This window comes from Scyliorhinus canicula, chromosome 7, assembly GCF_902713615.1.
Source record: "Scyliorhinus canicula chromosome 7, sScyCan1.1, whole genome shotgun sequence".
Classification (NCBI taxonomy): Eukaryota; Metazoa; Chordata; class Chondrichthyes; order Carcharhiniformes; family Scyliorhinidae; genus Scyliorhinus; species Scyliorhinus canicula.
In genome coordinates this window covers 206165488-206235999 of record NC_052152.1, presented here as the reverse complement: position 1 = coordinate 206235999, position 70512 = coordinate 206165488, and the positions used below count along the sequence as shown (strand labels likewise).

Below are 70512 nucleotides of genomic sequence, written 5' to 3'. Positions count from 1 at the left end.
CATCTTTGGACTTGTGGGAGGAAACCGGAGCACCCGGAGGAAGCCCACGCAGACACGGGGAGAACGTGCAGACTCAGCACAGACAGTCACCCGAATCCGGAATTGAACACGGGTCCCTGGCACTGTGAGGCAGCAGTGCTAACCACTGTGCCACCGTGCCAGCCCATCCTGCCGCTGGAAACAGTTTCTCCTTATTCACTCAAAACCCTTTGTGAGTTTGAAAACCTGGATGAAATCTCCTCTTAATCTTCTCTACTCTATGGAGAACCAATCGCAGCTTCTCCAGCCTCTCCATATTAACTGAAGACCCTCATCCCTGGCAAAATTCTGAAAAATCTCCTCCACACCCTCCCTCGGACCCTGACATTCTTTCCGAAGCGTCGTGCCCAGAATTGGACACAACAGAACTGCTGACGGCGAACAAGTGATTGATGAAACTTGAGCACAACCTTTGCTCTCTTCTCCCTGCCTCTCTCAAACAGTGATTTGCGATCAAGGATGACTTGCTTCCACTCCTGTTCGCTGGGTTTTGAGATGGATGTCCAATGGCACGATCTGCAGACTCTGCCACATGTGGGGCAGGTGGTGCGTGAAGGGTCGGGGCAGATGAGCTGTTTTTTTAAAAGCCTTCGCAACTTGTCCTGTCATCTTCAAAGACTTGTATACGTTTGCTCCCTCCCCAGGTCTCTCTGATCCTGCAATAGTTTTAACATTGAAATTATGTCACTTGCATCCCCTCACCTCACTCTCACTACTAAAATGAGTCATCTTATACTTTTCTGTGTTAAATTTATTCTGCCACCTGTCTGCCTATTTCACCAGTATGAAATCTGCTACTGCCCTCACTCTTCACTACATTTGTGAGATGTGACGTCAGTAATCATTTTTTTTTTAAATAATTTTTATTCAAATTTTCACATTTTCACATAAAAGAAAACAGTAACAGAAAATTCAAAGAACAAAAAGAACAAACCCCCCCCCCCCCCCATATATACAAAAGAGAAACAATAAATAAACGCCCGTCATTAGCGAAGATTCAACCCAAAACAAAAACAAAAAGACCCCCTCCTCCCCCTCCCCCCCGGGTTGCTGCTGCTGACCTTTTGTTTTTACCGTTCTGCCAGGAGATCTAGGAATGGTTGCCATCTCCTGAAAAACCCCTGCACTGACCCCCTTGGGGAAAATTTTACCCTCTCCAATTTAATAAACCCCGCCATATCGTTGATCCAGGCCTCCACGCTTGGGGGCCTCGCATCCTTCCACTGAAGAAGAATCCTCCGCCGGGCTACTAGGGACGCAAAGGCCAGAACACCGGCCTCTTTCGCCTCCTGCATTCCCGGCTCCACTGCAACCCCAAATATTGCAAGTCCCCAACCTGGATTGACCCTGGATCCTACCACCCTCGATACCGTCCTTGCTACACCATTCCAAAACTCCTCCAGCGCTGGGCATGCCCAGAACATGTGGACATGGTTTGCTGGGCTCCCTGAGCACCTAATGCACCTGTCCTCAGTCCCAAAAAACCGGCTCATCCTTGTCCCGATCATATGAGCCCTATGCAGCACCTTAAACTGTATGAGGCTAAGCCTCGCACATGAAGAAGAGGAGTTCACCCTCCCCAGGGCATCCGCCCACGTCCCCTCCTCAATCTCCTCACCCAGCTCCTCCTCCCATTTACCTTTCAGCTCCTCCACCGAGGCCTCGTCTACCTCCTGCATCACCTGGTACGCTTCCGAGATCCTCCCCTCTCCAACGTCAGTAATCATTGAGTTAATGCTCTGTACACCCAAGTGCAGGCCATTAATATCCATCAAAAAACAGCAGTGGTCCTCACACTGACCCTTGTCAGGGCAATAGTTGTTTGGGTTTTGGAAATGCAATCTTGTACTACCTGACCAACAGGCTTGCCATAGTTTGTGACTCTGCCATGAGGCAAACACTGTGGGCTACCATTTCCAGCTATTTCAGGAAAGACACTCACTGAGGCAGACACTGACAAAGATTGCTGCCCTTACACATGGAACACTATTGATGAGGTTAAAGTCGTCAACTCCTCCTCATTTTGAATTAAGTGTCTTCAGATGAAAAAATAGCTCCAGATTGTCGATATTATCATTCATCTTTGGTGAAGATTATTATGAATCCAGATCAGACCACAACAATGGCTAGGATACTGGAACCCCAACATTTTAATTTATTGCGGAAAGAATGATTCGCTCCACGAGTGATTGCCTGAAAAAAAATTGAGCTTGGTTATTTTTAAAACAAAACTACAATATGGCCTTCAGGCATCAGAGATCACCGAGACGGCTTCCTCGAGGCTCTGGGGCAAATCAAGCCACGCGCTGTGTTAGACCATAAGACATAGGAGCAGAATTAGGCCATTCGGCCCATCGAGTCTGCTCCGCCCTTCAATCATGGCTGATATTTTTCTCATCCCCATTCTCCTCCGTTCTCCCCATAATCCCTGATCCCATAATTAATCAAGAACCTATCTATCACTGTCTTAAAGACACTCAACTGATTTGGCCTCCACAGCCTTCTGTGGCAAAGAGTTCCACAGATTCACCACATGAGATTGGAAGTGCATGGTAAAATAGGACTGAGTCAGCACGGCTTTGTCAAAGGGAGGTCGTGTCTGACAAATCTGTCAAGAGTTCTTTGAGGAGGTAACAAGGAAGTGAAAAAATGAAATGAAAATCGCTTATTGTCACGAGTAGGCTTCAATGAAGTTACTGTGAAAAGCCCCTAGTCGCCGCAGTCCGGCACCTGTTCGGGGAGGCTGGTACGGGAATTGAACCCGTGCCGCTGGCCTGCCTTGGTCTGCTTTAAAAGCCAGCGATTTAGCCCAGTGTGCTAAACCAGCCCCTAAAAAGAGCTGCGATGCATTGGCCGGGAATCGAACCCGGACCTCCCGCGTGGCAGGAGGGAATTCTACCACTGAACCACCAATACAATTATACAATTGCAATTATGCAATTAGTTATTCAGCAGGTGAGGATTACACGGGCACAAAGGGAGTGGGTGACCATCAGGAACAGAGAAAGATTCAGGAAGGCAGCGCAGGAGTCCCCTGTGGTCTTCCCCCTTCCAAACAGATATACCGCATTGGATACAGTTGGGGGGATGGCCTCTCAAGGGAAAGCAGCAGCAGCCAAGTTCATGGCACCGTGGGTGACTCTGTTGCTCAGACGGGTGGGAGAAAAACAAGTGGCAGGGCTATAGTGACGGGGAATTCAATAGTTAGGGGCACAGACAGATGCCTCAGTGGCTCCAAACGTGAATCGCGGATGGTATGTTGCCTTCCTGGTGCCAGGGCTTGGGATGTCACAGAGCAGCTGCAGGGCATTCTGGGGAGGGAAGGTGAAGAGCCAGTGGTCCTGGTTCACATTGGTACCAATGGCATAGTTAAACAAAGGGATGAGGACTTGCAAGCAGAATACATGAGGTTAAGAGATAAACTACAATGCAGGCCCTCAAATGTAGCAACCTCAGGATTACTCACAGTTCCACACGTTGGGGAGAGCAGGAATAAGGGGATAGATCTGATGAATGCGCGGCTGGAGAGATGTTGCAGCCAGGAGGGATTCAAATACTTTCATAGAATTTACAGTGCAGAAGGAGGCCATTTGGCCCATCAAGCCTGCTCCGGCCCTTGGAAAGAGCACCCTACTTAAGCCCACACCCTATCCCCGTAACCCAGTAACCCCACCCAACTCTTTTGACCACTAAGGGCAATTTATCATGGCCAATCCACCTAATCAGCACATCTTTGGACTGTGGGAGGAAACCGGAGCACCCGGAGGAAACCCACGCAGACACGGGGAGAACGTGCAGACTCTGCACAGACAGTGACCCAAGCCGGGAATCAAACCTGGGACCCTGGAGCTGTGAAGCAACAGTGTTAACCACTGTGATACCGTGCCACTCACTTGAGGTACTGGGACTGGTTCTGTGGAAGGTGGGACCGGTACAATCCGGATGGGTTGCAGACCTGGGACCAATGTCCTTGCGGGGGCTTTCACTAGTTCTGTTTGGGAGAATTTAAACTAGTGTGGCAGGAGAATGGGAGCCCAGGAGTCCGATCAGATGGCTCAAATTCAGATCAGGAAAATGGAGGTAGAACATTAGCTAGTGATGTGGAGGATGTACTGATAGACTTGGAATTACAGAAGAAGCAGAGTTTAAAATGTATCCAGCAAGGGAAAATGGTGGGGTTTATGCTTCAATGCAAAGAATATTACGAACCGTAGATGAATTAAAGGCACAGATAGACACGTGGCAACAGGATGTCTCTGCTATAACGGAAACCTGGCTAAGGAGGGGCAAAATTGGCAGCTCAATATCCATGATTATAGAGTCTTCAGACACGATAGAGTGGGAGATAAAAAAGGAGGGGGAGTAACACTAATGGTTAAAGAAACCGTTCCAGTTGTAAGAAGGGATGATACACTAAACGGGCCAATAAACAAGGCTTTATGGGTTGAGCTTAGAATTTAAAAAGGGGCAGTCATTCTGCTAGAAATATACTAAAGACCCCCAAATAGTGCCAGGGAGATAGAAGATCAAATATGCAGGCACATTTCGACCTGTAAGAACAAGAGGGCAATAATAGTCGGAGACTTTAACTATTCCAATATCAACGGGAAACAAACAATATAAGGGGAACTGAGGGAGAAAAAATCCATACAGTGTGTCCAGGAAAATCCTTTCAACCAATTAGTGACAAATCCAACAAGAGGATCAACCCAACCCAACCAGCCTGAGGATTCTGGGTAAACCATTTCGGACAGAGATGAGGAGACATTTCTTCACCCAAAGAGTGGTGAGCCTGTGGAATTCATTACCACAGGAAGTAGTTGATGCTAAAACATTGAATGTATTCAAGAGGCGGCTGGATCGAGCACTTGGGGTGAATGGGATCAAAGGCTGTCGGGAGAAAGCAGGATTAGGCTATTGAGTTGGATGATCAGCCATGATCGTGATGAATGGCGGAGCAGGCTCGAAGGGCCAAAAGGCCTCCTCCTGCTCCTATCTTCTATGTATTTAAGATGCAACTCTAGACCTAGTCTTGGGGAACGAAGAAGGGTGAATGGGTGAAGTGCTGGCTGCTGATGAACACACATTTGAACATCGGCAGGGTACCCACATTGCACCTGCCGATGGGCTGAGCCGTTTGCCCTTGCCGGCTGATGCTGCGCCACTCCCTAGTCGGACAAAGTGGTCGCCGCGTTGAGTTACGTGGACTCCTTGCCGGTCACCGCATCAGGTGTCTGTATTTGGATGCACACGGATCCCGTCCTGGTTAAGGTACAACATCTCGTGGTACATGGTGGCTAGCATGGACAGCTGCCGAATGAGTCACGGTTGCTCCTCGAGGGTATCTGAGCTGAGTGTGGAAGACGGTGTTCTCCTGTGAGGCAGTTATCCCAGCAAAGGGTCAGGAACACATCGTGAACGACCTTCACACGGGCATCTTGGGGTGTCCAAACTGAAGAGATTGACGCGGAGCTATGTCTGGTGGCCAGGCCTGGATACCGACATTGAGAAGGTGGCTCAGCCGTGTTCTGTTTGCCAGGAGCACCAAAAGCTCCCTCCATCTGCACCTCTTCACCCTTGGGAGTGGCCGGGTCGTCCTTGGGCTCGAGTGCACGCTGACTCTGCTGGTCTGTTCCTGGGCTCAGTGTCTCTTCTCTTTAATAGTCGCCCATTCCAAAGGGTTCGAATCCCGGCCCCGGGTCACTGTCCGTGTGGAGTTTGCACACTCTCCCCGTGTCTGCCTGGTCTCACCCCCAAAGATGTGCAGGCTAGGTGGATTGGCCACGCTAAATTGCCCCTTAATTGGAAAAAAAATGAATTGGATAAGTTTATTTTTGAAAACGTTCTTAATTACTTGCAATACCTGTATAGCAACCTTTTGTGATTCATGCACTAGGACGCCCAGATACCTTTGTACCACAGAGCTCTGCAATGTCTCTCCATTTAGATCTTTAAAGATTATTCTTCCTGCCAAAATGGACAGTTTCACATTTCCCACATTATACTCCCAATTTCCAGATATCTGCCCACTCACTTAACCTATCTGTGTCACTTTGTAGCCTCCTTCTGTCCTCTTCACAATTTACTTTCCTCCCTATTTTTGTGTCACCAGCATATTTCACAACCGTCCCTTCAGTCCCTTCATCCAAGTCGTTTCTATAAATTGTAATAAGTTGAAGCTGTAGCGCTGATCCCTGTGGCAGCATTGATCTAATCGTTACATCCCGCCAACAGGGAAAAACCCATTTATGCCTACTCTCTGGTTCCTGTTGCCCAGCCAGACTTCACCATGAGCTTTTATATTCTGCAATAACCTTTGATACAGCACCTTATCAAATCCCTGCTGGAAATCATAGTACAGTACATCCACCTGTTCCCCTTTATCCACAGCAGACGTAACCGTCGAACAACTCAAATAAATTGGAGTCATGGCATTGGGGAGTGAACATCTCTCAACTCTGCCAGGAGCAGCTGGATAGGGCAAGGGAGTTGCAAAGGTGCAGGCTTCCTGAGGAACAAGTTCCAGTCCAGATAACCAGGGAATTGGTACAGAAAGAATGTCTTAAGACTCCTGGAGTTAAGTGAACAGAGACCAATGCATTGTTCAGAAGAACTCAAGGAAGAGTAAACAAAGTGTTCTGAATTAAAAAGACAATATCAGTCGCCAGATTTAAAGTTGGACAGCAGACTTCAGAGGCACATCAAACCTTTGATGCTATTTTACCAGAGTCTGGGAATTAAGAGTTAAAGCAATTGCGAGCAGTTTGTACAGCAGTCAAGGCAAAGAAATCTTAGAATACTTACAGTGCAGAAGGAGACCATTTGGCCCATCGAGTCTGCCCCAAGTCTCCAAAAGAGCACCCTACCTAGACCCACTCCCCCACCATATTCCAATAACTCCTTAACCTAAGTTACATATCTTTGGACACTAAGGGGCAATTTAGCATGACCAATCCACCTATTCTGCACACCGTTGGGCTGTCGGACAAAACTGGAGCATCCGGAGGAAACCCATGCAGGCACGTCGAGAATGTGTAAATTCCGCACAGTCACCCAAGGTCGGAATTGAACCCGGGTCCCTGGTGCTGTGTGGAAGCAGTGCTAACCACTGTGCCAGAGTGCCATTGTGCCGCCACTAATCCTAAAGTGGTTGGGGTAAATCCTGAACCGGATTCGCAAAGCAAAAGTGCCATTTGGAAAACCTGGATTGGATTTCAGAATTCAAACCACTAATAGAAATCATTATTGCTCGTGGCACAGTGGGTAGCACGGCTGCCTCAGGGTGCCGAGGACCCGGGTTCGATCTTGGCCCCGCGTCACTGTCCATGTGGAGTTTGCTCATTCCGCTGTATCGGTAAGATGTGCAGGGTTGGCCACGCTTAATTGTCCCTCGATAATAACTTTTTTTTTATAAGTGAAAAAAAAGCATTATTGCAAACAAAGATTTTAAAGCATGTTGTTTTGGGGGTGGAGTTAGGAAACTATTTCATGACAATCATCAGAGGTGCTTCTGAGGAGAAATCCACAGACATTCTCTTGATGCTCAAAGTGGAGAGTGTATTTGACCACAGCCACCCTGTGTGTTTAAAGGGACATTGCGTTACTGAGACAGTTAGAACATAGAACATAGAACAGTACAGCACAGAACAGGCCCTTCGGCCCTCGATGTTGTGCCGAGCAATGATAACCCTACTTAAACCCACGTAACCCGTATACCCTTAACCCAACAATCCCCCCATTAACCTTACACTACGGGCAATTTAGCCTGGCCAATCCACCTAACCCGCACATCTTTGGACTGTGGGAGGAAACCGGAGCACCCGGAGGAAACCCACGCACACACGGGGAGGACGTGCAGACTCTACACAGACAGTGACCCAGCCGGGAACCGAACCTGGGACCCTGGAGCTGTGAAGCATTGATGCTAACCACCATGCTACCGTGAGGCCCCCATGCTACCGTGAGGCCCGCTTAAGATATGCTTTGTGTTAATCTTAAAACCTGTGTGTAATTTGTTAAGGAGTATTGTATCGTCATACAACTTTTCATATTAAATAAATGTTTTTTTTTCCTTGTTGTTAAAACTAATTAGTGTCCCGGTGGCTCTGCTCCTCCATGTTTTGTAAAAAGAAAAGTAAAAGTTAGGTGGTGGAATTCTCCGTTTCTGAGATGTTGACACCGGGGCAGGATTCTCCGAATTCTACGATAGCAAAACTGGTGCCACAACTGGACAGGTTCAGCGACCGTTAAGGGGTTAGCACGGTGCGACATGGAACACAATCGATTCCAACGAGAAACGGTGCGGGGTTCGTCAATTTCGGAATTGACACTCAGGAGGCTGACAAGCCGCATATACACACTGCACTCTCTCCACACACACACCATCCCAGCCACAAGGTGGCAGCACCCCGTTTTCCGGCTGCCGACCCTGAGACCCTGCTGAACGCCGTGGAGGAGGCAGGCGACCCTGTGCTCCGGCCCGGGAAGGAGGCTGTCAGCAGCCACTGTTTGCCGTGCCTGAGCACGGGTGGCAGAGGCCGTGAGCAGCATGAACAACACCGTCCAGACTGGCCAACTGCACCACCTCCTGGCTGTCTCACTCTGTGCCAGTGTCACTGTGTGGCACTGCGTGCGTGGCACTCTGTGAGTCTGTGCCACTGTCTTTGTGTCACTGTGTGCACCTGAATCTGAATCTGAATTGCCGTCTTCCCCTCCGCTGCCCCGCAAGGCGTGGCGGCTTGATCTTGCAGGGCGGCGGAGGGGAAAGAGTGCGTCCCTTAGAGACACGGCCCGACGATCGGTGGGCATCGATCGCGGGCCAATCCCCTCCCGAGCACGGTCGTGGTGCTCATTCCCCTCTCCGCCCCCCACAAGCCACAAACCAGGTATTGGCGCCATGTTCACGCCGGCAGCGACCAGGTGTGGTTGCCGCCAGCTAGAACCGGTCGGGAACGGCAGGCCGCTCGGCCCATCCGGGTCGGAGAATCGCAGGCCGCCGTGAAAAACAGCAGCCCGCGATTCTCCGAGCGCCGTATCGCAAAACGCGGCACGCCATTTTGGGGGGGTGGGAGAATCGCGGGGGGTGCCAGAGCGGCCCTTCCACGATTCTCCCACCCGGCGTGAGAGCGGAGAATCGCGCCTGTAGTTTCTCCTCAACTCTGTTTTAAATTTGGCACCTCTTATCCTGAGACTATGACCTCTTGTTCTAGAATGACCCAGAAGAGGAAGCATCTGCTCTATATCTAGAACAAATAACAAAGAAAAGCACAGCACAGGAACAGGCCATTTGGCCCTCCAATCCTGTGCCGACCATGCTGCCCGTCTAAACTAAAACCTTCTACACTTCCGGGGTCCGTATCCCTCTATTCCCATCCTATTCATGTATTTGTTAAGATGCCCCTTAAAAGTCACTATCATCCCTGCTTCCACCACCTCCTCCGGCAGCGAGTTCCAGGCACACACTACCCTCTGTTTAAAAAACGCCCCTCGTATATCTCCTCTAAACTTTTCCCCTCGCATCTTAAACCTATGCCCCCGAGTAATTGACTCTTACACCCTGGGTAAAGCTTCTGACTATCCACTCTGTCCATGCACCTCATAATCTTGTAGACCTCTACAGGTCGCCCCTTCCAGTGAGAACAAACCGAGTTTATCCAACCTCTCCTCATAGCTAATGCCCTACACACCAGACAACATCCTGGTAAATCTCTTCTGCACCCTCTCTAAAGCCTCCACATCCTTCTGGTAGTGTGGTGACCAGAATTGGACACTATACTCCAAGTGTGGCCTAACTAAGATTCCATACAGCTGCAGCATGACTTGCCAATTCTTATACTCAATACCACAGCTGATGAAGGCAAGCATGCCGTTTGCCTTCTTGACTACCTTCTCCACCTGCGTTGCCACCTAGTGGCCTGTAGACCTGTACACCAAGATTCCTCTGCCTGTCTATAGTCTTGAGGGTTCTGCAATTTACTGTATATTTCCCCCCTGTATTAGACCTTCCAAAATGCATTACCTCACATTTGTCCGGATTAAACTCCATCTGCCATCTCTCTGCTCAAGTCTCCAACTGATCTATATCCTGCTGTATCCTCGACAGTCTTCGTCGCTATCCGCAATTCCACCAACCTTTGTGTCGTCCGCAAACTTACTAATCAGACCAGTTACATTTTCCTCATTTATATATTACAAACAGCAAAGGTCCCTGCAGAACACCACTAGTCACAGCCCTCCAATCAGAAAAGCACCCTTCCATTGCTACTCTGTCTTCTATGACCTAGCCAGTTCTGTATCCAACTTGCCAGTTCACCTCTGATTGCGTGTGACTTCACCTTCTGTACCAATCTGTCATGAGGGACCTTGTCAAAGGCCTTACTGAAGTCCATGTAGACAACATCCACTACCCTACCTTCATCAATCATCTTCATCACTTCCTCGAAAAACTCGATCAGGTTAGTGAGACACGACCTCCCCTTCACAAAACCATGTTGCCTCTCGCTAATTTACTTCCAAATGGGAGTAAATCCTGTCTTGAATAATAATCCTGTCAAATAATTTCCCGACCACTGATGTAAGATTCACCAGTCTGTAATTTCCTGGATTATCCTTGCTACCCTTCTTAAACAAATGAACAACATTGGCTATTCTCCAATCCTCTGGGACCTCCCCTGTAGCCAGTGAGGATGTAAATATTTCTCTCAAGGCCCCAGCAATTTCTTCCCTTGCCTCTCTCAGTATTCTGGGGTCCATCCCATCAGGCCCTGGGGACTTGTCTATCTTACTATTTTTCAGGACCCCCAATACCTCCTCCTTTTTGATCTCAATGTGACCCAGGCTATCCACACACCCTTCCCCAGACTCATCATCCACCAAGTCTTTCTCTTTGGTGAATACTGATGCAAAGTACTCATTTAGTACCTCACCCATTTCCTCTGGCTCCACGCATAGATTCCCTCCCCTGTCCTTGAATTGGCCAACCCCCTCCCTGGCTATCCTCTTGCTTTTTATCTACATATAAAAAGCCCAGGGAGTTTCCTTAATCCTGTTTGCCAATGACTCTTTGTGACCCCTTTAAGCCCTCCTAACTCTTTGCTTAAGTTCCTTCCTACTTTCTTTATATTGTTCAAGGACTTCATCTGTCCTCAGCCTTTTAGACCTTACGAATGCTTCCTTTATCTGTTGGTCTACTTTATCCGTCCCTTTTATTGTCTTGTATACCTCAATTTCATCTCCTCTTATTCTTCTAAACTCTAGACAGTATCGGCCTAAACAGCTCAATCTCTCTTCATACCGCAAACCCCCTTGGGTGGGATTCTCCGTCTTGCCGCACTCGTTTTCCAGGGCGGCCCCCACCCAGCGGGATACTCCATCCCTCCAGCCGGCCAATGGGGTTTCCCACTGTGGGCACCCCCTCGCCATCGGAAATCCACGGGCCTGAGTGCGCTGCCGGTGAAACGGATGATCCCGCCCCTCATCTCTGGAATCAACTGAGTGAACCTCCTCTGAACTGCCTCCAAAGCCACTACATCCCTCCTCAAATAAAGGGGCCAAAACTGTGCAGAATACTCCAGGTACTCTCACCAATGCCGGATACAGTTACAACAACAGTTCCTTTCTCTGACTCATGAACGAGGACCCCCCCAGATCCCCCTGCAACAGATCACCCTGAAGTCTCGCCCCATTTAGATAATAAGTTGCCTTCCCATTTTTCTGGCCAAGATGCATGACCTCACTTTTATCCACCTTAAACTCCATCTGCCACATTCTGGCCCACTCTACTATTCTATCTACATCCATTTGTAAGAATCTTATTCCCTCATTGCAACTTACTGTCCCACTTATTTTTACGTTGTCTGCAAATTTGGCGACACCACCTTCTATCCCGGTATCCAAGTCATTTATACAGATTGTAAATAGCCGGGGCCCAAGGACCGAACCCTGTGACACCTCACTGGTTACATCTTTGCCATCCAGAGAAAGACCCATTTATCCCGACTCTCTGCCTTCTATCTGTCAGCCAGTCTTGTATCCAAACTAATAAATTACCCCTAACCCCATGTGATCTCACCTTGTGTATTAACCCTCTGTGCGGTGTTAACATTTCTCCAATCCACTGGAACCTTTCCGTGTCCAGGGAATTTTGGAATATTATAACTAAGTGTATCACTCTATGTGTCTGTGTCACTGTGTGTGTGTGTGTGTGTGTCATCCTGTGTGTGCCACCCTGGGTATCTGTGTTTGTGTCACTCTGTGTGTGTCTGAGTCACTGCGTGTGTCACCTTGTGTGTGTGTCACTCGATGTGTGACTGTGTGTGTCACTACGCATGTGTGTGTCACTGTGTGTGTGCGTGTGGCACTGCGTGTGTGTGTGTGTCACTCTATGTGTGTCATTCTGCGTGTGTATGTCACTCTGTGTGTGTGCGTGTCACTGCATGTGTGTGTCCCTCTGTGTGTGTGTGTCTATGTCTGTGTGTGTCCCTGTGTCGTGTGTCCCTCTGTATTGTGTGTCCCTCTGTGCGTGTGTGGCTCTGTTTGTCTGTGTGTCTCTCTGTGCGTGGGTGTCACTGTGTGCGTGTCACCGTGTTTGTGTCACTGTGTGTGTGTGAGTGTGAGTCACTGTGTTTGTGTCACTGTGTGTGTGTGTGAGTGTGAGTCACTGTGTCTGTGTCAGTGTGTGTGTGACTGTGACTTGGACAGGCAGGCTGAGTGGGCAAGTATATATGCAATACAATGTGGGTAAATGTGAGGTTATCCACTTGGTGGGAAAAACAGGAAGGCAGATTATTATCTGAATGGTGGCAGTTTAGGGAAAGCGGAAGTGCAATGAGACCTGGGTGTGATGGTGGAACAGTCGCTGAAGGTTGGCATAAGAACATAAGAACATAAGAACTAGGAGCAGGAGTAGGCCATCTGGCCCCTCGAGCCTGCTCCGCCATTCAATTAGATAATGTCTGATCTTTTGTGGACTCAGCTCCACTTTCCGGCCCGAACACCATAACCCTTAATCCCTTTATTCTTCAAAAAACTATCTATCTTTACCTTAAAAACATGTAATGAAGGAGCCTCAACTGCTTCACTGGGCAAGGAATTCCATAGATTCACAACCCTTTGGGTGAAGAAGTTCCTCCTAAACTCAGTCCTAAATCTACTTCCCCTTATTTTGAGGCTATGCCCCCTAGTTCTGCTGTCACCCGCCAGTGGAAACAACCTGCCCGCATCGCATCTATCCTATCTATTCCCTTCCTAATTTTAAATGTTTCTATAAGATCCCCCCTCATCCTTCTAAATTCCAATGAGTACAGTCCCAGTCTACTCAACCTCTCCTCATAATCCAACCCCTTCAGCTCTGGGATTAACCTAGTGAATCTCCTCTGCACACCCTCCAGCGCCAGTACGTCCTTTCTCAAGTAAGGAGACCAAAACTGAACACAATACTCCAGGTGTGGCCGCACTAACACCTTATACAATTGCAACATAACCTCCCTAGTCTTAAACTCCATCCCTCTAGCAATGAAGGACAAAATTCCATTTGCCTTCTTAATCACCTGTTGCACTTGTAAACCAACCTTCTGTGACTCATGGAGTAGCACACCCAGGTCTCTCTGAACAGCGGCATGCTTTAATATTTTATCGTTTAAATAATAATCCCGTTTGCTGTTATTCCTACCAAAATGGATAACCTCACATTTGTCAACATTGTATTCCATCTGCCAGACCCGAGCCCATTCACTTAACCTATCCAAATCCCTCTGAAGACTTCCAGTATCCTCTGCACTTTTCACTTTACCACTCATCTTAGTGTCATCTGCAAACTTGGACACATTGCCCTTGGTCCCCAACTCCAAATCATCTATGTAAATTGTGAACAATTGTGGGCCCAACACGGATCCCTGAGGGACACCACTAGCTACTGATTGCCAACCAGAGAAACACCCATTAATCCCAACTCTTTGCTTTCTATTAATTAACCAATCCTCTATCCATGCTACTACTTTACCCTTAATGCCATGCATCTTTATCTTATGCAGCAACCTTTTGTGTGGCACCTTGTCAAAGGCTTTCTGGAAATCCAGATATACCACATCCATCGGCTCCCCGTTATCTACTGCACTGGTAATGTCCTCAAAAAATTCCACTAAATTAGTTAGGCATGACCTGCCTTTAACGAACCCATGCTGCGTCTGCCCAATGGGACAATTTCTATCCAGATGCCTCGCAATTTCTTCCTTGATGATAGATTCCAGCATCTTCCCTATTACCGAAGTTAAACTCACTGGCCTATAATTTCCTGCTTTCTGCCTACCTCCTTTTTTAAACAGTGGCGTCACGTTTGCTAATTTCCAATCCACCGGGACCACCCCAGAGTCTAGTGAATTTCGGTAAATCATCACTAGTGCATCTGCAATTTCCCTAGCCATCTCTTTTAGCACTCTGGGATGCATTCCATCAGGGCCAGGAGACTTGTCTACCTTTAGCCTCATTAGCTTGCCCATCACTCCCTCCTTAGTGATAACAATCCTCTCAAGGTCCTCACCTGTCATAGCCTCATTTCTATCAGTCGCTGGCATGTTATTTGTGTCTTCCACTGTGAAGACCGACCCAAAAATCCTGTTCAGTTCCTCAGCCATTTCCTCATTTCCCATTATTAAAACTCCCTTCTCATCCTCTAAAGGACCAATATTTACCTTAGCCACTCTTTTTTGTCTTATATATTTGTAAAAACTTTTACTGTCTGTTTTTATATTCTGAGCAAGTTTACTCTCATACTCTATCTTACTCTTCTTTATAGCTTTTTTAGTAGCTTTCTGTTGCCCCCTAAAGATTTCCCAGTCCTCTAATCTCCCAGCAATCTTTGCCACTTTATATGCTTTTTCCTTCAATTTGATACTCTCCCTTATTTCCTTAGATATCCACGGTCGATTTTCCCTCTTTCTTCCGTCCTTCCTTTTTGTTGGTATAAACCTTTGCTGAGCACTGTGAAAAATCGCTTGGAAGGTTCTCCACTGTTCCTCAACTGTTCCACCATAAAGTCTTAGCTCCCAGTCTACCTTAGCTAGTTCTTCTCTCATCCCCTTGTAATCTCCTTTGTTTAAACACAAAACACTAGTATTTGATTTTACTTTCTCACCCTCCATCTGTATTTTAAATTCCACCATATTGTGATCGCTCCTTCCGAGAGGATCCCTAACTATGAGATCATGAATCAATCCTGTCTCATTACACAGGACAAGATCTAGGACCGCTTGTTCCCTCGTAGGTTCCATTACATACTGTTCTAGGAAACTATCGCGGATACATTCTATAAACTCCTCCTCACGGTTGCCTTGACCGACCTGGTTAAACCAATCGACATGTAGATTAAAATCCCCCATGATAACTGCTGTACCATTTCTACATGCATCAGTTATTTCTTTGTTTATTGCCTGCCCCACCATCTCGTTACTATTTGGTGGCCGATAGACTACTCCTATCAGTGACTTTTTTGCCTTACTATTCCTGATTTCCACCCAAATGGATTCAACCTTATCCTCCATAGCACCGATGTCATCCCTTACTATTGCCCGGATGTCATCCTTAAATAACAGAGCAACACCACCTCCCTTACCATCCACTCTGTCCTTCCGAATAGTTTGATACCCTTGGATATTTAACTCCCAGTCGTGACCATCCTTTAATCATGTTTCAGTAATGGCCACTAAATCATAGTCATTTACAATGATTTGTGCCACCAACTCATTTACTTTATTCCGAATACTACGAGCATTCAGGTAAAGTACACTTATGTTGGTTTTTTAACCTCTGTTTTGAATCTTAACATCTCCAGTTTTATTCCTTTTGTTATTACTGGGCCTATTCACTGTGCTCCCCTCAGTCACTGTACCTTGTACTGTCGCCCTTATGGATTTCTGACTATGTCTTCTCTGCCTTGCACTTTTCCCCTTACTTCCTTTTGTTTCTGTCCCTGCTTTACTACCTTCCAACTTCCAGCATTGGTTCCCATGCCCCTGCCACATTAGTTTAAACCCTCCCCAACAGCTCTAGAAAACACCCCCCCTAGGACATCGGTTCCAGTCCTGCCCAAGTGCAGACCGTCCGGTTTGTACTGGTCCCACCTCCCCCAGAACCGGTCCCAATGCCCCAGGAATTTGAATCCCTCCCTCTTGCACCATCTCTCGAGCCACACATTCATCCTATCTATCCTGACATTCCTACTCTGACTAGCTCGTGGCACTGGTAGCAATCCTGAGATTACTACCTTTGAGGGCCTACTTTTTAGTTTAACTCCTAACTCCCTGAATTACGCTTGTAGGACCTCATCCCGTTTTTTACCTATATCGTTGGTGCCTATGTGCACCACGACAGCTGGCTGTTCACCCTCCCCCCCCCCAGAATGTCCTGCAGCCGCTCCGAGACATCCTTGACCCTTGCACCAGGGAGGCAACATACCATCCTGGAGTCTCGATTGCGTCCACAGAACCGCCTGTCTATTCCCCTTACGATTGAGTCCCCTATCACTATAGCCCTGCCATTTTTCTTCCTGCCCTGCTGTGCAGCAGAGCCAGCCACGGTGCCATGAACCGGTGCATGCGGGTACAGCAGGCGGTGAGGGTTGGCATGTGGGTACAGCAGGCAGTGAGGGAAGCTAATGGCTTGTTGGCCTTCATACCGAGAGGGTTTGAGTACAGGAGCCGTGATGTCTTGCTGCAGTTATACACGGCCTTGGTGAGGCCACATCTTGAGTATTGGGTGCAGTTTTGGTCTCCTAGTTTGAGGAAGGGCATTCTTGCTATTGAGAGTGTCCAGCGAAGGTTCACCAGGTTAATTCCTGGGATGGCAGGACTGACAAATGAAGAAAGACTGGATCGACTGGGCTGGAGTTTAGAAGAATGAGAGGGGATCTCTTAGAAACATATAAAATCCTGATGGGACTGGACAGACTAGATGCGGAAAGAATGTTCCCGATGTTGGGGACGTCCAGAACTAGGAGTCGCAGCCTGAGAATAAGGGGTAAACCATTGAGGACTGAGAGAAGGAAGAACATCTTCTCTCAGAGAGTTGTGAACTTGTGGAATTCTCTACCACAGAAAGCTGTTGGGGCCAGTTCACTGGATATATTCAAGAGGGAGATGGACGTTTGGCTAAAGGGATCAAGGGGTAGGAGAGAAAGCGGGTGTTGGATACTGAATTTGCATGATCAGCCAGGATCATATTGAATGGTGGTGCAGGCTCGAAGGGCCGAATGGCCAAATGCTGCACCTATTTCCTATGTCACTATGCATGTGCCGCTCTGCGTGTGTGTGTCACTCTGCATGTGCGTGTGAGCATGCCACTGCGTGCACACATGTCACTCTGCGTGTGTGCATGTCATGCTGCGTGTGCGTGTGTCACGCTGCGTGTGTGTGTCACTCTGCGGGTGTCACTGTGTCTGTGTGTCACTGTCTGTGTGTCACTGAGTGTGTGGGTGTGTGTCACTGTGTGTGTGGGTGTGTGTCCCTGTGGGTGGCTCTGTGTGTGTGGGTGTGTGTCCCTGTGTGTGCGTGTGGGTGGATATCACTGTGGGTCCCTCTGTGTCACTGGGTGTGTGTCACAGTGAGTGTGTGGGTGGGTGACCCTGTGGGTGGCTGCGTGTGTGTGGATGCGTGTCCCTGTGGGTGTCACTCTGTGTGTGGGTGTGTCCCTGCGGATGGCTCTCTGTGTCACTGCGTGTGTGCCACTCTGTGTGTGTGAGTGTCTGTCATTGTGTGTGTGGGTGGGTGTCACTGTGAGTGTGGGTGGGTGTCACTGTGAGTGTGTGGGTGGGTGTCACTGTGAGTGTGTGGGTGGGTGTCACTGTGAGTGTGTGGGTGTCACTGTGTGTGTGAGTGAGTATGTGTCACTCTGAGTCACTGTGTGTCCCTGTGGGTGGCTCTCTGTGCCACTGTGTGTGTCACTGTGTTTGTGCGAGTGTGTGTCACTGTATGTGTGTGTCACTGTATGTGTGAGTGTGTGTAACTGTCTGTCCCTGTGGGTGGCTCTCTATGTCACTGTGTGTCCCTGTCGGTGGCTCTCTGGGTCACAGTGTGTGTCCCTGTGGGTGTGTCATTCTGTGTCCCTGTGGGTGGCTCTCTGTGTCACTGTGTGTCCCTGTGGGTGGCTCTGTGTGTCCCTGTGTGTGTGTCACTGTCTGTCCCTGTGTGTATGTCATTGTGTCCCTGTGGGTGGCTCTGTGTGTCCCTGTGTGTGTGTCACTGTCTGTCCCTGTGTGTATGTCACTGTGTCCCTGTGGGTGGCTCTCTGTGTCACCATGTGTCCCTGTGGGTGGCTCTGTGTGTGTGACACTGCATCTCTGTGTGTCACAGAGTCCCTGTGGGTAGCTCTGTTTGTCCCTGTGTGTGTGTGTCACTCTGTGTTCCTGTGGGTGGCACTGTGTGTCACTGTGTGTCCCTGTGGGCGTGTCACTGTGTGTCCCTGTGGGTGGCACTGTGTGTCACTGTGTGTCCCTGTGGGTGGCTCTCTGTGTCCCTGTGTGTGTCACTGTCTGTCCCTGTGTGTGTGTCACTGTCTGTCCCTGTGTGTGTGTCACTGTGGGTCGCTCTGTCTGTCCCTGAGTGTGTGTCACTGTCTGTCCCTGAGTGTGTGTCACTGTCTGTCCCTGAGTGTGTGTCACTGTCTGTCCCTCTGTGTGTGTCACTGTGGGTCGCTCTGTCTGTCCCTGAGTGTGTGTCACTGTCTGTCCCTGTGTGTGTGTCACTGTGGGTCGCTCTGTGTGTCACTGTGTGTGTGTCACTCTGTGTCACTGTTTGTGTGTCACTGTGTGACCCTGTGGGTGGCTCTCTGTGTCCCTGTGTGTGTGTTCCTATGGGTGTGTCTCTGTGTCCCTGTGGGTGGCTCTGTGTGTCACTGTGTGTCCCTGTAGGTGTATCTCTGTGTCCCTGTGGGTGGCACTGTGTGTCACTGTGTGTCCCTGTGGGTGGCTCTCTGTGTCCCTGTGTGTGTCACTGTCTGTCCCTCTGTGTGTGTCACTGTGGGTCGCTCTGTCTGTCCCTGAGTGTGTGTCACTGTCTGTCCCTGTGTGTGTGTCACTGTGGGTCGCTCTGTGTGTCACTGTGTGTGTGTTCCTATGGGTGTGTCTCTGTGTCCCTGTGGGTGGCTCTGTGTGTCACTGTGTGTCCCTGTATCTCTGTGTCACTGTGTGTGTGTCACTGTGTGTCCCTGTGTGTGTGCCTCTGTGTCCCTGTGTGTGTGTCTCTGTGTCCCTGTGCATGTGTGTGTCACTGTGTGTCCCCGTGTGTGTGTCACTGTGTATCCCTGTGTGTGTGCCTCTGTGCCCCTGTGTGTGTGTCACTGTGTGTCCCCGTGTGTGTGTCACTGTGTATCCCTGTGTGTGTGCCTCTGTGCCCCTGTGTGTGTGTCACTGTGTGTCCCCGTGTGTGTGTCACTGTGTGTCCCTGTGGGTGGCTCTCTGTGTCCCTGTGTGTGTGTCACTGTGTGTCCCCGTGTGTGTGTCACTGTGTGTCCCCGTGTGTGTGTCACTGTGTGTCCCCGTGTGTGTGTCACTGTGTGTCCCCGTGTGTGTGTTACTGTGTCCATGTGTGTGTCACTGTGTCCATGTGTGTGTCACTGTGTGTCCCTGTGTGTGTGTTACTGTGTCCATGTGTGTGTCACTGTGTGTCCCTGTGTGTGTGTGTGTGTCACTGTGTATCCCTGTGTGTGTGCCTCGGTGTCCATGTGTGTGTCACTGTGTGTCCCTGTGTGTGTGTCACTGTGTATCCCTGTGTGTGTGCCTCGGTGTCCATGTGTGTGTCACTGTGTGTCCCTGTGTGTGTGTCACTGTGTGTCCCTGTGGGTGTGTCACTGTGTGTCCCTGTGTGTGTGTCACTCTGTCCCTGTGGGTGGCTCTCTGTGTCCCTGTGCGTGTGTCACTCTGTGTCCCTGTGTGTGTGTCACTCTGTGTCCCTGTGTGTGTCTCTGTGCCCCTGTGTGTGTCACTGTGTCCCTGTGGGTGGCTCTCTGTGTCCCTGTGTGTGTCACTCTGTCCCTGTGGGTGGCTCTCTGTGTCCCTGTGTGTGTGTTCCTGTGGGTGTGTCTCTGTGTCCCTGTGGGTGGCTCTGTGTGTCACTGTGTGTCCCTGTGTGTCTCTGTGTCCCTGTGCGTGTCTCACTGTGTGTCCCTGTGGGTGTGTGTGTCACTGTGTGTCCCCGTGTGTGTGTCACTGTGTGTCCCCGTGTGTGTGTCACTGTGTATCCCTGTGTGTGTGCCTCTGTGTCCATGTGTGTGTGTCACTGTGTGTCCCTGTGGGTGTGTCACTGTGTGTCCCTGTGTGTGCCTCTGTGTCCATGTGTGTGTGTCACTGTGTGTCCCTGTGTGTGTGTCACTGTGTGTCCCTGTGGGTGTGTCACTGTGACCCTTTGGGTGGATCTCTGTGTCCCTGTGTGTGTCCCTGTGGGTGGCTCTCTGTGTCCCTGTGTGTGTCCCTGTGGGTGGCTCTCTGTGTCCCTGTGTGTGTGTCACTGTCTGTCCCTGTGTGTGTGTCACTGTGTGTCCCCGTGTGTGTGTCACTGTGTATCCCTGTGTGTGTGCCTCTGTGTCCATGTGTGTGTCACTGTGTGTCCCTGTGGGTGTGTCACTGTGTGTCCCTGTGTGTGTGCCTCTGTGTCCATGTGTGTGTGTCACTGTGTGTCCCTGTGTGTGTGTCACTGTGTGTCCCTGTGGGTGTGTCACTGTGACCCTTTGGGTGGCTCTCTGTGTCCCTGTGTGTGTCCCTGTGGGTGGCTCTCTGTGTCCCTGTGTGTGTCACTGTGTCCCTGTGTGTGTGTCACTCTGTCCCTGTGGGCGGCTCTCTGTGTCCCTGTGAGTGTGTGTGTCACTGTGTGTCCCTGTGTGTCTCTGTGTCCCTGTGCGTGTGTGTCACTGTGTGTCCCTGTGGGTGTGTCTCTGTGTCCCTGTGAGTGGCACTATGTGTCACTGTGTGTCCCTGTGTGTGTATCTCTGTGTCCATGTGTGTGTCACTGTGTGTCCCTGTGGGTGTGTCACTGTGTGTCCCTGTGTGTGTGCCTCTGTGTCCATGTGTGTGTGTCACTGTGTGTCCCTGTGTGTGTGTCACTGTGTGTCCCTGTGGGTGTGTCACTGTGACCCTTTGGGTGGCTCTCTGTGTCCCTGTGTGTGTCCCTGTGGGTGGCTCTCTGTGTCCCTGTGTGTGTCACTGTGTCCCTGTGTGTGTGTCACTCTGTCCCTGTGGGCGGCTCTCTGTGTCCCTGTGAGTGTGTGTGTCACTGTGTGTCCCTGTGTGTCTCTGTGTCCCTGTGCGTGTGTGTCACTGTGTGTCCCTGTGGGTGTGTCTCTGTGTCCCTGTGAGTGGCACTATGTGTCACTGTGTGTCCCTGTGTGTGTATCTCTGTGTCCCTGTGGGTGGCACTGTGTGTCACTATGTGTGTGTCACTGTGTGTCCCTGTGTGTGTGCCTCTGTGTCCCTTTGGGTGGCTCTCTGTGCCCCTGTGTGTGTGTCTCTGTGTCCCTGTGGGTGGCTCTCTGTGTCCCTGTGGGTGTGTGTGTCACTGTGTGTCCCTGTGTGTCTCTGTGTCCCTGTGCATGTGTGTCACTGTGTGTACTTTGTGGGTGTGTCTCTGTGTCCCTGTGGGTGGCTGTGTGTGTCACTGTGTGTCACTGTATGTGTATCTCTGTGTCCCTGTGGGTGGCTCTGAGTGTCACTGTGTGTCCCTGTATCTCTGTGTCCCTGTGGGTGGCACTGTGTGTCACTGTGTGTCCCTGTGGGTGTGTCTCTGTGTCCCTGTGGGTGGCTCTGTGTCCCTGTGGGTGGCTCTGAGTGTCACTGTGTGTCCCTGTACGTGTATCTCTGTGTCCCTGTGGGTGGCTCTGTGTGTCACTGTGTGTCCCTGTGTGTGTATCTCTGTGTCCCTGTGGGTGGCTCTGTGTGTCACTGTGTGTCCCTGTATGTGTATCTCTGTGTCCCTGTGGGTGGCTCTGTGTGTCACTGAGAGTCCCTGTGTGTGTATCTCTGTGTCCCTGTGGGTGGCTCTGTGTGTCACTGTGTGTCCCTGTATCTCTGTGTCCCTGTGGGTGGCACTGTGTGTCACTGTGTGTGTGCCTCTGTGTCCCTTTGGGTGGCTCTCTGTGCCCCTGTGTGTGTGTCTCTTTGTCCCTGTGGGTGACTCTGTGTCCCTGTGGGTGGCTGTGTGTCCCTGTGGGTGTCCCTGTGGGTGTCCCTGTGGGTGTCTCTGTGTCCCTGTGGGTGTCCCTGTGTCCCTGTGGGTGTATCTGTGTCCCCGTGGCTGTCTCTGTGTCCCTGTGGGTGTCACTGTGTCCCTGTGGGTGTCTCTATGTCCCCGTGGCTGTCTCTGTGTCCCTGTGGGTGTCCCTGTGTCCCTGTGGGTGGCTCTGTGTCCCTGTGGGTGTCTCTGTGTCCCTGTGGGTGTCTCTGTGGGTGTCCCTGTGTCCCTGTGGGTGTCCCTGTGTCCCTGTGGGTGTCTCTGTGGGTGTCCCTGTGTCCCTGTGGGTGTCCCTGTGTCCCTGTGGGTATCTCTGTGGGTGGCTCTGTGCCCTGTGGGTGGCTCTGTGTCCCTGTGGGTGTCTCTGTGGGTGGCTCTGTGTCCCTGTGGGTGTCTCTGTGGGTGGCTCTGTGTCCCTGTGGGTGTCTCTCTGTGTCCCTGTGGGTGTCCCTGTGACCCTGTGGGTGTCCCTGTGTCCCTGTGGGTGGCTGTGTGTCCCTGAGGGTGTCCCTGTGGGTGTCTGTGTCGCTGTGGGTGTCCCTGTGGGTGTCTCTGTCTTCCTGTGGGTGTCTCTGTGTCCCTGTGGGTGTCCCTGTGGGTGTCTCTGTGTCCCTGTGGGTGTCCCTGTGTCCCTGTGGGTGGCTCTGTGTCCCTGTAGGTGGCTCTGTGTCCCTGTGGGTGTCTCTGTGGGTGTCCCTGTGTCCCTGTGGGTGGCTCTGTGTCCCTGTGGGTATCTCTGTGTCCCTGTGGGTGTCTCTGTGGGTGTATCTGTGTCCCTGTGGGTGTCTCTGTGTCCCTGTGGGTGTCACTGTGTCTCTGTGGGTGTATGTGTGTCCCTGTGTGTGTCACTGTGTGTCCCTGTGGGTGTCTCTGTGTCCCTGTGGGTGTCTCTCTGTGTCCCTGTGGGTGTCACTGTGGGTGGTTCTGTGCCCCCATGGGTGTCTCTGTGTCTCTGTGGGTGTATGTGTGTCCCTGTGTGTGTCACTGTGTGTCCCTGTGGGTGTCTCTGTGTCCCTGTGGGTGCATCTGTGTCCCTGTGGGTGTCTCCCTGTGTCCCTGTGGGTGTCCCTGTGTCCCTGTGGGTGTCTCTGTGTCTCTGTGGGTGCATCTGTGTCCCTGTGGGTGTCTCTGTGTCCCTGTGGGTGTCTCTGTGGGTGGCTCTGTGTCCCTGTGGGTGTCTCTGTGGGTGTCTCTGTGTCCCTGTGGGTGGCTCTGTGTCCCTGTGGGTGTCTCTGTAGGTGTCTCTGTGTCACTGTGGGTGTCTCTGTGTCCCTGTGTGTGTCTCTGTGGGTGTCCCTGTGGGTGGCTCTGTGTCCCTGTGGGTGGCTCTCTGTCCCTGTGGGTGTCTCTGTGGGTGTCCCTGTGTCCCTGTGGGTGGCTCTGTGTCCCTGTGGGTGTCTCTGTAGGTGTCTCTGTGTCCCTGTGTGTGTCTCTGTGTCCCTGTGGGTGTCACTGTGGGTGTCTCTGTGTCCCTGTGTGTGTCTCTGTGGGTGTCTCTGTGGGTGTCTCTGTGTCCCTGTGTGTGTCCCTGTGGGTGTCCCTGTGGGTGGCTGTGTGACCCTGTCGGTGTCTCTCTCTGTCCCTGTGGGTGTCCCTGTGGGTGTCTCTGTGTCCCTGTGGGTGTCTCTGTGTCTCTGTGGGTGTCCCTGTGTCCCTGTGGGTGGCTCTGTGTCCCTGTGGGTGTCTCTGTCTCCCTGTGGGTGTCTCTCTCTGTCCCTGTGGGTGTCCCTGTGGGTGTCTCTGTGTCCCTGTGGGTGGCTCTGTGTCCCTGTGGGTGTCCCTGTGGGTGGCTCTGTGTCCCTGTGGGTGGCTCTGTGTCCCTGTGGGTGTCTCTGTGGGTGTCTCTGTGTCTCTGTGGCTGTCTCTCTGTGTCCCTGTGGGTGTCGCTCTGTGTCCCTGTGGGTGTCCCTGTGTCCCTGTGGATGTCCCTTTGTCCCTGTGGGTGTCTCTGTGGGTGGTTCTGTGTCTCTGTGGCTGTCTGTCTGTGTCCCTGTGGGTGTCTCTCTGTGTCCCTGTCGGTGTCTCTGTGTCCCTGTGGGTGTCCCTGTGGGTGTCCCTGTGTCCCTGTGGGTGGCTCTGTGTCCCTGTGTATCTCTCTGTGTCCCTGTGGGTGTCCCTGTGTCCCTGTGGGTGTCTCTGTGCCTCTGTGTGTGTCTCTGTCCCTGTGGCTGTCTCTCTGTGTCCCTGTGGGTGTCCCTGTGGGTGTCTCTCTGTGTCCCTGTGGCTGTATCTGTGTCCCTGTGGGTGTCTCTGTCCCTGTGGGTGTCTCTGTGTCCCTGTGGGTGTCCCTGTGTCCCTGTGGGTGTCTCTGTGGGTGGTTCTGTGTCCCTGTGGGTGTCTCTCTGTGTCCCTGTGGGTGTCTCTCTGTGTCCCGGTGGCTGTCTCTGTGTCCCTGTGGGTGTCTCTGTCCCTGTGGGTGTCTCTGTGTCCCTGTGGGTGTGTCCCTGTGGGTGTCCCTGTGGGTGTCTCTGTGGGTGGTTCTGTGTCTCTGTGGCTGTCTCTCTGTGTCCCTGTGGGTGTCTCTCTGTGTCTCTGTGTGTCTCTCTGTGTCCCTGTGTGTGTACCTGTGGGTGTCTCTGTGTCCCTGTGGGTGTCCCTGCGGGTGTCTCTCTGTGTCCCTGTGGGTGACTGTATCCCTGTGGGTGTCTCTGTCCCTGTGGGTGTCTCTCTGTGTCCCTGTGGGTGTCTCTCTGTGTCCCTGTGGGTGTCCCTGTGGGTGTCTCTGTCCCTGTGGGTGTCTCTGTGTCCCTGTGGGTGTCTCTCTGTGTCCCTGTGGGTGTCCCTGTGGGTGCCTCTGTGTCCCTGTGGGTGGCTCTGTGTCCCTGTGGGTGTCTTTCTGTGTCCCTGTGGGTGTCTCTGTGTCCCTGTGGGTGTCCCTGTGGGTGTCTCTGTGTCCCTGTGGGTGTCTCTCTGTGTCCCTGTGGGTGTCTCTCTGTGTCCCTGTGGGTGTCCCTGTGGGTGTCTCTGTGTCCCTGTGGGTGTCTCTCTGTGTCCCTGTGGGTGGCTCTGTGTCCCTGTGGGTGTCTCTGTGGGTGTCTCTGTCCCTGTGGGTGTCTCTCTGTGTCCCTGTGGGTGTCTCTCTGTGTCCCTGTGGGTGTCTCTGTGTCCCTGTGGGTGGCTCTGTGTCCCTATGTGTGTCCCTGTGGGTGTCCCTGTGTCCCTGTGGGTGTCTCTGTCCCTGTGGGTGTCTCTGTGTCCCTGTGGGTGTCTCTGTCCCTGTGTCCCTGTGGGTGTCCCTGTGGGTGTCTCTGTGGGTGTCTCTGTGTCCCTGTGGGTGTCTCTGTGTCCCTGTGTGTGTCCCTGTGGCTGTCTCTGTGTCCCTGTGGGTGTCTCTGTGTCCCTGTGGGTGTCTCTGTGTCCCTGTGGGTGTCTCTCTGTGTCCCTGTGGGTGTCCCTGTGGGTGTCTCTCTGTGTCCCTGTGGGTGGCTCTGTGTCCCTGTGTGTGTCCCTGTGGGTGTCTCTGTGTCCCCGTGGGTGTCTCTCTGTGTCCCTGTGGGTGGCTCTGTGTCCCTGTGGGTGTCCCTGTGTGTATCTCTCTATGTCCCTGTGGGTGGCTCTGTGTCCCTGTGGGTGGCTCTGTGTCCCTGTGTGTGTCCCTGTGGGTGTCTCTGTGTCCCTGTGGGTGTCCCTGTGGGTGTCTCTGTGTCCCTGTGGGTGGCTCTGTGTCCCTGTGTGTGTCCCTGTGGGAGGTTCTGTGTCCCTGTGGGTGTCCCTGTGGGTGTCTCTGTGTCCCTGTGGGTGTCCCTGTGTGTGTCCCTGTGGGTGGCTCTGTGTCCCTGTGTGTGTCCCTGTGGGTGGCTCTGTGTCCCTGTGGGTGGCTCTGTGTCCCTATGTGTGTCCCTGTGGGTGGATCTGTGTCCCTGTGGGTGTCTCTGTGTCCCTATGTGTGTCCCTGTGGGTGTCTCTGTGTCCCTGTGGGTGGCTCTGTGTCCCTGTGGGTGTCCCTGTGTGTTCCTGTGTGTGGCTCTGTGTCCCTGTGTGTGTCCCTGTGGGTGGCTCTGTGTCCCTGTGGGTGTCCCTGTGTCCCTGTGGGTGTCCCTGTATGTGTCCCTGTGGGTGTCTCTGTGTCCCTGTGGGTGGCTCTGTGTCCCTGTGGGTGTCCCTGTGGGTGGCTCTGTGTCCCTGTGTGTGTCCCTGTGGGTGGCTCTGTGTCCCTGTGGGTGGCTCTGTGTCCCTGTGGGTGTCCCTGTGGGTGGCTCTGTGTCCCTGTGGGTGTCCCTGTGGGTGGCTCTGTGTCCCTGTGGGTGGCTCTGTGTCCCTGTGGGTGTCCCTGTGGGTGTCTCTGTGTCCCTGTATGTGTCCCTGTGGGTGTCCCTGTGGGTGGCTCTGTGTCCCTGTGGGTGGCTCTGTGTCCCTGTGGGTGTCTCTGTGGGTGTCCCTGTGTCCCTGTGGGTGTCTCTGTGGGTGGCTCTGTGTCCCTGTGGGTGTCTCTGTGGGTGTCTCTGTGTCCCTGTGGGTGTCACTGTGGGTGTCTCTGTGTCCCTGTGTGTGTCTCTGTGGGTGTCCCTGTGGGTGGCTCTGTGTCCCTGTGGGTGGCTCTGTGTCCCTGTGGGTGTCTCTGTGGGTGTCCCTGTGTCCCTGTGGGTGGCTCTGTGTCCCTGTGGGTGTCTCTGTGGGTGTCTCTGTGTCCCTGTGTGTGTCTCTGTGGGTGTATCTGTGTCCCTGTGGGTGTCTCTGTGTCCCTGTGGGTGTCACTGTGGGTGTCTCTGTGTCCCTGTGTGTGTCTCTGTGGGTGCCTCTGTGGGTGTCTCTGTGTCCCTGTGTGTGTCCCTGTGGGTGTCCCTGTGGGTGGCTGTGTGACCCTGTCGGTGTCTCTCTCTGTCCCTGTGGGTGTCTCTGTGTCCCTGTGGGTGGCTCTGTGTCCCTGTGGGTGTCTCTGTGGGTGGCTCTGTGTCCCTGTGGGTGTCGCTCTGTGTCCCTGTGGGTGTCCCTGTGTCCCTGTGGGTGTCCCTGTGTCCCTGTGGGTGTCTCTGTGGGTGGTTCTGTGTCTCTGTGGCTGTCTCTCTGTGTCCCTGTGGGTGTCTCTCTGTGTCCCTGTCGGTGTCTCTGTGTCCCTGTGGGTGTCCCTGTGGGTGTCCCTGTGTCCCTGTGGGTGGCTCTGTGTCCCTGTGTATCTCTCTGTGTCCCTGTGGGTGTCCCTGTGTCCCTGTGGGTGTCTCTGTGTCTCTGTGTGTGTGTCTGTCCCTGTGGCTGTCTCTCTGGCTCCCTGTGGGTGTCTCTCTGTGTCCCTGTGGCTGTATCTGTGTCCATGTGGGTGTCTCTGTCCCTGTGGGTGTCTCTGTGTCCCTGTGGGTGTCTCTCTGTGTCCCTGTGGGTGTCTCTCTGTGTCCCTGTGGGTGTCTCTGTGTCCCTGTGGGTGTCTCTCTGTGTCCCTGTGGGTGTCCCTGTGGGTGTCTCTGTGTCCCTGTGGGTGTCTCTGTGTCCCTGTGGGTGTCTCTGTCCCTGTGGGTGTCTCTGTGTCCCTGTGGGTGTCTCTGTCCCTGTGTGTGTCTCTCTGTGTCCCTGTGGGTGTCTCTGTGTCCCTGTGGGTGTCTCTCTGTGTCCCTGTGGGTGGCTCTGTGTCCCTGTGGGTGTCCCTGTGTCCCTGTGGGTGTCTCTCTGTGTCTCTGTGGGTGTCTCTGTGTCCCTGTGGGTGTCTCTGTCCCTGTGGGTGTCTCTGTCCCTGTGGGTGGCTCTGTGTCCCTGTGGGTGTCTCTCTGTGTCCCTGTGGGTGGCTCTGTGTCCCTGTGGGTGTCTCTCTGTGTCCCTGTGGGTGTCTCTCTGTGTCCCTGTGGGTGTCCCTGTGGGTGTCTCTGTCCCTGTGGGTGTCTCTGTGACCCTGTGGGTGTCTCTGTGTCCCTGTGGGTGTCTCTGTCCCTGTGGGTGTCTCTGTGTCCCTGTGGGTGTCTCTCTGTGTCCCTGTGGGTGTCCCTGTGGGTGCCTCTGTGTCCCTGTGGGTGGCTCTGTGTCCCTGTGGGTGTCTTTCTGTGTCCCTGTGGATGTCTCTCTGTGTCCCTGTGGGTGTCTCTCTGTGTCCCTGTGGGTGTCCCTGTGGGTGTCTCTGTGTCCCTGTGGGTGTCTCTCTGTGTCCCTGTGGGTGGCTCTGTGTCCCTGTGGGTGTCTCTGTGGGTGTCTCTCTGTGTCCCTGTGGGTGTCTCTCTGTGTCCCTGTTGGTGTCTCTGTGTCCCTGTGGGTGGCTCTGTGTCCCTATGTGTGTCCCTGTGGGTGTCCCTGTGGGTGTCTCTGTCCCTGTGGGTGTCTCTCTGTGTCCCTGTGGGTGTCTCTGTGTCCCTGTGGGTGTCTCTGTCCCTGTGTCCCTGTGGGTGTCTCTGTCCCTGTGGGTGTCCCTGTGGGTGTCACTGTGTCCCTGTGGGTGTCCCTGTGGGTGTCTCTGTGGGTGTCTCTGTGTCCCTGTGGGTGTCTCTGTGTCCCTGTCTGTGTCCCTGTGGGTGTCTCTGTGTCCCTGTGGGTGTCACTGTGTCCCTGTGTGTGTCCCTGTGGGTGTCTCTCTGTGTCCCTGTGGGTGTCTCTCTGTGTCCCTGTGGGTGGCTGTGTGTCCCTGTGGGTGGCTCTGTGTCCCTGTGTGTGTCCCTGTGGGTGTCTCTGTGTCCCTGTGGGTGTCTCTCTGTGTCCCTGTGGGTGGCTCTGTGTCCCTGTGGGTGTCCCTGTGTGTATCTCTCTATGTCCCTGTGGGTGGCTCTGTGTCCCTGTGGGTGGCTCTGTGTCCCTGTGTGTGTCCATGTGGGTGTCTCTGTGTCCCTGTGGGTGTCCCTGTGGGTGTCCCTGTGGGTGTCTCTGTGTCCCTGTGGGTGGCTCTGTGTCCCTGTGTGTGTCCCTGTGGGAGGTTCTGTGTCCCTGTGGGTGTCCCTGTGGGTGTCTCTGTGTCCCTGTGGGTGGCTCTGTGTCCCTGTGGGTGTCCCTGTGTGTGTCCCTGTGGGTGGCTCTGTGTCCCTGTGTGTGTCCCTGTGGGTGGCTCTGTGTCCCTGTGGGTGGCTCTGTGTCCCTATGTGTGTCCCTGTGGGTGTCTCTGTGTCCCTGTGGGTGGCTCTGTGTCCCTGTGGGTGTCCCTGTGTGTGTCCCTGTGTGTGGCTCTGTGTCCCTGTGTGTGTCCCTGTGGGTGGCTCTGTGTCCCTGTGGGTGTCCCTGTGTCCCTGTGGGTGTCCCTGTGGGTGTCCCTGTATGTGTCCCTGTGGGTGTCTCTGTGTCCCTGTGGGTGGCTCTGTGTCCCTGTGGGTGTCCCTGTGGGTGGCTCTGTGTCCCTGTGGGTGTCTCTGTGTCCCTGTGGGTGTCCCTGTGGGTGGCTCTGTGTCCCTGTGGGTGGCTCTGTGTCCCTGTGGGTGTCCCTGTGGGTGGCTCTGTGTCCCTGTGGGTGGCTCTGTGTCCCTGTGGGTGTCCCTGTGGGTGTCTCTGTGTCCCTGTATGTGTCCCTGTGGGTGTCCCTGTGGGTGTCTCTGTGTCCCTGTGGGTGTGTGCTGACAGCGCTCTCAGTCCCGGGCCAGTATTACAGTCTGGGAGCTGAGACCTCCCCTTCCTCCTGGCTTCACTCAGCTCGGTGCCCCGGTCTCAGCCACTCTGCCCAGGGCTGCCCACCGCCACACTGGCAGCAGACTGAGGGGGTGAAGCGGCAGCGGCACGGGGAGAGGGTGCCCGCAATCCAGCGCTCGGTGAGTCCCTGACTGCCCTCAAATTCCGCTCCCAATCCGCACTTCAAACACAGGCAGACAAAAGGCAACAGAGGCGAGAAGTGATGGAGCGTGAAAACAAGTGTGCAAAAAGTGTGAGAGATGGGAATGGGAGTGCAAGAGAGTGGCTGGCCACGGGGCAGAGTGTGAGCATTGGGAAGATCGGAGTGATGTTTGAAAAGTGTGTACGTGCTTGTGAGCAGAGGGAGGGAGAGATTTAGCATGTGCAGGGGCCAGTGTGTTGGAGATGAATTAACAGCAGGGCCAGCAGTGGACAAGAGTGTCAGAGAATGAGGGAGGCAACAGAGGGTCAAACTGGGCAAAATAAATCAGTGAATGCAGTGGAAATGTTTGAGAATGAAATCAAAATGTGTGCAGCAAGATTGACCCAGGGAAGTGGGTGGGGGTGGGGTGCTGGTACCAGGGTGTGTGTCCACAGTCAGTGATTGTGAGAGGTGTGGGATGGGGTGGGGTGTGTGGGGTGCTGGTACCAGGGTGTGTGTCCACAGTCAGTGATTGTGAGAGGGGCTGGGGTGGGGTGGGGTGTGTGGGGTGCTGGTACCAGGGTGTGTGTCCACAGTCAGTGATTGTGAGAGGGGCTGGGGTGGGGTGGGGTGTGTGGGGTGCCGGTACCAGGGTTGTGTGTCCACAGTCAGTGATTGTGCGAGGGGCTGGGGTGGGGTGTATGGGGTGCTGGTACCAGGGTGTGTGTCCACAATCAGTGATTGTGAGAGGTGTGGGATGGGGTGTGTGGGGTGCCGGTACCAGGGTATTGTGTCCACAGTCAGTGATTGTGAGAGGGGCTGGGGTGGGGTGGGGTGGGGTGCCGGTACCAGGGTATTGTGTCCACAGTCAGTGATTGTGAGAGGGGCTGGGGTGGGGTGGGGTGTGTGGGGTGCCGGTACCAGGGTGTGTGTCCACAGTCAGTGATTGTGCAAGGGGCTGGGGTGGGGTGGGGTGTGTGGGGTGCCGGTACCAGAGTTGTGTGTCCAAGTCAGTGATTGTGCGAGGGGCTGGGGTGGGGTGGGGTGTGTGGGGTGCCGGTACCAGGGTTGTGTGTCCACAGTCAGTGATTATGCGAGGGGCTGGGTGGGGGGTGTGGGGAGGGGTGAGCCTGTGAACCCAGTTGAGAAGGAGTGGGGCATGAGGAGGAATGAGTGAATGAATCAGTGTGAGGGGAGGGATGAGTGAGTGTCAGAGGGAGTCAGTATGTGGAGGCTTTCTGTGCAAATGTTGGTGTGGAAACAACTGCAGGAGTTAGAGAGCAGCCTGTGGATCTGCCTTCATTATAATCTGATATTGTAGAGATACAACATTGATGTGTTTCTCCCCCCAGTGATTAAGGGGCTTTCCACAGTAACTTCATTTGAAGCCTACTTGTGACAATAAGCGATTTTCATTTTCAAGGTGTGTACACAGCTTCATGGGGTTAATGTTTTGGGGCGCAGCTTCTGAGTGTGTCTGGGATCAGTTCCAACCTATATTCAACAGTATATAAAGTTTTATTAGGTGCTTACAGAGTAACCAGACGGAGAGGAAGGGGACCCGTGTAGCTCAGTTAGCCAGATGGCTGATTCACGATGCAACTGCAAGGCAACTGCACGGGTTCAAATCCCACACCGGCTGAGGTTATTCATGAAGGCCCTGTCTTCTCAACCTTGCCCCTTGCCCGAGGAGTGGTGACCCTCAAAGGGGAAACAGCCTAAGGTCATCTGGGACTGTGGCGACTTTGTTAATCCAGAGGTTTATGGGATCAAATCCCAATATTCCAGCTGCTGAAATTGTACTCAATAAATTGTAGGATTTGGATCAGTGATGAGGTTTAAATTTAGGTTTAGGGTCAGTGTTGGGGTTTATGGTTAAGTTTTAGGGTCAGTGATGGGGATTCGGGTTTAATTTTAGGGTCAGTTATAGGGTTTAATTTTAGGGTCAGTTATAGGGTTTAATTTTAGGGTCAGTTATAGGATTTAGTTTTAGGGTCAGTGATGGGATTTAGCTTTAGCATTAAGATAGTTTTAGTTTACAACAATGGCTGTAGGGATGAGAAACTTCAGTGATGAGGATAGATTGGAGAGGTTAGGACTATGTTCCTTGGAGAGAAGAAGGCGGAGAGGAGATTTGATAAAGATGTTCAAAATCACCTTGGGACTGGACAGAGTAGATGGAGAGAAACTGTCCCCACTTGTAAAAGGATCAGAACGAGAGGGCACAGATGTAAACTCATTACAAAAGAATCAAATGTGATGTGCGAGAAAGCAAAATTAAAATAGTTGAGATGGGGGAAATGTTTTGGCATGGATGGAGAATTGGGTGATTGGCAGAAAACAGAGAGTGGGAATAAATGGGTCTTTGTCCGAGCAGCAGGCAGTGACTAATGGGTCCCCAAGGGATCAGTGCTTGGGCTCCAGCTGTTCACAGTATATATAAATGATCTGGATGGGGGAATCAAATGTAACATTTCCAGGTTTGCTGATGACACAAAACTGGGTGGAATTGTGAGATGTGGGAAGGATGCAAGGAGCCTTCAAGGTGATTTACTGCAGCGAGCTGTAGAGACTGGGTCATTAAATATTTTCAGACAGACAGATTTTTAAACAATGAGGGAATCCAGGGTCATGGGGTTAAGGCAGGAAAGTGAAGTTGAGGTTGATATCAGATCAGCCATGATCCCATTGAATGGTGAAGCAGACTTGATGGGCCGAATGGCCTACTTCTGCTGCTACGCCTTATTTCGGATCTAAATTGAGTGGGTGAGTAACATGGCAGATACAGTAAAACGTGGCTAATTGTAAAGTTATACATTTTGGGGGTAAAAACAGAAAGGAAGACTATATTTAAATGGTGATATATTGGGAAGTGTGGATTTACAAAGGGGCCTGGGTGTCCTGCTACACCAGTCAGTGAAAATGGAGAGGCAGGTACAGCAAATGGGATGTTGGCCTTCCTTGCAAGAAGATTTGAGTTCAGAAGTAGCGCGTCTTACTGTAGTTATACAGGGCCTCGTTGAGATCGCACCATTTTTTAAAATTTGTTCATGGGACGTGGCCATCACAGGCTGTGCCAGCATTTATTGCCCATCCCTAATTGCCCTTGAGGGGGCAGTTAAGACTCAAGCACATTGCTGTGGGTCTGGAGTCACATATAGGCCAGACCAGGTAAGGACGGCAGATTTCCTTCCCTCAAGGACATCAGTGAACTAGGTGGGTTTTCCGACAATCGACAATGGTTTCATGGTCATCATTAGACTTTTCAATTCCAGATTTTTATTGGATTCAGATTTTACCATCTGCGGTGATGGGATTTGAATCTGGATTCCCACAGCATTACTCTGGGTCTCTGATTTACTAGTCCAGTGACAATATCACTATGCCACCGGCTCGCCATACCTGGAGTATTGTCTGCAGTTTTGGTCTTCCTCCCTAAGATAGATACACTTGTCACAGAGGTCGGGGAGTGCAGCAGAGGCCCACAAAACTGATAGGAGTTGGCGGGACTGTCCGATGACCAGAGATTGGATTGACTGGGTCTGTATTGATTCAGCTTCAGAAGGATGAGAGGAGATCTGATTGGAACGTATACAATTCTAACAGGGGTGGACAGGCTCGATGGCAGGCAGGATGTTTTCCCTGGTTGGGGAGTCTAGAACCAGGGGACAGTCTCAGGATACGGGGTACACCATTTAGGACTGAGATGAGGAAACATTTCTTCTCTCACAGGGGAGTGAAACTGTGGGATTCTCCGCCACAGAAGGTTGTGGAGGCCGAGACACTGAATGCAATCAAGAAAGAGATCGATAATGTTTTAGATTTTAATGGCACCAAGGGGTATGGGGAGAATGCAGGAATATGACAGAGTTCGAGGATCCGCAATAGTCATATTGAATGGTGGAACAGGATCAACGGGCCGAATGGACGACTCCTGCTCCTAGTTTCATAGAAACATAGAAACTAGGAGCAGGAGGAGGCCATTCAGCCCCTCAAACCTGCTCCGCCATTCATTATGATCATCCAACTCAATAGTCTGATCCCCCCTTCCCCCCATATCCTTGACCCCCTTCGCCCTAAGTGCGATATCTAACTGCTTCTTGAAAACATACAACATTTTGGCCTCAACTACTTCCTGTGGTAGCGAATTCCACAGGCCGCCCACTCTCTGGGTGAAGAAATTTCTCCTCATCTCTGTCCTAAATGGTCTACCCCGTATCCTCAGACTGTGACCCCTGATTCTGGACACCCCCACCATCGGGAACGTCCTTCCTGCATGTTAGAATTTTATAGGTTTCCATGTGTTCTTCTGAACCCCAGCTAATATAATCCTCACTGACTCAATCTCTCATAATTTGTCAATCCAGCCATCCCAGGAATCAGTCTGGTAAACCTCTGCACTCCGTCTATAGCAAGAATATCCTTCCTCAGATAAGGAGACCAAAACTGCGCACAATATTCCAGGTGTGGCCTAACCAAGGCCCTGTATAACTGCAGCAAGACATCCCTGCTCCTGTACTCGAATCCTCTCGCTGTGAAGGCCAGCGTACCATTTGCCTTCTCTACCGCCTGCTGCACCTGCATGTTTACCTTCAGTGACTGGTGTACGTGGACACCCAGGTCTCATTGCACATTCCCCTTTCCTAATTTATGGCCATGCAGATAATAGTCTGCCTTCCCGTTTTTGCTACCAATGTGGATAACCTCTTTTATCCAAATTATGCTGCATCTGCCGTGCATGTGCCCACTCACTCAGCCTGTCCAAATCCCGCGGAAGCATCTCTGCTCACCCTCCCACCAGCTTTGTGTCATCTGCAAATTTGGAGATATTCCAGTTCATTCACTTGTATCAATCATTAATATATATTGTGAATAGTTGGGGTCCCAGCACCGATCCCAGTGATACCCCACTCATCACTGCCTGCCAATTGGAAAATTGCTACTCTTTAGTTTCCTGTCTGCCAACTGCTTTTCTATCCGTCTCAATACATTTCCCCTAATCCCAAGCACTTTAATTTTACACACTAATCTCTTTGTGCGACTTTGTCGAAAGCCTCCTGAAAGTCCAAATAAACCACATCCACTATCTCCCCCTCATTAACTCTACTGGTTACATCCTCGAAGAATTCCAGTAGATTTGTTAAGCATGGTTGGCTTTTGTAAATTAATGCTGACTGTGCAGTCTTGCCACTGTATTCCAAGTGCTCTGCTGTAAAATCCTTGATAATGGAGGCTAGAATTCTCCCCGCCACCTCCATCTGACTTACTGGGCTATAATTCCTTGTTTTCTCTCTACCTCCCTTTTTAAATAGTGGGGCTGCATTAGCTACCCCCTAATCTGCAGGGACTGATCCAGAGTCCAGAATCCCGGAAGATGACCTACAATGCATCCACTATTTCTAGAATCACTTCCTTAAATACTCTGTGATGTAGATGATCACTCTCTGGGGATTTATCACCCTTCAATCTCATCTATTTCCCCAACACCATTTCTCAACTAATATTGATCTCCTTCAGTTCCTCCCTATCACTAAACCATGTTCCCCAATATTTCTGGTTTGTTATTTGTGTCCCGCTTTGTGAAGACAGAACCAAAGTATATATTTATTTGCTCAGCCATTTCCTTGTTCCCCATTCCAAATTCCCCTGTTTCTGTCTGTTTCTGTCTTGCCAATCACTTTCTCTTTCTACACCAATAGAAACTTTGTTTTAAATAAACATTTTATTGAGGTATTTTTTGGCATTGTAACAGCAGCAATATAAACAATGTATATAGAAATATAAATACCACCTCCCTCCCCCACAGGTCCCACCATTACCTAACCCCCTACTCTACGCTAGCCTACCCCCCCCCCCCCCCCCCCTTTCTGCTGATGATTAATTCTCTGCGAAGAAGTAGATGAATGGCTGCCACCTCCGGGCGAACCCTAACAGTGACCCTCTCAAGGCGAACTTAATTTTCTCCAGGCAGAGAAAGCCAGCCGTGTCCGATAGCCAGGTCTCCGACTTTGGGGGCTTCGAGTCCCTCCATACTAGTAATATCCTCCTCCGGGCTACCAGGGAAGCAAAGGCCAGAACGTCTGCCTCTTTCTCCTCCTGGATTCCCGGATCCTGCGACACCCCGAAAATCACCACCTCTGGACTCAGTGCCACCCTTGTTTTTAATACCTTGGACATGACATCCGCAAACCACTGCCAAAATCCCCGAAGCTTTGGACATGTCCAAAACATGTGGACATGGTTCGCCGGTCCTCCCGCACATTTTGCGCATCTGTCCTCCACCCCAAAGAATCTGCTCATCCGGGCCATTGTCATGTGAGCTCGATGCACGACGTTGAATTGTATCAGGCTGAGCCTGGAACACGTCGCAGTCGCATTGACTCTACTCAACGCGTCCGCCCAAAGGCCCTCCTCTATCTCTCCCCCAGCTCCTCCTCCCACTTTCGCTTCAGCTCCTCGGTCTGCGTCTCCTCTGACCCCATAAGTTCCTTATAAATGTCAGAAACACTCCCCTCTCCTCCCCATCCTCTAGAAACCACCCTGTCCTGAATCCCCCTTAGCAGCAGGAGTGGGAAGGTTGGTACCTGCCTACACAGAAAGTCCCGCACCTGCAGATATCGAAATTCATTTCCCCTCACCAATGCAAACGTCTCCTCCAGAGCCCTCATACTCAGAAAGGTCCCCTCTTTAAACTAGTCCCCCGTCCTCTCAAACCACTCAGGGAAAGGAAAGTGGGTGGCAGAATACCAGAGGGACACTGAGTAGCTTCCAGAAACATAAAAATAGGCTCCCTGCACATCAGAGTATATGTGGGACTGACTCGCAATGAAACCAGTGACATCGTTCATTTGTCTGCTTCAAAGAAGAGTTGCATTGATTTCTGATTGGAAACAAGGTTACTCTGCGGCTGGGGGTGAAAGCAGTATTGCCTGGCAGAGCTGTGTAGTACGTTTGGTGAATGGAGATGTGAGGGCGGATGCTGATGAGGACATCGGCATTTACGTACAGAGGTCTTTAGGAGATTAAACAGGTGGGTTTATCCCCGAGAGGGTAGACTGTACAGGTGTAGGAAGAGAGCTGCATTTAATTTATTTAACATGCCCAGGAGCTCTCTCGGCACCAGGACACCTGCATTGCAGCAAATCAGGCTGTGTACTTGGGCACACACTCCCCCCTTCACTGGGACCCCAATGTCAACCGAATATTGGTGCGAGATTCTCTATGCTCACAAGCAAAGCTCTCTCTCCTACCCAGTCCACCTCTCACTGAGGTCTCAATTTAAACAGCATATTTCCCAGTTTAACAGGGTCTTTTCCCTTTGGTCCCCCCTTCACACCCGGGTTAGCATTATTGTAATAATTAAAGATGAAAATACTGGGGCTTCATTGCACCAGAGAAATGAAAGCAGAGAGTTGGGATTCTGGTGAAAACGCATGAGCCGAACCACATCTTTACCTCTCAGAAGCTGCTGGATTGTTTGTGAGTGGTTTATATTCTCAGCAGTCTATTAAAATTGCTCATCTAACCAAATCCATTTTGCCGGTGTCTAATTTATCTGCTTCTGCAAGCCCACCGTCAGTAAGCAGCCAGATTGACACTGTCAACTCATCGCTGAGTGTTTATTGATGTGAATCAGACCAAGGCAGCGCCATAAGTGAGGAGGGAACGCTGGATATTAAATTGACCAAATTCCCACCCACTTGCCCCCACTCCCTCTCCGCCTCCATCCCCCGCAAGGGTCAAAATTCCTCCGACACCGAGTTAGTGCCGGAAGGCAGCAGGAAGCACATTCGGAGCTGCTCCTGGAGCCCCTCTGTCTCCCGTACCAGCCTCCCCGAACAGGTGCCGGAATGTGGCGACTAGGGGCTTTTCACAGTAACTTCATTTGAAGCCTACTTGTGGCAATAAGCGATTTTCATTTCATTTTTCACTTCACGCTCGGCAGCTGCACAGTCTCAGGGGCCGAGATCAACAGAGCCTTTCTCCTCTGTGCGTTCCTTTGTGGTAAACGTTAAGTAGAAGCCAGACAGTTAACCACGGGACCAGCAACCAACCCCCAGTTCAAATTATCGAAGGTTACGGCTATTCTCAGAAAAGTCAGGTCCCCTGTCAGATGAAACTAACTGTTAAAAACAGCAAATTGCTGTAATTTGCCAACCGGTTCATTCCGAGCTCAGGGAGAGGAATCTGTCGCTGGGCTAGATGTGACCCTCAACCCCTGACAGGTTCTGTAGCACTTTACAAAGCAGCAGGATGTCTCAAAGCACCTGCCGTGCTTTTGAAGTGCAGTGAGTGTTGTGATGTAGGAAACACAGCAGCCAATTTGTGCACAGCAAGATTCCACAGACCGCAATGGAAACAAGGCCAGATCACTAGTTTCAGGGATAAACATTGAGGAAGACACCAGGGGTAAATCCCCATCCCTCCTTCAAATGATGCTTTGGGATATTTTACATTCACACGAGACAATGGCAGGGCCTCGGTGTAATTCTGTGAATGGGCGCAGGAGTCACTAGACGCCACATCGAGCCGCCTCCATTATTCAACGTTATCAGGTTTCATCAGCGGCTTCAACTCCATTTTCCCACCTGCTTCCCAAACACTCAATTCCCTGAGAGAACCCAACAGTGCGGCACTCCCTCAGTACTGACCCTCTGACAGTGCAGCACTCCCTCAGTACTGACCCTCTGACAGTGCGGCACTCCCTCAGTACTGACCCTCTGACAGTGCAGCACTCCCTCAGTACTGACCCTCTGACAGTGCAGCACTCCCTCAGTACTGACCCTCTGACAGTGCAGCACTCCCTCAGTACTGACCCTCTGACAGTGCAGCACTCCCTCAGTACTGACCCTCTGACAGTGCATCACTCCCTCAGTACTGACCCTCTGACAGTGCGGCACTCCCTCAGTACTGACCCTCTGACAGTGCGGCACTCCCTCAGTACTTACCCTCTGACAGTGCAGCACTCCCTCAGTACTGACCCTCTGACAGTACAGCACTCCCTCAGTACTGACCCTCTGACAGTGGGGCACTCCCTCAGTACTGACCCTCTGACAGTGCAGCACTCCCTCAGTACTGACCCTCTGACAGTGCAGCACTCCCTCAGTGCTGACCCTCTGACAGTGCAGCACTCCCTCAGTACTGACCCTCTGACAGTGCAGCACTCCCTCAGTGCTGACCCTCTGACAGTGCAGCACTTCCTCAGTACTGACCCTCTGACAGTGCGACACTCCCTCAGTACTGATCCTCTGACAGTGCAGCATTCCCTCAGTACTGACCCTCTGACAGTACGGCACTCCCTCAGTACTGACCCTCTGACAGTGCGGCGCTCCCTCAGTACTGACCCTCTGACAGTGCGGCACTCCCTCAGTACTGACCCTCTGACAGTGCGGCACTCCCTCAGTACTGACCCTCTGACAGTGCAGCACTCCCTCAGTACTGACCCTCTGACAGTGCAGCACTCCCTCAGTGCTGACCCTCTGACAGTGCAGCACTCCCTCAGTACTGACCCTCTGACAGTGCAGCACTCCCTCAGTACTGACCCTCTGACAGTGCAGCACTCCCTCAGTGCTGACCCTCTGACAGTGCAGCACTTCCTCAGTACTGACCCTCTGACAGTGCGACACTCCCTCAGTACTGACCCTCTGACAGTGCAGCATTCCCTCAGTACTGACCCTCTGACAGTGCGGCACTCCCTCAGTACTGACCCTCTGACAGTGCGGCGCTCCCTCAGTACTGACCCTCTGACAGTGCGGCGCTCCCTCAGTACTGACCCTCTGACAGTGCGGCACTCCCTCAGTACTGACCCTCTGACAGTGCAGCACTCCCTCAGTACTGACCCTCTGACAGTGCAGCACTCCCTCAGTGCTGACCCTCTGACAGTGCATCACTTCCTCAGTACTGACCCTCTGACAGTGCGACACTCCCTCAGTACTGACCCTCTGACAGTGCAGCATTCCCTCAGTACTGACCCTCTGACAGTGGGGCACTCCCTCAGTACTGACCCTCTGACAGTGCAGCACTCCCTCAGTACTGACCCTCTGACAGTGCAGCACTCCCTCAGTGCTGACCCTCTGACAGTGCAGCACTCCCTCAGTACTGACCCTCTGACAGTGCAGCACTCCCTCAGTGCTGACCCTCTGACAGTGCAGCACTTCCTCAGTACTGACCCTCTGACAGTGCGACACTCCCTCAGTACTGACCCTCTGACAGTGCAGCATTCCCTCAGTACTGACCCTCTGACAGTGCGGCACTCCCTCAGTACTGACCCTCTGACAGTGCGGCGCTCCCTCAGTACTGACCCTCTGACAGTGCGGCACTCCCTCAGTACTGACCCTCTGACAGTGCGGCGCTCCCTCAGTACTGACCCTCTGACAGGGCAGCACTCCCTCAGCACTGACCCTCTGACAGTGCAGCACTCCCTCAGTACTGACCCTCTGACAGTACAGCACTCCCTCAGTACTGACCCTCTGACAGTGGGGCACTCCCTCAGTACTGACCCTCTGACAGTGCAGCACTCCCTCAGTACTGACCCTCTGACAGTGCAGCACTCCCTCAGTGCTGACCCTCTGACAGTGCAGCACTCCCTCAGTACTGACCCTCTGACAGTGCAGCACTCCCTCAGTGCTGACCCTCTGACAGTGCATCACTTCCTCAGTACTGACCCTCTGACAGTGCGACACTCCCTCAGTACTGACCCTCTGACAGTGCAGCATTCCCTCAGTACTGACCCTCTGACAGTGCGGCACTCCCTCAGGACTGACCCTCTGACAGTGCGGCACTCCCTCAGTACTGACCCTCTGACAGTGCAGCACTCCCTCAGTACTGACCCTCTGACAGAGCAGCACTCCCTCAGTACTGCCCTGGGGGCAGCACAGTGGTGTAGTGGTTAGCACTTCGGCCTCACAGCACCGAGGTCGCAGGTTCGATCCCGGCTCTGTGTCACTGTCCGTGTGGAGTTTGCACATTCTCCCCGTGTTCGCGTGGGTTTCGCCTCCACAACCCAAAAATGTGCAAGCTGGGTAGATTGGCCACGCTAAATTGCCCCTTAATTGGAAAAAAAGTTTGGGGCTGGTTTAGCTCACAGGGCTAATTCGCTGGCTTTTAAAGCAGACCAAGCAGGCCAGCAGCATGGTTCGATTCCCGTACCAGCCTCCCCGGACAGGCGCCGGAATGTGGCGACTAGGGGCTTTTCACAGTAACTTCATTGAAGCCTACTCGTGACAATAAGTGACTTTCATTAATTTTTTTAAAAGACTGCCCTGGGAATGTCAGCCACGATTTGATGCTCAGCTTCGAGAGTCCTGGAACTGTGTCCTCTGGTAACAAAGAGTAAAAAGAATACTTTGTAGAAATAAAAGCTCTTTGAAATGTAGTTACTTGTAGCGTAGATCATAAATCTGTCTGTGCCTTGCAGCAGGGTCTCTGCCTGTCGAGGGCTGTCAGGCTGTGATGTATCTCAGTGAGTTGCTCCAAAGTGTGTTTCTGGGTGTTGCACCATCTGTGTTGTTCTGCTGTGTCACACCGTGTGGTAATCATGAATTGGCAGCAAGATCTGCTTTCAGTGATCTCATGGGCTATCATGCTCAGTGGTGAATCCAGCTTTTTAAATCCGCATCCCTAATTACCCTCAGGAAGGTGGTGGTGGTGGAGCACTGTGGTGCTGGGTGCTTTTTATTTAATTCGTTCATGGGATGTGGGCGTCGCTGGGTCAGCATTTATTGCCAAACCCGAGGGCATTTAAGAGTCAACCACATTGCTGTGGGTCTGGAGTCACATGTAGGCCAGACCGGGTAAGGACGGCAGATTTCCTTCCCTAAAGGACATTAGTGACCCAGATGGTTTTTTACAACAATCGACGATGGTTTCTTGGTCATCATTAGACTTTTAATTCCAGATCTGTACTGAATTCAAACTTCGCCATCTGCCCTGGTCCACAGTGCTTCACCCTAGGTATCTTCATTAGCCATCCAAGGGCAATACCTCTGCGCCACTGCCTTCTCTGGTGCACGCACTGTGCTGTTAGGGAGGCAGTTCCAGAATTGTGACCCAGTGACAGTGAAGGATACGTTTCCCAGTCGAGGTGGTGAATGACTTGGATGGGAACTTCCAGGTGGTGGGGTTCCCAGGTATCTGCTGCTCTTGTCTTTCTAGATGGTAATGGTCGTGGGTTTAGAATATAAGAACATATGAACTAGGAGCAGGAGTAGGCCATCTGGCCCCTCGAGCCTGCTCCGCCATTCAATGAGATCATGGCTGATCTTTTGTGGACTCAGCTCCACTTTCCGGCCCGAACACCATAACCCTTAATCCCTTTATTCTTCAAAAAACTATCTATCTTTACCTTAAAAACATTTAATGAAGGAGCCTCAACTGCTTCACTGGGCAAGGAATTCCATAGATTCACAACCCTTTGGGTGAAGAAGTTCCTCCTAAACTCAGTCCTAAATCTACTTCCCCTTATTTTGAGGCTATGCCCCCTCATTCTGCTTTCACCCGCCAGTGGAAACAACCTGCCCGCATCTATCCTATCTATTCCCTTCATAATTTTATATGTTTCTATAAGATTCCCCTCATCCTTCTAAATTCCAACGAGTACAGTCCCAGTCTACTCAACCTCTCCTCGTAATCCAACCCCTTCAGATCTGGGATTAACCTAGTGAATCTCCTCTGCACACTCTCCAGCGCCAGTACGTCCTTTCTCAGGTAAGGAGACCAAAACTGAACACAATTCTCCAGGTGTGGCCTCACTAACACCTTATACAATTGCAACATAACCTCCCTAGTCTTCAACTCCATCCCTCTAGCAATGAAGGACAACATTCCATTTACCTTCTTAATCACCTGTTGCACCTGTAAACCAACTTTTTCTGACTCATGCACTAGCACACCCAGGTCTCTCTGCACAGCAGCATGTTTTAATATTTTATCATTTAATAATAATCCCTTTTGCTGTTATTCCTACCAAAATGGATAACCTCACATTTGTCAACATTGTATTCCATCTGCCAGACCTTAGCCCATTCACTTAACCTGTCCAAATCCCTCTGCAGACTTCCAGTATCCTCTGCACTTTTCGCTTTACCACTCATCTTAGTGTCATCTGCAAACTTGGACACATTGCCCTTGGTCCCCAACTCCAAATCATCTATGGAAATTGTGAACAATTGTGGGCCCAACACTGATCCCTGAGGGACACCACTAGCTACTGATTGCCAACCAGAGAAACACCCATTAATCTGCAGTCTTTGCTTTCTATTAATTAACCAATCCTCTATCCATGCTACTACTTTACCCTTAATGCCATGTATCTTTATCTAATGCAGCAACCTTTTGTGTGGCACCTTGTCAAAGGCTTTCTGGAAATCCAGATATACCACATCCATTGGCTCCCCGTTATCTACTGCACTGGTAATGTCCTCAAAAAATTCCACTAAATTTGTTAGGCACGACCTGCCCTTCATGAACATATGCTGCGTCTGCCCAATGGGACAATTTCCATCCAGATGCCTCGCTATTTCTTCTTTGATGATAGATTCCAGCATCTTCCCTACTACCGAAGTTAAGCTCACTGGCCTATAATTTCCTGCTCTCTGCCTACCTCCTTTTTTAAACAGTGGTGTCACGTTTGCTCATTTCCAATCCACCGGGACCATCCCAGAGTCTAGTGAATTTCGGTAAATTATCACTAGTGCATCTGCAATTTCCCTAGCCATCGCTTTTAGCACTCTGGGATGCATTCCATCAGGGCCAGGAGACTTGTCTACCTTTAGCCCCATTAGCTTGCCCATCACTCCCTCCTTAGTGTTAACAATCCTCTCAAGGTCCTCACCTGTCATAGCTTCATTGGAAGGTGTTGTCTAAGGAACCTTGGTGAGCTGCTGTAATGCATCTTGAAGATGGTGCAAACGGTGCGACTGTGCGTCGGTGATGGAAGAAGTGGATGTTTGCAGATCAGGTGTGATCAAGCGGACTGCGTTGTCCCGAATGGTGTCGAGCTTCTTGAGTGTTGTTGGAGCTGCGCTCATCCAGGCAAGTGGAGAGTATTTCATTACACTCCTGACTTGTGCCTTGTAGCTGGTGGACAGGCTTTGGGATTGGATTGTGTTCGTTTATTGTTGCGTGTACCGAGGTACAATGAAAAGTATTATTCTGCGTAGTATCCAGACAGACCATTCTGTACATGGAAAAAAACCACATAAATACACAATGTAAATACATAGACACAGGCATCGGGTGAGTACTACTCAGTAGAGGAGATGTGTGAAGAAATCAGGGAGTCAGGAGGTGAGTTACCCACCACAGGATTCCCAGCCTCTGACCTGCTCTTGTAGCCACAGTATTTGGCTGGGTCCAGTTCAGTTTCTGGTCAATGGTACCCCTCAGCATATTCATAGTGGGGATTCAGTGATGGTAAAACTGTCAGGAGCAGATGATTAGATTCTCTCCTGATGGAGATGGCCATTGCCTAGGCTTGTGTGCCACTAATATTGTTTCCCACTTGTCAGTGCGATCCTGGATGATGACCGGGTCTTGCCATGTATGAATATGGGCTGCTTCAGTATCTGAGGAGTTGAATACGTTGCAAACATCAGCAAACATCCCCACCAGACTTTATGATGGAGGAAAAGCCTTTGATGAAGTAGCTGAAAATGGTTGGGTTTGGGACACCACACTGAGGAACTCCTGCAGTGATGTCCTGGGACTGAGATGACTGGCCTCCAACAATCACTTTCCATTGTGCTAGCGATGACGCCAAGAAATGGAGAAGTTTCCACCCAATTTCCTTTGACTCCAATTTTGCTAGGTCTGCTTAATGCCATATTTGGTCAGATTCTGTCTTATTGTCAAGGGCAGTCGCTGTTACCTCAACCCACCCCAGCCTCTTTCACCCATGTTCGGACTAAGGCTGTAATATGTTCAGGGGCTGAGTGACCCTGGCGGAACCCAGACTGAGATTCAGTGAGCAGGTTATTGTGTAATTGTCGCTTGACCCTACTATCGACAACACCTTCCATCATTTTACTGATGGGCAGTAATTGGTCAGGATAGATTCGCCCTGCTGTTATCTTGTTTGCGTTATTTGCATTTGCGGTGATGTTGCAAGCAACGTATTAGCAGAGGGTGCAGCGTGGTGTAATTTGAGATTTCCTCATTAAGGCTCATGGAAGTTTTGATCGCAGCTATCAGCTCTCTCACAAAACAGGAACTATTTAGTGCTGCTTGTGTGTCGGTTTTGCTCTGCTTCAGACCTTGTGTACAAACTGGCTGCCACATTTCCTACAGAACAGCACTTCAAAAATACTTCATTGGCTGGGAAGGCACGATGTAAATGCAGGGGCCTATTTTCTTGTTTATTTAGCTGGAGCTTTATGATTCTTCTTTCATGTAGTTGTCAGGAAATATAATCTGCTACCCCCCCCCCCCCCACCCCATCCCTAATATATTTCAAATTAATTTGAAAGATGACCATTGCCTGGGCTTGTGTGGCACTGATATTGCATCCCATTGGTCAGCCCAATCCTGGATATTGACCGCTTCGTGTTCTATATGAACATGGGCTGTTTCAGTATCTGAGGAGTTGCGAATGTTAATGCTGATAATAGTGCAGTTAGTAATTTAATCATCTGTTGTGGTCCTCAGTAATATCTGAGGTCTGCCTTAGAGGGCAGATGGGTCCTCAGATTACCAACTAATCTGAAAAACAGCATCTCTGGCAGGGCAGAACTCCAGCAATCCTGCCCCACCAGGCATTCACACACTATTGCTGCTCTGTTACTGCAGCACTCCCTCAGGACAGTCCCCCTCTGACAGTGCAGCACTCCCTCAGTACTGACCCTCTGACTGTGCAGCACTCCCTCAGTACTGACCCTCTGACAGTGCGGCACTCCCTCAGGACAGTCCCCCTCTGACAATGACGCACTCCCTCAGTATTGACCCTCTGACAGTGCAGCACTCCCTCAGTACTGACCCTCTGACAGTGCGGCACTCCCTCCGTACTGACCCTCTGACAGTGCAGCACTCCCTCAGTACTGACCCTCTGACAGTGCAGTGCTCCCTCAGTACTGACCCTCTGACAGTGCGGCACTCCCTCCGTACTGACCCTCTGACAGTGCCGCACTTCCTCAGTACTGACCCTCTGACAGTGCGGCACTCCCTCAGTACTGACCCTCTGACAGTGCAGCACTCCCTCAGTACTGACCCTCTGACAGTGCAGCACTCCCTCAGTACTGACCCTCTGACAGTGCGGCGCTCCCTCAGTACTGACCCTCTGACAGTGCAGCACTCCCTCAGTACTGACTCCCTGACAGTGCGGCACTCCATCAGTACTGACCCTCTGACAGTGCAGCACTCCCTCAGTACTGACCCTCTGAAAGTGCAGCACTCCCTCAGTACTGACCCTCTGACAGTGCAGCACTCCCTCAGTACTGACCCTCTGACAGTGCAGCACTCCCTCAGGACTGACCCTCTGACAGTGCAGCACTCCCTCAGTACTGACCCTCTGACAGTGCAGCACTCCCTCAGGACTGACCCTCTGACAGTGCAGCACTCCCTCAGTACTGACCCTCTGACAGTGCAGCACTCCCTCAGTTCTGACCCTCTGACAGTGCAGCACTCCCTCAGTACTGACCCTCTGACAGAGCAGCACCCCCTCAGTACTGACCCTCTGACAATGAGTACTCCCTCAGTACTGACCCTCTGACAGTGCAACACTCCCTCAGTACTGACCCTCTGACAGTGCAGCACTCCCTCAGTACTGACCCTCTGACAATGACGTACTCCCTCAGTACTGACCCTCTGACAGTGCAGCGCTCCCTCAGTACTGACCCTCTGACAGTGCGGCACTCCCTCGGTACTGACCCTCTGACAGTGCAGCACTCCCTCAGTATTGACCCTCTGACAGTGCAGCACTCCCTCAGTACTGACCCTCTGACAGTGCGGCACTCCCTCCGTACTGACCCTCTGACAGTGCAGCACTCCCTCAGTACTGACCCTCTGACAGTGCAGCACTCCCTCAGTACTGTCCCTCTGACAATGACGTACTCCCTCAGTACTGACCCTCTGACAGTGCAGCGCTCCCTCAGTACTGACCCTCTGACAGTGCGGCACTGCCTCGGTACTGACCCTCTGACAATGACGTACTCCCTCAGTACTGACCCTCTGACAGTGCAGCGCTCCCTCAGTACTGACCGTCTGACAGTGCAGCACTCCCTCAGTACTGACCCTCTGACAATGACCTACTCCCTCAGTACTGACCCTCTGACAGTACAGCACTCCCTCAGTACTGACCCTCTGACAGTACTGCACTCCCTCAGTACTGACACTCTGACAGTGCAGCACTCCCTCAGTACTGACCCTCTGACAGTGCAGCACTCCCTCAGTACTGACCCTCTGACAGTGCAACGCTCCCTCAGTACTGACCCTCTGACAGTGCTGCACTCCCTCAGTACTGACCCTCTGACAGTGCAGCGCTCCCTCAGTACTGACCATCTGACAGTGCGGCACCCCCTCAGTACTGACCCTCTGACAGTGCAGCACTCCCTCAGTACTGACCCTCTGACAGTGCAGCACTCCATCAGTACTGACCCTCTAACAGTGCGGCACTCCCTCAGTGCTGACCCTCTGACAGTGAGGCACTCCCTCAGTACTGACCCTCTGACAGTGCGGCACTCCCTCAGTACTGACCCTCTGACAGTGAGGCACTCCCTCAGTACGGATCCTCTGACAGTGCGGCACTCCCTCAGTACTGACCCTCTGACAGTGCGGCACTCCCTCAGTACTGACCCTCTGACAGTGCGGCACTCCCTCAGTACTGACCCTCTGACAGTACGGCACTCCCTCAGTACTGACCCTCTGACAGTGCAGCACTCCCTCAGTACTGACTCTCTGACAGTGCGGCACTCCCTCAGTACTGACCCTCTGACAGTGCAGCACTCCCTCAGTACTGACCCTCTGACAGTGGGGCACTCCCTCAGTACTGACCCTCTGACAGTGCGGCACTCCCTCAGTACTGACCCTCTGACAGTGCAGCGCTCCCTCAGTACGGACCCTCTGACAGTGCGGCACTCCCTCAGTACTGACCCTCTGACAGTGCGGCACTCCCTCAGTACTGCCATTGCCGTGGCAATGACCTAATCCCTCAGTACTTGTGAGGAAATGTGAACCTGGATTTTGTGCCTTGAAAACTCTGGAGTGAAATTGAGCCCAAGATCGCCTGACTCGAATGTGAGAATGTTACCATGAACCACGGCCAGGGATTGAGCTCCTAATTGCTATGATCAACACACCGTGTGTTTGTTCAACATTGATTCTTGTCTCAGTTGTAATAATCCACTCAACCAAACCTTAACCAAGAATTGTGAAGGATGAGAGGGCGAAAGATCATTGAAAGATATAAACCTGTCTTTCTTGTCTGATAAAATGAAACTTTCCAGTTTCCATTGCTTTCTCACAAAACTGCACCTTATGCAATAGACTTCGAATGTTTTTATTTGGTAACCTGAGTGATATTTTGCACTGGTAGAAGGAAGTATAAAATAATTAAATCAGGTTATGATGTGAATGTGGGGAAGAGGAACTCTTCTGTTTGGTTATGTCCCCGGATGTGAACATTTACAGCACTTGCTGTTTAGAGCTCATCTATTATTGATTCAAACTCACCTCCCTCCCTCCCTCCCCCCCCCCTTCCCTCCCCCCCCTTCCCTCCCCCCCCCTTCCCTCCCCCCCTTCCCTCCCTCCCCTCCCTCCCTCCCCTCCCTCCCCTCCCCTCCCCCCCCCTCCCTCCCCTCCCTCCCCTCCCTCCCTCCCCTCCCTCCCCTCCCTTCCCCTCCCTCCCCTCCCTCCCTCCCCTCCCTCCCTCCCCTCCCTCCCTCCCTTCCCTCCCTCCCTTCCCTCCCTCCCTTTCACCATTGGTGACCTGAGCCACAGGTTTCACAATTCCCTCCCTCAATCTCTCTCTCTTCTCCTTTACAACTCCCCCGGCACCTGGTCACTTGTTCTAATTTCGATAGCAGTTTTTACTGGATGATGTTTCCTGTGAAGCGTGGTGGAACGTTTCACCGCACGGATGGCACGGTGCGAAGGTGCAGCAGTAGAATTAGTATTTACTGGGTAGCCAATGGAGGGAGAGACGAGAAGGGACAGTTGGAAGCACCCAATGAAACCTCCTGGAATATCCCCCGCACAGAGTTGGCAACTCAAGGGCAGGTCTACTGTGGCTAATAATGTAGCTGCGGATAACAACAGACTTTGCTCAGAGAGTGGGGCTATCATAGTCAGTCGAGCATGAATATAGCGGAGAGGTTAGAGGAACCAGCTGCTCTCTTCGAGAGAGTAGGTGATTATGTGTCTCATATTAGTTCATCAAACTGTGTAAATATGAACAACTGGATACAGCGATCATCAGCTGAAATTTCAACATCTTTCTCTCTTCCTCAAGTCCATTGATTTTAAACCTAGTCTTGCTGATATATAAAGCTGTCCTACCTTGTTATATGTGAGAAAATAGAGCCAGTTATATCCACCAGATTTCTGTGGCCATATGTTAAAGTCAAATATTCTTATTAATAATAATAATCTTTTATTGTCACAAATCGGCTTACATTAACACTGCAATGAAGTTACTGTGAAAATCCCCCTAGTCGCCACATTCCGGCCCCTGTTCGGGTACACGGAGGGAGAATTCAGAATGTCCAATTCACCCAACAGCACGTCTTTCGGGACTTGTGGGAGGAAACCGGAGCACCCGGAGGAAACTCACGCAGACACGGGGAGAACGTGCAGGCTTCGCACAGACAGTGACCCAAACCGGGAATTGAATCTGGGACCCTGGAGCTGTGAAGCAACAGTGCTTACCACCTTTCCTGTAATACTGAACTCCAAGTCACACTGACTCACACGACAAGCCTTGGCTCAAATATTTCTGACACGGAGTGGGGGGGGGGGGGGGGGGGGGTTGGGGGGAGGGGGGGGGGGGTGGTTGGGGGGGTGGGGGTTGGGGGGGAATGTTACCCCCACCCCAGCCTGGTTAACAGGGTTGGGGGGGAGGGTGGGGGGGTGGGGGGGTGGTTGGGGGGGTGGGGGTGGGGGGGGTTGGGGGGGGGGAATGTTACCCCCACCCCAGCCTGGTTAACAGGGTTGGGGGGGAGGGTGGGGGGGGTGGGGGGGTGGTTGGGGGGGTGGGGGGTGGGGGGGGTTGGGGGGGGGGGGGTGGGGGGGGTTGGGGGGGGGGGGAATGTTACCCCCACCCCAGCCTGGGTAACAGTGAGTGTCTGGGCAGCTGCAATGTCCTGGTCCCATTGTGGTGGGACCTGCTGCAGGAGGTTTGACGGCCCAGCTAACAGTCCATTGACTTTTGACGAGACAAGTCAACCGCAGCGACGAGTGGGATTGGAAAGTGCCAGCCAATGAAACGGGACCCTTGCCCACTGCGTCCAGTCCTCACCTGGGCAGATCTCACATTTAGGCAGCAAGGACATTTGCAAATCTCAGAACTCCCTAAAGCACCTGACAGCCACCGCAATAAAGTGTCGCCGTGGCTGGAGTGTGGGAAATACAAACAGCCAATTTCCACACAGCAAGATCCCATAAACAGCAATGTGGTAATAACCAGAAAATCCGTTTATGTGGCATTAATTGAGAGATAATTATTGGCCAGGACAGTGGGGAAAGCTCCCATTCTAATGATGGGGCTCCGCCTCCACCAGGGGTGGGGACAGTTTGCCGGGCCATGGTGCATGCGACCTCTGTTTGGGGTGCGCTCAGCATCCTCACTCCCAGCATGTGCATGCTGGAGTTAGGGGTGTGGTGTTGGGGGATACTGTGTCAGGAACTGTTGAGTACACCAAGACGAAAGCGCCGTGCACGCTGCCCGGGTATTGGGCGCAGCCGTGCGTGATGTGCAGCCAAGTGCACGTTGAGGGAGTGGAATCCTTTCCTATTGATGAAGCTCCTCATGCGCTGCTGCCCCCAGGGAGACAGGTGACCAGTCGGTCACCCCCTGGACCTGGGGCATGCCACAATCGCAGCGAAACACGCTGCCCGGGCAACCTGATGTACTTGGTCCACATTGAAGATGACATATTGTGCTGCCTGGGCAAATAGAGCTCGCCCAGCCCGCAGAATAGGTCCACCGCCCTCTTCCCCGTGGCGCTAAGGGGCCTCAGGTCCAGCGGGGCCCCCTTTGCCCTTTTCCCACACCCTGCGATTGTGGGTCGCCTTCTCCTGGAGGAACAGATAATGCGCAGTGTGAGACACTCGGCATTCCAACCCAGATACTCTGGCTGTGCGATAGAAGCGACGGATTTATGACATCACCAACTTCCTGGAGTGAATCTGGCTCATTGAGAAGAAATCGAGAAACAGCTGATGGCCCGTCTGGCCATGGCGGGCGGTATGGATGTTGACATGTGGGGTGCGAGGGGGCTGCTGGCGGGTAAGGTGCTGACGCCCTCTTGGGGGTGGTGCACGGTGTAGGGTAGGGGCGGTGTGGGACGGGGTGGTGCCAGGGGCATGGTGGTGGAGGTGACTCACCCTGGTCATCCTGAAGAGGTTGTGCAGCTTCTTCCAGCATTGCTGCTGAGAGCTGGCGGTGTGACCCACGGCACCCATAGCCTCTGCCACCTGTGCCCAGGCCCGGTTAACACCGGGAGTGGCAGCCTCCATCCCACCCTGGGGAACAGGATGTCCTGTCTCTCCTCCACGACATCCAGCAATACCACCATCTCTGCATCTGTGAATCTCGGGGCCTCTCTCCGGGGTGGCATCTTCTTGGCTGGAATGTGAGTGTGTGGGGAGCGGAGTGTTTACCCGCAGCTTGGCCGGCCCCCTAGTGCCAATCCCGACTCCAGCGAATCCAATGCCGGCTCTGTTGAATTCCACTAGCTCCACGTGGCACGAGTGTGGGCCCATTAGAGGGCGGCACGGTAGCACAGTTGCTTCACAGCGTCAGGGTCCCAGGTTTGGGTCACTGTCTGTGCCGAGTCTGCACCTTCTCCCCGTGTCTGCGTGAGTTTCCTCCGGACGCATCGGTTTCCTCCCACAGTCCAAAGATGTGTAGGTTAGGTGGATTGGCCAGGCTAAATTGCCCTTAGTGTTGGGTGAGATTACTGGGTTACGGGGATAGGGTGGAGGTGTAGGCTCAGGTAGGGTGCTCTTTCTAAGGGCCGGTGCAGACTTGATGGGCCAAATGGCCTCCTTCTGCACTGTAAATTCTATGAATCTATGATAGGATAAAGCAGGGGGAAAAGGTAAAAAGGCAAAATTAATGGTTCCTTATTTAAATGCACATTGTCGTGTTAAGCACAGTAAGATAACACGGGCTGCAACTGGATGCAGCTTTACCTGAGAGATACTCCACACCTTAAAGTTTGTTCAATATGATTTATTGAACCTGTCACACAGTTAGCTCAATCCTCTGTGAGTTCGACTCTCTGCTAACCTAGTGTGATTAATCTGTTTGACTGAACCAGTCTAGCTCTTAGCCACGTGCTGTAGGAGTTATATGATATGTACACCCTGACTCACACTCTAGATGTCACCAGTAGAAAGAGGCAGAGTGTGACTGCCTCGTGCCTTTTATAGCGGGAAACCACCCCCAAGTATTCTGCCTGCTGATTGGTTATGTCCTGTTCTCTGTATTCATTAGCTGCCTGTTTGTATCTCATTATGTGCATGTCTGCATATCATGACACACATAACATTTAACATTTAACAAACCATGATTAACCAAGGAAGTGAAGGACAGTATTAAACTGAAATAAAAAGATATACAATGCGGCAAAGATTAATGGTAAGCAAAGGACTGGGAAAGTTTTTTAAACCAACAAAACATTGTCAAAAAAAATTAAAGAGGGAGAAGGTAAATTATGAGGTTAAACTAGTAAGTAATATACATGGCCAGTAAGATTTTATTTAAATATATAGAAATGAAGAGAGGGGCCAAAGCAGTTAGAGAATGAGGCTGGGGGGGGGGAAATAATAATGGGGGACCAGGAAATGGCAGAGGAGGTAAGCAAAAACCTTTGGGCGGGATTCTCCTTACCCAACGCTGAAATGGTAATCGCCGATCGGGCGGAGAATCCCCGTTTGCGGCCGAATCGGCATCATCGAGGCGCGCAGCGTTGCGACGGTGTCAATGCGTCGCTTTGAGGCCCTCCCCCGATGCTCCACCCCCGATTGGCCGAGTTCCCGACTGCACGGGTCACGTGTGGTCTGAATTTTCATAAACCCGGCGCGGCAGCTGCGGACTGTGTCCAGCAGCGCTACAGTCGGAGGGGGTGGGGGCCCTGCTGCTGGCAGCGGGGGCTTCGGAGAGGGCTGGGGGGGGGGGGGGGGGACTGGTGGGAGGTGGTCCAGGGGTAGCGAGGGGGGGGGTTCAGGGGGACACTACATAGCCGTCCAGGTCCGTGCGTGGCAGGCGCCATTCTGTACGGCCCAACCGTTGCAGGTTGTCGGCGTGCGCATGCGCGGCCAGGGATCCTGCAATTCTCCGGCCGTTGATGCCGGGAGTTTGACACGGCGCCGATGCTAGGCTCCCCCCCCCCCCCCCCGGGCAGAGCATCACTGGGGGGGGGGGGGGGGGGGGGGGGGAGGCGGCACGGACTTTCTCATTGTAAAACTAGATACTTCCTCCAGACAGAGCCTGAAAATCAGAGAATCCCACCCTTTGCATCAGTCTTCATGGTGGAAGACACGAATAACATTCCAAAAATACAGAATAATCAAGGGGCAAAAGGGGAGGGGAAATAAAATACAATAAAAATCACTAGAGAAAATGTATTAGGGAAACTAATGGTGCTAAAGGTTGATAAATTCCTTGGACCTGATGGGTTGCATCCCAGGATATTGAAGGAAGTAGCTACAGAGATAGTGTTTGCACTGATAGTAATCTTCCAAGAATCCTTAAACTGTGGGGAAAGTCCCAGAGGACTAGAAAACTGCAAATGTAACACTCTTTTTTTAATCGGAATGGAGGCAAAAAACAGGTAGCTATAGGCCAGTTAGTTTAACATCCGTCATTGCAAAAATGTTAGAGTCCATTATAAAAAAACCTAATAGCAGCGCATTTAGAAATGCGTGATATTATCAAGCGGAGTCAGCATAGCTTTCTGGGGCAGCACGGTGGCCTAGTGGTTAGCACAGCTGCCTCACGGCGCTGAGGTCCCAGGTTCGATCCCGGCTCTGGGTCACTGTCCGTGTGGAGTTTGCACATTCTCCCCGTGTTTGCATGGGTTTCGCCCCCACAACCCAAAAATATGCAGAGTAGGTGGATTGGACACACTAAATTGCCCCTTAATTGGAAAAAATAATTGGGTACTCTTAAAAAAAAATTTTTAAGCATAGCTTTCTGAAGGGGAAATCATGCCTGACATCTTTATTAGAATTCTTTGAGGTGATAATGAGCCGTAGAGATAAAGGGAAACCATTAGATGTAGTATACTTGGATTTCCAGAAAGCATTCAAAAAGGTACCGCAAGAAAGTCTACTTAATAAGATAAGAGCCCATGCTGTTGGGGGAAGTATATTAGCATTGATAGAAGATTGGCTAAACTGAGAGTAGACAGAGAGTTGGGGTAAGAGGATCATTTTCAGGGTGGCAACCTGTAACTAGTGGAGTGCCACAGAGATCAGTGCTGGGGCCATAATTATTCACAATATATATTAATGACTTGGACAAGGAAAGTGAATGTACTATTGACAAGTTTGCGGATGACACAAAAATAGGTGGGAAGGTAAGTGGTGAGGATGACGCAGAGTCTACAGAGGGATGGACAGGTTAGGTGAGTAGGAAAAAACTTGGCAGATGGAATATAATGCAGGAAAATGTGAAGTTCTGCACTTTGATGGAAGAATAAAGGAGCTGAATATTATTTCAATGGAGAAAGACTGCAGAAAGCTTGTGCATAAATCACAAATATCTAGCATGCAAGTTCAGCAGAGAATTGGGAAGGCAAATGGAATATTGGCCTTTATTTCAAAGGGAATAGGGAAGTCCTGCTAAAACTAGACAAGGCGCGAGTTAGATCATACCTGGAACACTGTGAACAGTTTTGGTCCCCTTATCTAAGGAAAGATATTCTGGTATTGGATGCCGTCCAGAGAAGGTTCACTCGGTTGATCCTGGGTGTGGAGGGATTTTGCTTATGAGGAGAGGTTGAGTAGGTTGGGCCTGTGCTTATTGCAGTTTAGAAGAATGAGTGGTGACCTTATTGAGACATGTGGATTCTCAGGGGGTTTGACAGGGTCGATGCTGAGAGGATGTTTCCCCTTGTCTAGGACAGGGGTCAACCATTTAAGACAGAGATGAGGAGGAATTTCTTCTCCAAGGGGAGTGAACCTGTGGAATTCTTGACCGCAGAGAGTTGTCGAGGCTGGCTTGTTATGTATGTTCAAGGCTGAGAGAGACAGATTTTCAATCAGTAAGGGAATCGAGGGTTATGGGGACAAAGGCGGGAAAGTGGAGTTGAGGATTCTATCAGATCAGTCATGGTCTCATTGAATGGTGGAGCAGACTCGAAGGGCTGAATGGCCTACTTCTGCTCCTACATCCTCTGGTCTTTATGGTCTGAGCAAGGTGGAGAGTGAGTAGCTATAATTCAGTATTTAAGGTCTGCAGGCGCATACAAATGTGCTATCAACAGCCTGTGAATGAACTTCTGAAACTTCACCTTGCGGGTTTTTGGATGTTTTAGATTTCTCAGTGCAGCTGTACCTAGTTTCCTGTCGAGCGGCTACAGAGCTCCACAAATAGGCAGCTCGGATGTGGTCACAGAAGCACGGCATCGAGCTGATTGCCTCACGCTCGCTGCTGCTGTGTGCTCGGCGCAAAATCAGAGACAGAAAACTATATCAACCTGTGAGGAAGGCTCGCGTTTCTGGGAATCACCAAAGCAGCTGCTCAGAACGTCTAAAGTCAACAGCAGCATTTTCAGTGACTCTAACTCGGGCACAGTGAGTGGAAACATGAAGGTGGAAAACTGAAGAGGTAATGTTAATGCGTGTACACCATGGACTCACTCTGCAGGCTGCTTCCAGTGACGGGGGATGGGGGGGGGGGGGGGGGGGGGAGAGAGAGAGAGAGGTGCTGGGGGGGGAGGGGGGCGATCGCTCGAGGATACAGATTTAAAACATTTGGCAAAAGAGTTAAATGGGAAATGAGGAGTTTTATTTGTTTTGCGCAGGGAGATGGTGTGATCTATAAGGGCAGTGGATGCAGATTCAAGAGGAACTTTCAAAATAGTTGAAGGGTAAATATTTTCAGGCCTCCGGGGAAAGAGCTGGGAGAGTGAGACCGATCAGTTTGCTTTTTCAAAGAGAGGGTCCAATCGTGTTTCAATCGATGCCGAACCCATGCCTGAACTCGCACTTTCCGATCCCATAATTTATTGAGTTGCGTGTTGTTAATTCAACAGTTCTGACTACTGGTAAACATATGGCCTGCTAAGGATCCCAGGTTCTGTTCTCTGCACTGCGTTGCTAGAAGGGTGATGCGGACACGGAGTAACTGGGATAGGAAGCAGGTGACATTGATGGTCACCATCCATTGCAGCTTGAATCTCTGGTGGTGTTAGAATCATTTCTTCTGTGTGAATCTCTCGAATCCAGACTGACACTCCCCAATTCAATTGTAGGCAGGGAGAGGCGGCAGGACCGTGGTATTGTCAGTGGACTAGTAATCCAGACACCCTCTGGACACTGGAGTTCAAATCCCCCCAGGGCAGGTAATGAAGTTTGAATTCAATGAAAAAAAAATCTGCAATTAGAAGTCTTAACGAGGACCATGAAATCATTGTTGATTGTTGTAAAAACCCATCTGGTTCACTAACGTCTTTAGGGAAGGAAATAGATAAATAGATAGATAGAGAAATACAGCACAGAACAGGCCCTTCGGCCCACAATGTTGCACCGAACTTTTGTCCTAGGTTAATCATAGAATTTTGGACAATTTTTCATGGCCAATCCACCCAACCTGCACATCTTTGGACTGTGGGAGGAAACCGGAGCACCCGGAGGAAACCCACACTGACACGGGGAGGATGTGCAGACTCCACACAGACAGCGACCCAAGTCGAAATCGAACTTGGGACCCTGGAGCTGTGAAGCAATTGTGCTATCCACAATGCTACCGTGCTGCCCTTAAGAAGTTAACCTACACTCCATTATTCTACCCTAATCCATGTACCTATCCAATAGCCGCTTGAAGGTCCCTAACTTTTCCGACTCAACTACTTCCACAGGCAGTGCATTCCATGCCCCCACTACTCTCTGGGTAAAGAACCTACCTCTGACATCCCCTCTATATCTTCCACCATTTATCTTAAATTTATGTCCCCTTGTAATGGTGTGTTCCACCCGGGGGAAAAGTCTCTGACTGTCTACTCTATCTATTCCCCTAATCATCTTATAAACCTCTATCAAGTCGCCCCTCATCCTTCTCCGTTCTAATGAGAAAAGGCCTAGCACCCTCAACCTTTCCTCGTATGACCTACTCTCCATTCCAGGCAACATCCTGGTAAATCTCCTTTGCACCTTTTCCAAAGCTTCCACGTCCTTCCTAAAATGAGGTGACCAGAACTGCACACAGTACTCCAAATGTGGCCTGACCAAGGTTTTGTACAGCTGCATCATCACCTCACGGCTCTTAAATTCAATCCCTCTGCTAATGAACGCTAGCACACTATAGGCCTTCTTCACAGCTCTATCCACTATCTGCTGTCTTTACCCGGTCTGGCCTACATGTGACTCCAGACCCACAGCAATGTAGATGACTCTTAAATGTGCCTTGTGAAATGGCTGAGGAAATCGCTAACCTCAAGGGCAATTAGGGATAAATGCTGGCTCAGTCGGCAACACCCAAATCCCATGAATTAATTTGTTTAAAGTGTGTATTTTTTCTCTATTTGTCCTCATTCCTCTTAATGTCCCTGATTCCCTTACTGGACCAACCCAGGTGTCAGTTGAAACCCAACCACCTTGAAGTCACATGTAAGGCCCGACTTGGTAAAGGTTTCCTTTCCCTAGGAGGTGTTACCAGTCGGCTGGTATTTTATTGAAACACTCTGCAAGTTTCACCTCACCTTAATTACAATCAGATTTTCATTTTTAAAAATGCACAAACTGAATTCAAAGTCTCAACCTGCCACTGTGGAGTTTGAAATTATAATGTTGTGGATTACACGCCACACAACATAACCACTATTCTGTTGTACCTGATCGAATGATTTTACAGCTCTCAGTTTCACAATTTGACATGATACGATTTGTAATTGTGAGGCAAAGATGTATACGGTGGGGAGAGGTGCAGTATCATCAGAATTGTCCCAGGAATTAGAGGGTGAGATTAGAAGCTTTCTTTGCAAACTTGGCTTTTATTTCCCAGTGTTTAAAGGTTATGCGGTGATCTGATCAAGGTGTTTACAATGGATTTGATAGGGTAGAGAGAGAATCGATTTTGTCTGGGCAGGTGCAGAACTCCAGTCCAGTAGTACAGTATTCTTCAAACTTTTTTTCCGGGGACCCATTTTTACCAACCGGCCGACCTTCGGGCCCCAACCCGGCCGACCTTCGCGACCCAACCCGGCCGACCTTCGCGACCCAACCCGGCCGACCTTCGGGACCCAACCCGGCCGACCTTCGGGCCCCAACCCGGCCGACCTTCGGGACCCAACCCGGCCGACCTTCGGGCCCCAACCCGGCCGACCTTCGTGACCCATGCCGGCCGACCTTCGGGACCCACGCCGGCCGACCTTCGCGACCCAACCCGGCCGACCTTCGTGACCCATGCCGGCCGACCTTCGTGACCCAACCCGGCCGACCTTCGTGACCCACGCCGGCCGACCTTCGGGACCCAACCCGGCCGACCTTCGGGACCCAACCCGGCCGACCTTCGCGACCCACGCCGGCCGACCTTCGCGACCCAACCCGGCCGACCTTCGTGACCCACGCTGACCGACCTTCAGGACCCAACCCGGCCACCCTTCGTGACCCACGCCGGCCGACCTTCGTGACCCAACCCGGCCGACCTTCGTGACCCACGCCGGCCGACCTTCGCGACCCAACCCGGCCGACCTTCGCGACCCAACCCGGCCGACCTTCAGGACCCAACCCGGCCGACCTTCGCGACCCAACCCGGCCGACCTTCGTGACCCAACCCGGCCGACCTTCGTGACCCACGCCGGCCGACCTTCGCGACCCAACCCGGCCGACCTTCGCGACCCAACCCGGCCGACCTTCGCGACCCACGCCGGCCGACCTTCGCGACCCAACCCGGCCGACCTTCAGGACCCAACCCGGCCACCCTTCGTGACCCACGCCGGCCGACCTTCGTGACCCAACCCGGCCGACCTTCGTGACCCAACCTGGCCGACCTTCGGGACCCAACCCGGCCGACCTTCGTGACCCAACCCGGCCGACTTTCGGGATCCACGCCGGCCGACCTTCGCGACCCAACCCGGCCGACCTTCGCGACCCAACCCGGCCGACCTTCGGGACCCACGCCGGCCGACCTTCGCGACCCAACCCAGCCGACCTTCGCGACCCAACCCGGCCGACCTTCGGGACCCAACCCGGCCGACCTTCGGGACCCAGCCCGGCCGACCTTCGGGACCCAACCCAGCCGACCTTCGCGACCCAACCCGGCCGACCTTCGGGACCCAACCCGGCCGACCTTCGGGACCCAACCCGGCCGACCTTCGGGACCCAACCCGGCCGACCTTCCCGACCCAACCCGGCCGACCTTCGGGACCCAACCCGGCCGACCTTCGTGACCCACGCTGACCGACCTTCGGGACCCAACCCGGCCGACCTTCGTGACCCACGCTGACCGACCTTCGGGACCCAACCCGGCCGACCTTCGGGACCCAACCCGGCCGACCTTCGGGACCCAACCCGGCCGACCTTCGCGACCCACGCCGGCCGACCTTCGCGACCCAACCCGGCCGACCTTCGCGACCCACGCCGGCCGACCTTCGCGACCCACGCCGGCCGACCGTCGCGACCCACGCCGGCCGACCTTCGGGACCCAACCCGGCCGACCTTCCCGACCCAACCCGGCCGACCTTCGCGACCCACCATTTTCTCTCAGCTTGTTTGCTGCTGACAAAATTGGAGGAAATGGCTTTGGGTCCCTTTGGCCCTGGTACAGGCCCCTCCAATGGAACCTGTTGGATGAAGGTGAAGCCTTCCTGTGTCGGAAAGTATGGAGTCTCCATCTGTCCAAATAAATGAATAAAACTCCCCCCCCCCCCCCCGCCCCGAACTTGTAAAACAAAAAGCTGCGACCGCTTTTTTAAAAAGTGGCCGCACTGCGCATAGTTTTGCCCATGCGCGCCGATGATCTGGCACGCGCCGATGATCTGGCACGCGCCGATGATCTGGCACGCGCCGATGATCTGGCACGCGCCGATGATCTGGCACGCGCCGATGATCTGGCACGCGCCGATGATCTGGCACGCGCCGATGATCTGGCACGCATGTGCAGTGCGGCCCCCTTTTGTTTACATGTTCGCGGCCATTTTGAAGGCCGCTTGCGGCCGGCGTTATTAACAGCCGGCTGTTGCGCGCAGATTTGCGCGATCGGGAGCGCGGCGACGGAAGGCTCCGTGACCCTCCCGACACCCACCCGCGACCCACCCACACATCGCGCTCCCACGTTTGACAATGTCTGCAGTAGGACACACTCTTAAAATTGGGGGAGGTTCGTTCAGGATAGTGAGACATTCACCACCTCCAAAGATTCTGATAACTTGTTAACTTTGTTTCTGGAGGGTTTGAAGGGATTTGGAATTAATGGAGCGCAGATCAGAGAGAATCTAAAGCAATGGCAGGGCAGTATCGATGGGCACATTGGCCTGTTTCTCATTAGTCTTTCCATAACTCTGAGCTGTGAGTGATTTGGAAACATCCCCAGAGCGGGAGTGATTGTGGAGCAGATCCAGAGTGGGAGTGATTGTGGAGCAGATCCAGAGCAGGAGTAATTGTGGAACACTCCCAGAGTCTGAGTAATTTTGGAGCACTCCCAGAGTCGGAGTGATTGTGGAGCACATCCAGAGCGGGAGTGATTGTGGAGCAGTCCCAGAGCGGGAGTGATTGTGGAGCAGATCCAGAGCGGGAGTGACTGTGGAGCTGTCCCAGAGTAGAAGTGATTGTGGAGCACTCCCAGAGTCGGAGTGATTGTGGAGCACATCCAGAGCGGGAGTGATTGTGGAGCAGTCCCAGAGCGGGAGTGATTGTGGAGCAGTCCCAGAGTGGGAGTGATTGTGGAGCAGTCCCAGAGCGGGAGTGATTGTGGAGCAGATCCAGAGCGGGAGTGACTGTGGAGCTGTCCCAGAGTAGGAGTGATTGTGGAGCAGATCCAGAGCGGGAGTGATTGTGGAGCAGTCCCAGAGCGGGAGTGATTGTGGAGCTGTCCCAGAGTAGGAGTGACTGTGGAGCAGTCCCAGAGCGGGAGTGATTGTGGAGCAGATCCAGAGCGGGAGTGACTGTGGAGCTGTCCCAGAGTAGGAGTGATTGTGGAGCAGTCCCAGAGCGGGTGATTGTGGAGCACTCCCAGAGCGGGAGGAATTGTGGAGCGGATCCAGAGCGGCAGTGATTGTGGAGCAGTCCGAGAGCGGGAGTGATTGTTGAGCAGATCCAGAGCAGGAGTGATTGTGTAGCAGATCCAGAGCGGGAGTGATTGTGAAGCAGTCCCAGAGCGGGAGTGATTGTGGAGCAGTCCGAGAGCAGGAGTGATTGTTGAGCAGATCCAGAGCAGGAGTGATTGTGTAGCAGATCCAGAGCGGGAGTGATTGTGAAGCAGTCCCAGAGCGGGAGTGATTGTGGAGCAGTCCCAGAGCGGGAGTGATTGTGGAGCAGTCCCAGAGTGGGAGTGATTGTGGAGCAGATCCAGAGCGGGAGTGATTGTGGAGCAGTCCCAGAGCGGGAGTGATTGTGGAGCAGTCCCAGAGCGGGAGTGATTGTGGAGCAGTCCCAGAGCGGGAGTGATTGTGGAGCAGCCCCAGAGCGGGAGTGATTGTGGAGCAGTCCCAGGGTGGGAGTGATTGTGGAGTTGTCCCAGAGCGGGAGTGATTGTGGAGCAGTCCCAGAGTGGGAGTGATTGTGGAGCAGTCCCAGAGCGGGAGTGATTGTGGAGCAGTCCCAGAGCGGGAGTGATTGTGGAGCTGTCCCAGAGCGGGAGTGATTGTGGAGTTGTCCCAGAGCAGGAGTGATTGTGGAGCAGTCCCAGAGGGGGAGTGATTGTGGAGTTGTCCCAGAGCGGGAGTGATTGTGGAGCAGTCCCAGAGTGGGAGTGATTGTGGAGTTGTCCCAGAGCGGGAGTGATTGTGGAGCAGCCCCAGAGCGGGAGTGATTGTGGAGCAGTCCCAGAGCGGGAGTGATTGTGGAGCAGTCCCAGAGCGGGAGTGATTGTGGAGCAGTCCCAGAGCGGGAGTGATTGGGGATCAAGTCCAGCTCATCAAACATTTTGAGATACACTTGGTGTTTGGCCCTGAAATGGATCGCAGATTGAGCGTTTTTCTTGTGATAGGCCACTCCGCATCAAGCCTGTCTGACCTGGAGTCTCTCCCTCTCTTATCGCCAGCCACTTTTTTGTTCGGAACGATTTGCAGGTTGACACTCAACCTGTTTGACTGCGTTACCATAAGGCCATAAAGCTATAAGACATAGGAGCAGAATTAGGCCATTCAGCCCTTCGGGTCTGCTCCGTCATTCAATCATGGCTGATATGTTTCTCATCCCCTCTCTTGCTTTCTCCCAATAACCGCTGATTCCCTTACAAACGCACCTTCCTTGGCCACCAAGTCCTGGGGTGGGACTTGAACCCCGAGCTTCCGTTTCAGAGTCAGGGACACTACCCACCACACCACAAGAACTCCTCAGGTAGCAGATTGATCCGAGTAGCACAGATATTTTCACCCTGGGCATTAATCTGGCGATGACCATCGCACTCCCACTTATAACTGATTTGATTTGTATTGCATTAATCTCTTTCCCCACCTCTCCCACCCCATCTCACTCACTTGTTCATTGTTTACTTTTAAATAGTTATACAAAGTGTGACGGTGAGTGGAGCCACGGAATCCGTTCTGTTCTTGGTGCCTCTTCCTAACAATCGCGTCGCTGGAAGAGAGGAATTGTAGAGTTACTGAACTCTTCCATTTTCTTCATCAGTTTTGTCTTCTCCTCGAGGCAGGAACTTCATCAATACACTAATCTACTTGGGGAAAACAGGGTATCAGAAAGAGGGTGGGGAATAAGAGTTTTTTTGTTACTAATTAATACTTTCTGGTTTAAAGTAGCATGCAAGAATCCCCATGGGCATTTTCTTGTGCATGATCTTTGACCTCCAATCTAAAACCTACTGTCTGGCCTTTGCAGTCTGTGGGATCTTTCTGTGCGCACGCTGGTTTCCTCCAATCACAGCAGCTCCTACGCTTCACTGGGCTAGCCTGAGGTCACAAAAGGAGCAAGTTCTTTCTTTTATCGAATACCAGTAAGGCCAACCCAGCCGTTCCTGATTCAGTGCAGCAGCATTAACAAGACAATATTGCTACTCTCTCCCCTCTCCACTGCAGCTACTCCAAGGGATAGCGAGGATGGGGAAGCAGAGCAGCAAGATGCGTCCCGAGATGCTGCAGGACCTGCGGGAAAACACAGAGTTCACTGAGACCGAGATTCAGGAATGGTACAAGGGGTTTGTGAAGGAATGCCCCAGTGGGTACCTGACTATGGAACAGTTCAAAAAACTTTACGGTGACTTTTTTCCCTACGGGGATGCCTCCAAGTTTGCGGAGCACGTTTTCCGTACCTTCGACACCAACGGAGACGGCACGATAGACTTCCGCGAGTTCATCATCGCACTGAGTGTGAGCTCCAGAGGGGACCTGGAGCAGAAGTTGAAGTGGGCGTTTAATATGTACGATGTTGACGGGAATGGCTATATCAGCAAGTCTGAGATGCTGGAGATTGTCCAGGTATGAGATTCCCCGGTAAAAGGGAGGGAAATTTCACTCTCTGGATCTTCTCCTCCCTTTGCCGGTTCCTTGTTTATTTTTCAATCCTGCCTCCCATTTGAAATTGCTCGGACTAAAGTTCCTCCCTTTTTCCTAAAACATTACCGAGCAGGAATATTGCAGGGGGCGGGATCACTGCTTGGATTCGTGATATTGATGTCAAACCTTTACCCAGGGGACATCTTAGCAAACAGAGGACAAAGATTTTATATAATTGGCAAAAAAACAAATGCCAGAGGGGAGATTTTTACAGTGAGTTGAGGCACAGTGGTTAGCACTGCTGCCTCATAGCGCCAGGGACCCGGTTCGATTCCGACCCCGGGTGACTGTGTGGAGTTTGCACGTTCTCCCCCGTGTCTGCGTGGGTTTCTTCCGGGTGCTCCGGTTTCCTCCCACAGTCCAAAGATGTGCGGGTTAGGTGGATTGGCCATGATAAATTGCCCCTTGGTGTCCCAAGGGTGGGTGGGGTTATGTGAATAGGGCAGGGGATTGGGCCTAGGTAGGGTGGTCTTTCGAAGGGTTGGTGCAGACTCGATGGGCTGAATGGCCTCCTTCTGCACTGTAGGGGTTCTGTATTTCTATCTGGAACTCACTGCCTGAAAGGATGATGGAAGAAAATCCAATAATAACTTTTAAAATGGAATTGGAGAAATATTTAAAGTGTAAAGATTTGTAGGGTTGTGCAGGGAGGGATGTTTGTCTATCTGTCAGAGAGCCAGCACAAGCTCATGGGCCAAATGGCCTTTCTGTGCTGTATTGTTCTCTAATGATTTTAACAAAAATCAATAACTCCAATCACTAATTGTTGGACAGCATGAGAGTCAGAAGTAAGTGGACTTTCCTTTACTCAACATCCCGCTATCTGATGTGTCTTTACAGGGTCTCACTAAATAGCACAGTTCTACCCGGTGTAGGATGAACTTAGCTTGAGAACAGACACGGTATTTGAAAAGTGACGTTTATTCCGATGGTTTACTCTTGCTGCGACCTGGCAGGTGTCAGCTAACCGGGGAATGCACCTCTCCAAACCCTGTCTTGTCTTCTGTTGACAAGGCATCTCTTCCCCCAGAGTTGGATTAAGAATTTGTGGGTCACTGGGTTGGGTCTACCATCGGTCGTGGGCACCAAACTACTTTGGGTGCCTCAACCAATTGGGCAGCAACCTCTCACCAGAACAAGAGAGACACGGAGCTTGTTGGGCCCTGCGACACCTAAAGATTCTGCGTCGTTTGGTCCGATTTTTGGACCACCTTTATGGAGTCATTGTGCCACAGAAGGCTGCCATTTGGCTCATTCTCACTCTCTGTAGCCACAAACAATTCAATCAGTCCCATTCCCCCACTCCATTCCCTGCGTGCCTATTTTGCTCAAGTGCACATCCAATTCCCTTCTGAAATCTTTCATTAACTCTCCTTCCACCACCCTCGCAGGCAGCGAGTTCCAGGGTTTAAAATAATGAAGCTATCAACCCTTTCCGCGGTTGTCCCTCCCCCAGCCTGACGAGAGCCTTCAAACCCAGGGGCTCCCCGAAACTGACAGTCTTGGTTTTATTCTTCCCGGGCAGGCTATCTACAAGATGGTCTCGTCGGTGATGAGGTTGTCGGACGATGAAGCAACCCCGGAGAAAAGAACAGAAAAGATCTTCCGTCAGATGGACACCAACGCGGACGGTAAGTGGAGACTCAGTCGACCAACGGTTCGTTACGCTTGTGAGGCGAGGTGCAGAAGAAGACCTTTGAAAGAGCAGGGCAGCACGGTAGCACTGTGGTTAACACAATTGCTTCACAGCTCCAGGGTCCCAGGTTCGATTCCGGCTTGGGTCACTGTCTGCGCGGAGTCTGCACGTTCTCCCTGTGTCTGCGTGGGTTTCCTCCGGGTGCTCCGGTTTCCTCCCACAGTCCAAAGATGTGCAGGTTAGGTGGATTGGCCGTGATAAATTGCCCTTAGTGTCCAAAATTGCCCTTAGTGTTGGGTGGGGTTACTGGGTTATGGGGATAGGGTGGAGGTGTTGACCTTGGGTAGGGTGCTCTTTCCAAGAGCGGTGCAGACTCGACGGGCCGAATGGCCTCCTTCTGCACTGTAAATTCTATGATCATTAATGCCACTCCTCTCCTCTCTCCCCATAGCCCTGTTAGTGTCTCCCTTTCTAACAGATGGACAATAAGTTCTCCTTTGAAAGTTGCTCTTTAATCTGCTTCCTCCTCCTTTTCACACAGCAACATCTGCATCACATTGCACTGGGTAATAAAACAGAGTCATATCCCCAAATTAGCAGATGGCACAAAGCTGGGTGGGAGGATGAGCTGTGGTGAGGATACAGAGATGATTCAGCGTGAGTTAAACAAGTTGTGTGTGTGGGAAAGGATATGGCAGACCTGGTATAATTTGGATGGGATGTTATCCACTTTGGCAGCAAAAACAGGAAGGCAGATCATTATCTGAATGGCTATAGATTGAGAGAGGGGGGATGTGCAACGTTATTTCATTTATTCTGGGATGTGGGCGTCGTTGGTTGGACCAGCATTTACTGCCCATCCCTGAGAGCATTTAAGAGTCACCCACATTGCTGCGGGTCTGGCGTCACATGAAGGCCAGACCGGGTAAGGACGGCAGATTTCCTTCCCTGAAGGACATTACTGAACCAGATGGGTTTTTATGACAATCGACAATGGTTTCATGGTCACTTCGTTTAGACTTTTAATTCCAGATTTTTACTGAATTCAAATTTCACCATCTGCACTGGCAGGATTTGAACCCCAGATCATGACTCTGAGTCTCTGGATTACTAGCCCAGTGACAATACCACAATGCCACCTCCTCCCCTTACAGACCTGGGGCTGGATTCGCTGATTTTGGGGCTATGTCCGGAGGATCCGTGGCGTTTTACGTGGAAAAAAAATCGTCCGGACAGGGGCTAGCAGCTGTGCCGGGTAAAACGCACGGCCTTCTCGAATGGACAGCGCAGTAACACAGTGGTTAGCACGGTTGCTTCACATAGCCAGGGTCCCAGGTTGGGTTCTCGGCTCTAGCCGCACTCTGTCGCATTTCCTACACCGAGGAGCTCGGGCGAGCCGAGCTCCTCAGTGCCGGAAATGGCGCCCATCTCCCGACCCCTGACACAACCCCCTGACCCCACCCCCCAACCGACCTATAAGAGATTACCCCTGGGCCCGATCCCCGGCGTGGAAAAAATGCCGCCTTGGCACCACCAGCCTGGCACCTTGGCAATGCCCCCGCCAGCATGGCAGTGCCACCTGGGCACCCAGGCAGTGCCAGGGTGGCACCTGGTTGACACTGTCAGAGTGCCCATTGTGGTACAGCCAGGGTGCCGAGCTGGCAGTGCCAAAGGGCCCAGGTGGCAACAGCAATGCCAAGGTGTCAGCCTGGCCAGAGACCAACCACTCAGGGGCCTCCAATCGCCTTGGAGATCCCCCAAGAGCCATTCCGCTCGGTCCCCGTTAGTCTGGCTGGGGTCTCCTGGGCGAGGCCGCGATTGGTGCTGGGCGGCCTGGCGACCCAGCGTCAGCTTGGTTAAATTACTTTTTTTTTAAACTCACTCAACTGTGCGAAGCTGGCTGGCTAGCGTGGTGGTACAGTGGGTTAGCACTGCTGCCTCACAGTGCTGAGGTCCCAGGTTCGATCCCGGCTCTGTGTGGAGTTTGCACATTCTCCCCGTGTCTGCGTGGGTTTCACCCCCACAACCCAAAGATGTGCAGGGTAGGTGGACTGGTCACGCTAAATTGCCCCGTAATTGGAAAAAATGAATTGGGTACACTAAATTTATTTTTAAAAATTGTGCGAGACTGGGTCCCGCCCGTTGTGGATGGGATTTGGATTGTGATGTCTCGCGGGATTTTGTTCCATCTCGTGAGGCGTAATGACCGTCGGGGATCCTGGAACAGGCCTCATCAGGATCTACTGACGCAACCTGTCCAGATTCCGTTGGGACAGTAAATCGCACCCACTATTAATTTTATACTCTAACATACAAAATTAACAGGCAAACTGTGGTTCAACAGATCACAATTTGCACAATAAATGGCACAGACAATCGTGACAGATGCCATCAATTTTCTCAGCAACCCACCCAGACATCAGTGACCACTGTGAGTCACAAAATTCTTTTAAAATCTATCTCCTTCATGATCCTGTGGCCAGGTTTCCAAGCCTACTCAGAGTAGGCTGTCAAAAGGGAATCTGGCAACTGAGCATGCACGGACTCATCTGCCGGAACTCCCCTATATGCCAGGAATTGTCGACCTTGTACTCGGTTCCAAAAACTCTGAAAAAACCCCCACAAACATAGATGCCCTCGCACAAAGAGGTTATGCTAAACTGGTATGAAGTATTTCTTTAGCCTCCTCAACTGGAGTTACTGTGCCCAGCGTCACACTATGGGGAGGATGTGAAGGAATTAGAGAGAGTGCAAAACATATTCACAAGAATGAACCTGGGGACGAGGAACGTCAGTTCTGAAGATTGATTGGAGAAGTTGGGACTGTTTCCCTTGAAGAGAGGGTTGAGGGGTGATTTGATCAAGGTGTTCAAGATTACGAGGGGTCTTGGACAGGGTAGAGAGGGAGAAACTGTTTCCCATTGATGGAAGGATTGAGAATCAGAGGGCGCTGATTTAAGGTGTTTGACGATAAGAGCAATAGTGACACGAGGAAAAACATTTTTATGCGATTGGAATCCGGAATGCACAGCCTGAGAGTGTGGTGGAGGCAGTTTCAATCAAGGCATTCAGGAGGAAATTGGATTATTACTTGAGAAGGACAAACTTACACGGCTATGTGGAGGAGGCAGTGGGGTGGTCTTCAATGAACTGCTCCTTCAGAGGGCCAGCACACATCCAACAGGCTAAAAGGCCACATTCTGTGCTGCAACCATTCTATAATTCTATGATCTCAATGGGGCTCAAGATAAGGCTTTCCTGGAGCAGGCTGGGACATCATTTCAGCTTTATAATGCTTCGGCAAAGCACCCAGGGCATTTTGTTGCATTAACAAATACTACATAAATGTATGTTGTGTTAAGTTAGTTTCTGGAGAGGGTGGGTGGAGCTAATCTATCAGTAACGGTCAGCCTCATTGGAAGCCTCATGTTTCCCCCCTCCCAGTCCATTCAATTCTCATTCTTAACCATCTGCAATTGGTTTTTAGGCAAACTTTCTCTTGAGGAGTTCATCAACGGAGCAAAAAAGGACCAGTCCATCGTCCGCCTCTTGCAATGTGACCCCAGCACTGCGGGGCAGTTCTGAGACACGGGACACAGATATTCGGGTGACTCCATGCCATTCCCATCACTGGCAACCCAAGAGTAGACCGGCAACGGCACTAGCCGAAAATAAGCCTGCGCTCGGGCAACGGAACACTGGTGTCTGCCAAAACTGAGAATCCTTCCACGTGATGAAGTAACTGCATGAAGAAACTGATTCCTGACTTTCCGATTCCTGACTTATAGTCCAGTTCTAGATGTGTAAGTGTGCCAAAATAAGGGGAGCTGAACTGGTTCTCCAATGGTTAAAGCCATCTGATTTTTATTTGTGCTATGCACTCTTGAGTATATAGTATAACTAGACAACAGAGCAGAAGAGATTATGTTTTATTAGATTTGTCTCTTCTATCGTTTGCTTTTTTTCCAGGTGAAATGTGTCTTTATTTTAACCGTGCTAAGTTGCAGCTCATACTTAATGAAAACCATGCAGAGTTAGGATAAATGTGGATTAATGTTTACATTTATGCTTCAAGGAAATGAAGTGGCCATTAGATTCATAGATGCTTCTCCCAATCCTCGGCCCATTCCGTATCCATATGCAAACATTCCCTCATCTTCTCTCCTCACCCTCACCTCCAAGAATCACTCAATAAATCAAGATCGCTGGACACGTGGAGATTTGTGAAACATTTTGGCTCCCCCCTCCCCCTTGAATCACATAAAATTGCAACGCCCTAATTATCCTCCAAAATGATTCACACCCACCGTTCCAAATGATGTATATTCATCTGCCAGCTTCCTGAAGGACTGCAAAATTCCTGTTTGTTCTGGAATACTCCTCTACGTGTCCACATTCTCTGGGATAAGTTCAAGAGATCCAATCTCCCTTCCTTCATGGTTACCTGATTGGCCCCTGCATCTATTGGTCCCCATCACCTCAAACACACCATCCACTGTATCGTCCCAATCTTTAACAATCTTAAATGCTTGACTCTGGCCCTCTCTGTGCTTACATATTCAAGGGTATCTTCATAGACATTGCTTTAAGCATGCCGCCTTAGCTTTCCTGCGCACTCAGCCAGTAACATCTATCTTCAGTTTGCCCGAGGTATGTTGGATGGTGACTTATCTTCATTGGTCGCTGGTTCCCGGGTATCTCACACAATTCCACTTCTCGGTAAACTTTTGAAAACATCCCCCACAGCATCTTGTGAAATATCTGCCATTTCTTTAAGTCTGCTGTCACCTCTTTATTTTTCTATTCTTTGAACTACCAAGTTGCCCCCCCCCCCCCCCCCCCCCCCCCCCCCCCCTCGAGAGAAAAGTTGAGATTTTCACAGGCCCGAGTCTAATCTACGGGACAAAGGACAGAACGGGCATTCTGACAGCTGATCAG

At 51.7% G+C, this 70512-nt stretch overlaps 1 protein-coding gene and 1 non-coding gene across 4 annotated transcripts; one reads left to right on the top strand and one right to left on the bottom strand.

Moving 5' to 3' along the window:
- Nucleotides 1-2884: 2884 nt before the first annotated feature.
- trnag-gcc lies at nucleotides 2885-2955 on the bottom strand. Its single transcript has one exon. It is a non-coding gene; the product is annotated as a tRNA-Gly (tRNA).
- A 26791-nt stretch (nucleotides 2956-29746) lies between these two features.
- LOC119969749 (neurocalcin-delta-like) lies at nucleotides 29747-69840 on the top strand. Of its 3 annotated transcripts, XM_038803792.1 has the most exons (5): nucleotides 55717-55876; nucleotides 56523-56612; nucleotides 63462-63860; nucleotides 65464-65569; nucleotides 69062-69840. In XM_038803792.1, the coding sequence occupies exons 3-5, from the start codon at nucleotides 63483-63485 to the stop codon at nucleotides 69157-69159; spliced, it is 582 nt and encodes a 193-aa protein (XP_038659720.1). In that variant the 5' UTR covers nucleotides 55717-55876; nucleotides 56523-56612; nucleotides 63462-63482; the 3' UTR covers nucleotides 69160-69840. The 3 variants fall into 3 exon arrangements, with proteins under 3 accessions (XP_038659721.1, XP_038659719.1, XP_038659720.1); XM_038803793.1 differs by lacking the exons at nucleotides 55717-55876; nucleotides 56523-56612 and adding an exon at nucleotides 29747-29890; XM_038803791.1 differs by lacking the exon at nucleotides 56523-56612 and having other exon boundaries at nucleotides 55677-55876.
- Nucleotides 69841-70512: the final 672 nt, after the last annotated feature.

Coding starts and splice junctions, on each gene's coding strand:
- LOC119969749 (XM_038803793.1), top strand. CDS start 63,483: ATGGGGAAGCAGAGCAGCAAGATGCGTCCCGAGATGCTGCAGGACCTG. Junction 63,861..65,463: donor AGATGCTGGAGATTGTCCAG/GTATGAGATTCC, acceptor CTTCCCGGGCAG/GCTATCTACAAGATGGTCTC. Junction 65,570..69,061: donor GATGGACACCAACGCGGACG/GTAAGTGGAGAC, acceptor ATTGGTTTTTAG/GCAAACTTTCTCTTGAGGAG.